Source organism: Protopterus annectens, chromosome 2.part1 (genome assembly GCF_019279795.1).
Source record: "Protopterus annectens isolate FY-2018-M chromosome 2.part1, PAN1.0, whole genome shotgun sequence".
Classification (NCBI taxonomy): domain Eukaryota; kingdom Metazoa; phylum Chordata; order Ceratodontiformes; family Protopteridae; genus Protopterus; species Protopterus annectens.
Window position 1 is genome coordinate 1266192261 of NC_056729.1, and position 72089 is coordinate 1266264349.

Genomic DNA, 72089 nt, shown 5'->3' on the forward strand with positions numbered 1-72089 from the left:
TATTTGTATATGTACAAATATAGTTAAATTAGTAAAATTAATAATGTACATATAGATGGATATGAATAAAAATAATTGCTGATGTTATATAAAAAATAATTGCTGATGTTATATAAAAAATAAATCCAATGGTACCCTAATAGAAAATATTTAAAAAACAAAAGGTACTTAAAATATATCCAGTGTTGATAAAAACATATTAATCAAGGGATATAACATATATAACTCATAATTTCCTCTCTGCTGTACTAGTCTATTTAAATCAAAAAATGAATAAATATTGGTAACAATATGGATATGGGTGGGAAATATAATATAAATAAATAATTAAATAACCTGTAATAACAATCAAGAATAAGGAACTATATTAGTTATCAAGGATAAGAAAGGGCTTTATACTTATGTGGTCGTTAAGGCCAGGTTTAGTTGTTGCGTCACAAATCATTTGCCACTTACTTTCTAAGAGGGATAAATGACCTTTCCAATTTCCCCATACTGATGTTGTGTCAATGTGGTCAATGATGCTAAACAAAAAGGTATGCTCGCTGCCCCTATCTATAATATGCCTGCTGAGTGCATTGTTGGGGTCCTTCTTTCTTATCCTATATGTATGTTCATAGATGCGAGTCTTAAATCTCCTTTCTGTTTTTCCTATGTAAAATGCATCACATCTCTCACAGGTGGCGACATATACTAGTCTGGATGTATTACAGTTGCCACCTTTGCAGTGCAGGCTGGTGTGCATAATGTTGTTTAATTTCACAACCTTGATGTTATTAATTAATCTGCACTGCTATTGAATCTTTCCTATTGGATAATAGGATTACCAACGACACTTATGAGTTCATGAGAAATGAATTTCCCAAGATGGCCACCATTATAGGGATTCCGAAGATACACAAGAATGTAAACAGACCTCCCTTTAGATCCATCATATCTGGTTCGAAATCAAAAACCTATAATATTGGAGTGACCATTGATGTCTGGACTAAACAAGTATACCAGAATGCTGAACATCTAATCAAAGACTCCTGGTGTTTTCTGAGTAGGCTTACTCCCTTGATATGGCGTCCAGGTCAAATCTTTATAACCATAGACGTCGTTGACCTTTTCTCCTGTATCCCCAAGGAGAAAGGCCTAGATCTCTTTTTTGATGGTTTGAAGAGATATTCTGGGTTGAGTTTTGAGAAAATCAATCTGTTGGTCGATATGATGAGGTTAGTCCTTGAATATAACTACCTGAAATTTCAAGGGGAATTATACAGACAAAGTAGAGGAGTTGCCATGGGGGCCTCGTGTGCCCCGATTTTTGCAAATGTAATAATGCTGGAATGGGAATCTCTATTTGTTTTCCCTAGCATATACTACAAGCATGTCTCTTTTTACAGCAGATATCTGGACGACCTTTTTGTCTTATGGACAGGACCAGCCAGTTTAATACCTGAATTTATCGACTATCTCAACAACACAACCCAATTTTTAAAGTTTACCTATAATGTGGAATCTCGGGGTATATCCTATCTAGATACATATATATCAACCACCGAGAGTGGATTTCAATCCCAAATCTTTAGGAAAAAAACATTCTCGAATGACTATTTGTATTACAATAGTTGTCATCCCCCACATATATTTAAAAATATTTACAGAGGCCAGTGCATTAGAGCTGCACGGATGAGCTCGACTAGGGAGGTTATGGAGAGTGAACTAAATATGATATCAGAAATGTTCCACAATAGGGGGTACCCGAAAACTTTAACAAAACCTATACGAACATTTATTATGAAGGAATGGGGGAACAAATATCCACCCTTACTAGGCAAACCCTTTATTTCACAGGAAAAGAACAGAATTCACGAAGGATGCATATGTGTCCTCACCTATAGTCCATATGTTAACACCATCAAAGAGATTCTTTTAAAACATTGGAACCTATTTAAAATATCAGAAGATTCAATCAGTATTGTGGGGAATGCCCCTAGAATTGTTTACAAAACTTCTAGTAATATCAAAAGGTTGTTGGAAAAGACTCAGGTGACACATAGGAAGGACAAAATGTATGGACCCACCACGAAATGTGGATCCTGTAAGCAGTGCAGATTAATTAATAACATCAAGGTTGTGAAATTAAACAACATTATGCACACCAGCCTGCACTGCAAAGGTGGCAACTGTAATACATCCAGACTAGTATATGTCGCCACCTGTGAGAGATGTGATGCATTTTACATAGGAAAAACAGAAAGGAGATTTAAGACTCGCATCTATGAACATACATATAGGATAAGAAAGAAGGACCCCAACAATGCACTCAGCAGGCATATTATAGATAGGGGCAGTGAGCATACCTTTTTGTTTAGCATCATTGACCACATTGACACAACATCAGTATGGGGAAATTGGAAAGGTCATTTATCCCTCTTAGAAAGTAAGTGGCAAATGATTTGTGACGCAACAACTAAACCTGGCCTTAACGACCACATAAGTATAAAGCCCTTTCTTATCCTTGATAACTAATATAGTTCCTTATTCTTGATTGTTATTACAGGTTATTTAATTATTTATTTATATTATATTTCCCACCCATATCCATATTGTTACCAATATTTATTCATTTTTTGATTTAAATAGACTAGTACAGCAGAGAGGAAATTATGAGTTATATATGTTATATCCCTTGATTAATATGTTTTATCAACACTGGATATATTTTAAGTACCTTTTGTTTTTAAATATTTTCTATTAGGGTACCATTGGATTTATTTTTATATAACATCAGCAATTATTTTTATATAACATCAGCAATTATTTTTATTCATATCCATCTATATGTACATTATTAATTTTACTAATTTAACTATATTTGTACATATACAAATATTTTTATGTTATATGGGTTAGATATACTTGACAATTGACGATAATTTTGTCAAGTATTTTTATCATTAAGTTACAATTTTTTAGTATTGTTATTATTAGTATATGTTTATCAAACAATGTTTACAAAACAAGTAATAGTTAAATGTTCATCACTACATTACATTATATTTAATGGTTATACATTGTGAGTATAATATATGTATGGTTTGAGGCACAAAGCCCTACAAGGATGTATTACTTGAGTGAATTCATGTGAATTCAATTAACTCATTTGTTATTTTGGCGCCTAAACGGACTTTTAAGAACTATGATTATTAGCTTCCGGGTTCTGATGAAATCTGCCTTGCAGATGAAAGCGCTTAACCTTGTGGACCTAGTGTGTTTCAATTTTTGTGGATTCATATAGCATAACAGTGCATGTGTTCGTTTGGTGAATTTGAATAAAACTGTTGGATTTTGCATTTGTTGCTGTGCTGTTCCTTGGGCATCCAGCTTATCTAGTGGAGTTACTTGTGGATTTGCTATCATTTATTGTTCTTAATTTCCTTTAAAAGCTCCCCTTCTTCCTGACTTAATTTGGAATATCTGTTTTTTATGTTGATGTGTTTGAAATATTTCTTGCTTACAAATATTTTCAAAGTTGGCTACTGTGGGGTGTAATGTGGGGGTTTGAATGTACTGCTCTTTTTAAATTTGTTACCTAAGCCTTCTAAATTAGGTTTATTTTTAAACATAACTCTAACATTAATCTTCCTTGTAAAAAGCTTGAGTCCTGTTAACATTTTGGCTATATCACTTTTTCGCCCTAGTACAAATTTCAGACCCTTTTTAAAAAGGGAAAAATGGGTCTCTGTCATTCTCTATTCTGTATAGTTAAAAATATTAAACCCATCTAAACTCAACAATTTCCCATTAAAGGCCTCACTAATTCTATTAGTCTCTAATAATTCCCCCTGTTGTTTTGCTACCATTGATTCACCTTCCTCTGCTGTCCTTTCAGAGTGTGCGGATGTGCTAAAAAATTCTGCTGTATTCTTTTAGTATTAATTAAACAGTGTAAGAAACTTCTCTGTGTGGAAGAATTTCAGTCCATATATTTCTAGTTAATCAGTGTATATTAATCAGATCAGACAATAGTAGTAGAAGTAGTGAACTTAAACTCATCTTAAGTCAAAACAAACCAAATCAAAAAATAATAGAAAATATATAATTGTGCAGCATTACTAAGTATTCAAACATAATCCAAACAAGTCAGGCACAATGTTTTTTAGGGTTCTTGTATACAGACCTGAGGAAGTCTAGAAGGACAAAAGCGATCTTTGTTAACAATAGGTTATGGAAATAGAAATTGATTTTTACATGCAAAATGTATTTGTATATACTTATATATATTTTTGATTGCCAAATGAACTAAGGTTGATATATTTCCAGCCATGTAGTATAATGTATTGGATAAAATCACAGACTTAATAATCTACTTAATAATCTGGTTAAATAAGAGGTACCACATCATTATAAATTTTATTTAAAGTAGATAAGAGTTATATATTATTATGACAGCTACTAAGCAGGGCAGGACCAGCTCGAATGTCACACTGATGGGGGAAGGGATGTGAATTTAACATGTGTACCAATAACACTTTGTTTTACAACACAATAAACCACTCCCATGCCTGATAAAAAGTATATATATATTTAGAAAGCTTGTGAGGAAATTATTACTCTATTTTTGTTTTACTTGGATTGCTTATCTGTGTACTTAATAAAAGATTTTCGACTGGAAACAGACTGCCTGACTTGCTTGGATTATGTTTGAATACTTAGTAATGCTGCACAATTATATATTTTCTATTATTTTTTGATTTGGTTTGTTTTGACTTAAGACGAGTTTAAGTTCACTACTTCTACTACTATTGTCTGATCTGATTAATATACACTGATTAACTAGAAATATATGGACTGAAAATCTTCCACACAGAGAAGTTTCTTACACTGTTTTTTTTTGGACCCACTACACTTTAGTGGGTTGTTTTGAGACTTTGGGGATACCATGGAGATTACTTTTTTGTTGGTACTTTGGTTTCTGAGACCAAGGTTTTTGTTCCGTCAAAAGATCCCTGAATTGTTGTGGAATTCCAGCATTTTAAGACATGGATAATGACAGGCTAAAAAATTTACTAACTGTACCTATCTGGAATGATACAGAAGCAGATCAGATACAAATGGATACAGAAAATGGACAGGGAAGAATGGGCCCAGAAAATATGAATTCAGAGACTTTTACTAAACTAGAAAAACAACTGAAACACATGCAGGGTCTCTACTGGGAACACATTTATTTACAACAAAACATAGATAAGAAGAGTGTACCCCGGGGACTTAGATTGAACAAAAGACCAAGTATGGATGATTCACTTTCTAAGGAATGGGAAGATATTTTAGAGGATGCCAGCTACAAATGTATTCATCTGCTAGTAAGGAACAACCTTAGTGTGCAGGAAGCTACAAAGGCTGACATCACATCTTTAAAAACAACATTGGAAAATGAGAACCACAATGACCTAGATGCTAAATTTGAGCTGCTTAAAGAAAGAGTGAAAGGATATGAGCAGTCCATTAAAGAAAGAAAGATTAATAAAACGAAACAAGATCAACTGGAGACTTACTAGGAGGTACAATAATAATAAAAACAACAGGAGAACCAACAACAGACACGGTTTTAGTTATTGCAGGGGTATAAGGGAAAGTATAATAGTGCCAGCAGACCTCAACGGGATTTTCCCAGGGGGGAGATCCTCGCACAAAACCAGACAGGGGCACAATACAGGACCACCAGGAGACTGCCCCCCCAACATCTCATCCCCCACAATCTCAATCCCCTCTGGCTATCAAAACTTTGCAGAAGCCATTGACATCACAGAAGGATCAGGACAGGAACATAAGCCACAGCAGCAACCAGAACTGACAGAGAGTTCTACAGGATGAAATACAGGACTACCAGGACAACCAGGACAACAAACAATCAAGCTACCAGGAGCTGCAGCACCTTCACAGAGACCAGTTTCTTCAGGAAGACCAATATCAACAGCACAGACATCAACCACCACACCAATACCAAAGCCAACACCAGTAGCAGAACAAGAACGATGACCACCACCAGAGCCCCAGAGCTGGTCCCTCTTACCAGATTCCCCCATACCACAGTCACAGCAAGGAATACTACTACAATCCACCAAGATTCCAGAAAGCAGAGGAGGAATTCCAGAGGTTTCATGCTCTATCCACAAACTCCCAAGGAGACAGGAGAACCAAACAGTGGACAGGGGTGAGGGAAATACAATATCTGGGCAATGCCGACTGGAACCCCGACTACAACCCAGATCCCAGGCTCAGGCAGAGGAACCAGCCACAATAACAGGTGCAATAACAACAATAACAAGTGCCACAATAACAGGTGTTCCACTTATCTGGAACCACTCTGTTAAAGCACTGACGGAAGAGGAAAAAAGTGTGTTGTCCAAAGGACTTTTACCAAGCTGCAGGAGTGAGGTTGCTCAGGTACTGATAGACCTTAAAATGTTTGTGAGGAAGCTCAACTTAAGGCTACAGTTTCATGGCAAAAATAATGACATTGAAAATAAACCTATTGATGAAAGTATAACAAGGCCTAGCAGCTATTGTCCACCACTACATCAAACACTAGCTGCTTTTGAAGTGAAATGTGAGATGGATATCAGGAAACTGCTAAAAAAATCTCCTAAGAAAAAACTTTATAACTTAACACAGGGAGAAAGAGAAGCATTGTTAAGCTAGGCAATGATAAATCCAGGCGTGTAATGAAGGCAGACAAGGGAGGAGGTATACTTGTGACTGAAACTACTAGCTACAACCAAAAGATAGAAAACATGCTGGAGGATAACAGATTTTATGAGTTATTTGCCATGAATGACATAAAAAGAGCATATGATTTATGGAACACTAATCTCACCACATTATGGGATGAAAAACTTATCACTGAAAATCTTTATAATTATTTATGGAGCCCATGCCCACATTTACCTTACTTTTTTGGAATACCAAAGCCACACAAGAACAGAGAAGACCCACCTTATAGACCGGTGTTAGCAAGTGGAGGTTCCATTTACCTTGATTACCTGCTGAAACTTCTAGCAGAAAAGAATAAGTCATACATACGAGATTCAATGGATTTTCTGAGGAAAATAAAAAAAAAAATTAATGTGAAAGCTGACAGTATTTTATTAACTATTGATGCAGAATCCTTGTACACAGTGCTCCCTCACAATTATTGTACAACAGCAACTATAGAGTATTTTAAGAAACATAATCAGGGTACACAGGCACAACTGCAAAAGTTCAGCAAACTCATTAATCTTGTACTGGACTTCAATTTCTTTACTTTCAATGGCAAACACTACAAACAAAAAACTGGTATAGCAATGGGGGCTGCCATGGCTCCCAGCTTAGCTAACATAGCCCTGGGCAAATGGGAGGAGGACTTTGTGTTAAACAACACAGACTACATGCAGCATACCACATGCTATTTATGTTTTATTGATGACATCTTTATTGTGTGGGAAGGTGACACCTTGCACCTTGGACATTTTATCACTTAGCTCAATCTAACAGCCCCCTTCCTGAAGTTTACCTCTTCCCATAGCTATACTTCAACCACTTTCTTAGATATGCAGATTTCCAAGGACACCAACAATAACAGAATCACCACTGATCTATTCAGAAAACCAACGAGAGTAAACTTATTACTCCACAGTAAAAGTCTACATCCTACAAAAACCAAGTATAATGTAGTGAAGTCCCAAGGCTATAGACTAGCTAGAATTACCACAGAGATGGAACCATTTTTGAGAAGCCTGAACAACTTAGAGAATGATTTTCTAGTGAGAGGCTATGAAAGTCAGATGTTAAAAAACATCCTGGAACCCATTGTAAAACTGAAAAGGATTGAAGCATCTTCACTCAACCTCCTCAGTAGAAAAATGTTAAGTAATTCCACAGAGAATAACAAATGCAAAAATAGCTGCATCTTGACATACACTTTGGATTATCACAGTATCAAAAATATTATTGCAGAAAACTGGGACATGGTCACAGGAAACCCTTTCCTGATTAACATCTTAGGTGAAGCACCATCATTTCTATATGGGAAGGCCAGGAACATTAGAAGTTTTGTTGAATTTAAACTTAGACCATGTGAGAAAAGCACTAAAAGATGTGAAACTAATTCATAGGTTCATAGGTTAATACTAGGCTATCTGCCCTAGGGCATTTATAAGCCTAGCCAGAGTATGTTTGGCTTTTGCCACCCATTTTAAATTAATTTTGCTATGCCCTTTTTCGAGGTTAGTATACTGTGCCTCTGTCTAACAGTGACACAGAAGTGATACCCGGGGTAAACCTACGATCTCCCATCCACTCATCAAGATTCCTCTTGAAGAGAGTCAATGAGGGACTCTGCCTAACCTAGACTGGGATTTTATTCCAGAGTGAAGGGAGCCTCTGGGTTATGAATCTGTCCCTCCAGCATGTCCTATTTATTTCAGTGCTGAGGTTCAAGTCTCTCGAGCGTGTAGCTCGATGGGATTTGGATTTTTTGAGGTGCAGCATGTCCCTTAATTCTGGGTTGGACATGGCTTTATACGTCAGGCACAGGTCGCCTCTGAGCAGGCGGTATGCCACTGAGTAGAGCTGGAGTTCCTTTAACCGGGCAGCATATGGCATCTGTTTGATCCTTTGATCCTCTTGGTGAGGTACTTTTGGGGTCTTTCCAGTTGCTGCAGGTGTTTGGTAAGGTACATCCCAAAAGGGGCATTGTACTCTATTATGGGCCTGATGAGGGATGAGTAAAGAGGCACGATGACCTCCCCTAATCTAGATGTGAATCCCTTCATGATTAGGTGGGCTATATAAAATGTTTTTCTAACCACTTTGGCCACGTGGTTGTCAAATGAGAGATTGCTATCAACTTGGGTCCCCAGGTTTCTAATTACTTCTTCTGTACTTAATAGATTACCACCTATGTGGTAATTTGTGGGCACTCTGTCTTTGCCAAAGGGGATGACTATACACTTTTTGGCGTTTAGCTTGAGGCCATGGCTCTGGCACCAGTTGTCTGTTTCTATGAGGCCCTTTTGGAGGATGCTTGTGTCGGCTGGAGAGTCGATTATGGCACCCAGTTTGCAGTCATCTGCGAACTTGGTCAGCCACAGTCCTTCTGTGTTGGCCTGTACCGCCGAGAAATAAATACCGAACAAGAGAGGTCCCAGGACTGAGCCTTGTGGGATGCCACTTGTAACTGGTTTGGAGTTTGACATGGCTCCAGCAATTCTAACCATGTGGGTTCTGTCCTTGAGCCAGTTTGCAACCCATCTAGTGACATAGGGGTTTATATTTAAGCTGGTGAGCTTATCTATAATGCCCGAGTGGGGTATTGTATCGAAGGCTTTTGTGAGGTCCAGGTAGGCTGTGTGGACCACCTTCCCTTCGTCAATGGCCTTGGCGACTGTTTCAAAGACGTCGACCAGGTTTAAGAGGCAGGATCTGCCCTTAACAAAGCTGAACTGGGTAGGATCCAGTGTCTGTAGGTCCCCAATATCTTTATTTATGAGGTCCATGATGATCCTTTTCATAGCTTTGCAGACCAAGCTAGTCAGGCTTATGGGGCGATAGTTTACAGGGTCCGTTGAGGCACCACCTTTGTGGAGAGGGACCACTGTTGCTGTACGCCACTCTTTGGGTACATATCCTGTAGTAAGGCTGAGATCGAACAGTAGTTTTATGTTTGGGTTTAGCTCTTCTTGGAGTTCATGTAGGACGCAGCCCGGGACACCGTCTGGTCCCAATGATGCTGTGTATTTTGCTTTGGAGAGGGCGGCTCTTACCTGAGCATCTGAGATGTCAGGGGGCAGCACTCTGCTGGGATAGATATTTGCCCTTTGGTGGGGAGGGTTTGCTGAACCTGTCTGCTAGGATGTTGGCAATGTCTGTGGGTTCGGTGAATTTTTTGTCATTTTGGACTAATTCTGAGCATATCTGGGAATTCCCACCCAGGTTCCTAACATAACTAAAGAAAGCCTTGTGATTATCCTTAGTGTCCTGTGCAATTTTTCTCTCGAAGCTGGCCTTAGACGATTTTATGAGTGCCCTTAATTTTTTGCTAATACTGATCAGAGATGCCTTCCCTTTTTGGGATTTTGCTCTATCATGTAGTAGCTTCCTCCTTTTATTGTATAGTTTGTTTATGGCTGGGGTCCACCAGACAAGATGTCTGCCTTTGGAGGATTGGGTCTTGGTTTTATTTGGGATTGCATGATCCATGCATTCCTGAAGGTGTTCTTAGAATGCACTTATAAAGGATTCTGCAGTCTGGGCCATATTTTCCACAGGCCCGGGGGCTTTGAATTGTACATTTTGTATATTTATACAGCAATGCGATAGTTTTTATTGCCCTTATTTAAAGAAAATCATTAAAACCAGTGCAGTGGGTGACTGTAACACAGTGCACAGTGCAATGCATGTGATGCATTCTATGTGGGCAAGACTGTAAATAAACTCAAGTGTATTCATTTCATGTCATCTGTCAGATATCCACTCTGGATGTAAAAATAATGCACTAGCCAAACACTTTTCTCTTCATATAAGACACACAGGTTTTAAGTTCCAGATCCTGGATTGCATAGACATGGGTGAGCTTGAAGGAGACATCCCGAATATTCTGGAGAAACATGAACTCATCTGGCAATTAAAGCTGAACTCTTTTAAGAAGCCTGGATTAAACTGCTACTGTTCAATTAAAAGTGCACTGGAACTTAGAAAATTGCCACATTGTTTACATGACTAATTGTATTTTATTTTATTTTATTCTACCAGTTGGTTTTAAATACCATTTTAAATCAATTGTAATTTTAGTGTATATTTTGTTTCCATCATCATACATACATTTTTTTCTTATTTTTATTTTTTTCTGGTTCTTTTTTCTACTTTATTCAAAATGATGTGTAATAACAATACTAACTAATTATACAATTATATATATATATATATATATATATATATATATATATATATGTTTATACATTGTTTTTTAGGGTTCTTGTACACAGACCTGAAGAAGTCTAGGATGAAAGCGATCTTTGTTAACACTAGGTTATGAAAATAGAAATTGATTTTTACATGCAAAATGTATTTGTATATGTTTATATATATATTTTGATTGCCAAATGAACTAAGGTTGATATATTTCCAGCCATGTAGTATAATGTCTTGGATAAAATCACAGACTTAATAATCTACTCAATAATCTGGTTAAATAAGAGGTACCACATCATTATAAATTTTATTTAAAGTACATAAGGGTTATATATTATTATGACAGCTACTAAGCGGGGCAGGACCAGCTTGAATGTCAAACTGATGGGAGAAGGGATGTGAATTTAACATGTGTACCAATAACACTTTGTTTTACAGCACAATAAACCACTCCCATGCCTGATAAAAAGTATATATATATTTAGAAAGCTTGTGAGGAAATTATTACTCTATTTTTGTTTTACTTGGATCGCTTGTCTGTGTACTTAATAAATGATTTTTTACTGGAAACAGACTGCCTGCCTTGCTTGGATTACGTTTGAATACTTAGTAATGATGTACAATTATATATTTTCTATTATTTTTTGAGTTGGTTTGTTTTGACTTAAGACGAGTTTAAGTTCGCTACTTCTACTACTATTGTCTGATCTGATTAATATACCCTAATTAACTAGAAATATATGGACTGAAAATCTTCCACACAGAGAAGTTTCTTACACTGTTTTGTTTTTGGACCCACTAAACTTTAATGGGTTGTTTTGAGACTCCGGGGATACCACAGAGATTACTTTTTTTTTCTTTTATTATTAATTCTTTCTGATCTTCTTAGGGAGCGGTACTCTTCTTCTTGTATAACACTATCATTTTGATAGTAGTGTCTATTTTGTTGATAGGGACTCCATTTGTCCCTCCATTTCTCAGTTTGTAAAGGTACCCCTCTGCTGCCCCGACTTCTTCATTTGTATTCTCAAAATCTATTCTATCCCCTCTTTGATATGCTTTAGGTAATGGATAAGCTATTTTTAGTATTATATTCATGTTCATCTCTATATAACTTTTTTTGTTTCCTTGCCATGTTATAATTAACTTGTTCTTCTATTTTATCTAACACTATCATATTCGCATTCACAATTGTTACATGATAAATCAGCAGTAAGTTTATTATTAATGTCATTAATTTTGTCTAACAAGCATTTAATTCTTTTTTCATTAATTCGAATAATAAACTGTACTAACTCTAAACCATGTCTGTCAAACATTTCTAATAATTCAGTAACAAGGTCACTCTTCTGGGTAAACTGGATTCCTTAAAAGCAAGCACAGAGTTCAAAAATCCAAAAATATATGCAAAGGAATCTCAGAGACAAGGCATATAAAAGTAAAAAGGCTTTAAACTTCCACAAACAGCAGATGTAAGTGCTTTTGAACCAAGTTCTTTATCAGACATATTTCTTAAATCTTATACACTCACTTTAAAAGAAAAACTAATTAACATTATTACTTATGCAAATCCTTAGATTTTAAAAGCGGTCTTAAAGAGACCTTGTCGTTTAGACCGGGTCTCCTATTTGCACATAACTTAAAAATCCAATGTAACTCTCGCCTCTGTATAATTTATTAAATCATCTCCTTGAGGTCCCATATAAACCATTTCTATGACCTTAAACAAAAAACTGTGCTTTAAACCTGTTTCTTGAACATGCTTTGCTAGGGCATTAGTATAATCATATTTTTTTAACTGCATACATATGTTCACATATTCTCTCATAAAGCTTTCTATTTGTTTTTCCTATGTAAAAATTTTCACATTCAGTGCAGGTAGCTAAATAAACAATGTTAGTGCTTCTGCAGTTTGCATACACTTTAAATGTGTATCTGCTTTTAGATATCAGATGCTCAAAGAGATTTGAAGTATCTATAAGGGGGCAATATTTACAGCCACCATAAGGATAAGTCCCTAATTCTTCCTCCCTTAAAGGTAGTCCTATCTTGGAATCTGTGTAACAAAGATGTCTTTTAAGTGACTTCATATTTTTGTACCTTAGTAATGGTGTATTTCCTACTATATCTTTAATCTGATCATTCGTTGTCAAAATACCCCAATTAGATTTAATAACGTTGCACACTATCTTAAAGTCATTAGAGTAGGGTAGAGTGATCAGATGCCCCTTGACTCACACGCCAACTTTCTAAGAACCTTGGAATCTATCAAGGTCCAACCCAATACTCTCATACTGAATGACTTCAACTACCCTTCCATCAACTGGGAAAACTATTCAAGTACCAATGTACCAGCCCAACACTTTCTGGAATTTATCAATTCCAATGCCCTGGACCAGCTCATTCTAACCCCCAGTAGAGGAAGCAACATCCTCGACCTGGTTATCACCAACATGGGAGACTATTTCTCCACACCTATAGTCAGTTCCTCCCTGGTTAAATCTGACCACAAACTGATCACAATGGAAATCTCCACCAATAAAAAATAGCTGCATGACTGCCAAATCATACACCAATGCACTGTATGAGCATGTACACAAATGCATGGATCTTGCCATACCAAATAGAACTAAGATGCTCTCCTCCAAAAAAAGGAAGCCGATCTGTTGGAGCCCAGCCATCAATAAATTCTGCAACAGAAGGAAGAAACTGTTGGAAAAAAAATAAAGTCACAAGACTGGAAAACCTCCCTTATCAGTCTCAACAAAAAGCTGAGATCCGTTATCAAGTCCTCATAAGCCAGATATGAAGGCAGAATTGCAGCTGACAAAGCCTTCTGTAGCTATATCAAAAACCTCAAAAGCAATACCCAGATTTGATCTGAGTTATTGCACAATGGCACCTCTTATACTGAGCCAACAGATATAGCCAGCATACTGACTGACAGATTCAATGCCAGCTTTACCCCTCCCCCCCTAGGGCCCTATCACAATACCAGATGAAAGCCTGGTACCCACCATTTCTGCAGCACAGGTAAAAGCTGCATTGTCCAAAGCCAAGAATACAGCATCCATGGGACCTGATAATATCCCTGGCTGCATCCTACATAAGCTGTAAAACAAACTGGCACCACATCTGTGTGCCCTGTTCAAGTCACAGCCTTAGCTCAGGCTATGTCCCTAAGGAATGGCACACTGCTACAGTCATCCCACTCCATAAAGGGGTAGCAACTACAGACCCTGGAAACTATCGTCTCATTAGCCTAACAAGCCTGGTATACAAAGCTATGGAGTGCATCATCATGGACCTGCTTAACAAAGATATAGGCAATCTCCAAACTCTTGACCCCACACAGTTTGGCTTTGTCAAGGGGAGATCCTGCTGCTGAACCTGGTTAATGTCTTTGAGGCAGTCACCAAGGCTGTGGATCAGGGTAAGGCTACCCTGACCTGGCCAAGACCTTTGATACCATTCCCCACTCAGGTATCATTGATAAAGTCATTAAACTAGGCATCAATCCTTACATCAATAGGTGGGTTGCATATTGGCTCACAGAAAGGACCCACAGAGTGAAAGTTGCGGATTCCAAGTCAGACTTTTGATCAGTCACGAGTGGAGTCCCACAGGCCTTATCCCTGGGCCCTCTCCTGTTTGGTATCTACTTCTCAGAAGTTCAGGCCAACACAGAAGGACTCTGGCTGGCCAAGTTTGCTGATGACTGCAAGCCAAGTGTCATTATCAAGTCCCCAAGTGATGCAGACATCCTACAAAAGGGCCTCTCTGAGATCAATGACTGGTGTTGGAACCATGGCCTGAAGCTTAACACCAAAAAATGCGTTATCATTCCCTTTGGAAAAAAACTTAGTTCCCACAAATTACCACATTTAAGGGAGCCCACTGAACACTTAAGGGGCAATAAGAGATCTGGGCACCCAGGTTGACAGCCACCTCACCTTTGACCACCACATTGTCAGGGTGGTCAGACGGTCCTTCGACGTGGCACATCTTATAAACAAAGGTTTCTCATCCAGGAAGAAAGAGGTCATCATCCCTCTCTACTCATCCCTCATTAGGCCAATCATCAAATATAACGACCCATTTGGCATGTACCTGACCAGACACCTACAACAGCTGGAGGGGCCACAAAAGTACCTCACAGAAAGAATCCTAGGTCTTAAATACATGTCCTACATGGACAGACTCAAGAAACGTCAGCTGTTCTCAGTCTCTTATCATCTCCTTAGAGGTGATCTCTGCTTGACTTACAAAGCCATGTCCAACCCAGCCCTTCTTAAAATGCTACACCTAAAGGAATCCCAGTCCCCCTGTGCTACACGCTCCAGAGATTACAACTGTTACCACAATTAACAGAACAAGCTGGAGGGACAGGTTCATCTCTCAAAGACTGCACATACTCTGGAATAGGCTTCCCATTCATGTCAAGCAGAGCACCTCACTGGCCGTCTTCAAGAGAACTCTTGACAAGTGGATGGGTAACAGAAAGTTCACTCCAGGGATCATTCCAGTTGTACTACTGAATATAGGCACTGTGAACTAACATTGGGTGGCAACAGTGCCAAGGCAATTTTTTTTTTTGGACTAGGCTTGTAAAGGATCCAGGGCCATTAGCCTAGTACACACCTATGAACCTATGAACTAGAAGTATTTTTTCAAGTGCTGGGAGTAATGATAACCATCTCGTTGGTACATGACAAAGAATGTCTTGATACTCAAGTCTGACAAACTTGAAAAATGACTGGAACTGTGCAGTTCATTTGACATATCAGGAAAGTTCAGCATAAACTTTAAGAATGAGAATTTCAACATCCATTGACAAAGTTTTGCATGCCTGTTTAACACAGTTATGTAGAATATGACATTTGCCATTAGGCGCAATGAGTTCATAATTTCGTTTTTTTTTTTCAGTTTCTCATACAAAGAAATCTTCTTGCTAAAATTCACTGCAGCATTATCCCCAGAAAAAGCAGACACTCAGCTTATGTGCAATCCATTTTTCTCTATCACTTTAACTAATTTACCCATTATCACCTCACTGCTTTCATCTGAATCTTCATAAAAGTCTAGCAAACCATGTTTTATTCCTTCTAGTTTTGAAAATTACTTTGATTCTTGTAAGTCAGAGATCAATTGTTCTTGTGAAACAGGAGCGAGAATATTTTCAATTATATTAGTTGCTTTTGTTCTGCCGCAAGCAATCTTTTTCACAGTATTAGATTATGGGAAAACAGTTCCCATTATGTTGGTGCCACAATCTTGACTTGATTAGCTGTGATGATGCTTTACACTGTGGTAAGTTAGAGTCACTTCAGCAGCTGTTATAAGATTGTCCTCTTTGGTATTTGGTTTTCTGAAGAAGCTCATCATGACTGTATTTTGTTTAATCTGCTTCACATTTTTATTATGTTTCACCAATGTTGCATGCACTACTACCAATCTGCATCCCTCATACTTTACTGTAAATGTATCTATCATGGCAAATTTTGCATTCTGCTTCAGACTGTTTTCTTACCCAATCAATCCTTAAAAGCATCTTCTTTTAACCATTCATCATTGAATAAACAGTGATACTTTTTTTTTTGCATTTATACAGCTTTTAGATTCAGAATCCGAATGCTTTGATTCAGCCATTGTGACTGGTGAAATTTTTTAATTTGTGTGCAGTGCAGCCAAGGCAACAAATTAAGTATAGTAGACTCTCAGTTATCCAGCACTCATGGGGATTGTACATGCTGGATAAGTGTCTTTTCTGGTTGCTTGAGATTTACCTTTAAGAACAAAAAATTTGGACAAAGCAGTAAATAATGGGCAATATTTAAAAACTGTTTCTATTTTTGGGACTTTGTCCCACTTTTATTATGGCTTTGTGCAGATTTCTTGTGCTAAGACGTTGAGTGGTATGGAGCGAGAGATTTTGTGTGTGTGTGTGTGTGTGTGTGTGTGTGTGTGTGTGTGTGTGTGTGTGTGTGTGTGTGTGTGTGTGAGAGATTGGGAGACAGTGAGTATAATGTGTGAATGAATGTGTAAAGTGGGTGTGTGGCAGTGTGCATGTGAGAGAGAGAGAGAGAGACAGCAATGTATGAATGAATGCGTAAGTGGGTGTGTGTATGGGGTCTATATTAAAATCGTGAAAGCCGTCAATGTCAAATCTGACATTGTTGACACGAGAATAGCGAAACTGCAGAACATCGAACAAGTAAATGGAAATCTCCGTAAGGGGAGATTTCCATTTACTTCAATGTAGTGCGGTCTCGGAGTTGGTATATTTAAGTAGCGGGGGGTGTCGGGGGTGTATGGGGGCTTGCTCCCCTGCCTACACCATTTAATTTTTTTTGGTGCTTTTATTTTTTTTATCTGAAAATTCGATGTTTTAACAGTTTGATCACTAAAGGTAGACTTAGTGATTCGAACTGTTAAATATTCGATGTTCTAAAATACACCTGTGTGCATGTGAGAGAGAGACAGTGATGCATGAATGAATACATAAGTGTGTGTGTGCATGTGACAGACAGTGAGAGTGATGTGTGAGTGAATGCAGGTATGAATGATGAAGTGACTGTGTACGTGTGTGAGATCGGGAGATTGAGTGTGATGTGTGAATGAATGCAGGTATGAATGAGGCAGTGACTTTGCGTGTATGTGTGTGTGCATGTGTGCATGTGTGTGTGTGTGTGTGTGTGTGTGTGTGTGTGTGTGTGTGTGTGTGTGTGTGTGTGTGAGAATGGGAGACTGAGTGCGATGTGTGAATGACTGCAGGTATGAATGAGGAAGTGACTGTGTGTGTGTGTGTGTGTGTGTGTGTGTGTGTGTGTGTGTGTGTGTGTGTGTGTGTGTGTGTGTGTGTGTGTGTGTGTGAGTGTGTGTGTGTGTGTGTGTGTGTGTGTGTGTGTGTGTCTGTGTGTGTGTGTGTGTGTGTGTGTGTGTGTGTGTGTGTGTGTGTGTGTGTGTGTGTGTGTATGTGTGTGTGTGTGAGATCTGGAGACTGAGTGTGATTAAAATGAATGCAGGTATGAATGAGGAAGTGACAGTGTGTGTGTGTGTGTGTGTGTGTGTGTGTGTGTGTGTGTGTGTGTGTGTGTGTGTGTGTGTGTGTGTGTGTGTGAAATCATGAAACAATGAGAGCAATGTGTGAGTGAATGTAGGTATGAATGAGGAAATGAATGTGTGTGTGTGTGTGTGTGTGTGTGTGTGTGTGTGTGTGTGTGTGTGTGTGTGTGTGTATGTGTGTCGGGAGAGAGTGAGCGTGATCATGTGTGAGTGAATGCCGATTGCTTGAGTTCAAGTTACCTGAGAGTATAATGTCATTATTCCTGGACATTTCAGAGATTTTTGAATTACTTCCAGGAGACGAGAGATGCTATAAAAATCTGGGAGACTCCCAGGCAATCCGGGAGAGGTGGCAATAGGTATTTGGCATGTTGCTTTTTCATGCACATACACATATATATATATATATATATATATATATATATATATAGCTATATAGATATATATATATATATATATATATATATATATATATATATATATATATATATATATATATATATATATATATATATATATATATATATATAGATATATATATATATATATATATATATATATATATAAGGTTTTGTTTTGGCTTTCTGTAAAATTGCTATGGATTACAGTCACTAAATTTTGACAGGCAATTGAGTTTCAGACTTTTTATTCTTCAGAAAATGCTTATAAATGCAAAGCTTCTTAGTCTAGCAATTTTCTAAATATGTAAACAAAATATTTCTAATCTGTTTGTGACTTTTGGTCTTTGTCTCTGATTTTTGAGCAAGGAATTTGAAAGGGCAGAAGGGCCTTGCAATGGATTGCACTGTATGGTGTTGAGAACAGGGAGCTGAGACATATTTATATGTTAATAGTTATATATTTATTCATTCTCTTAAGCCGGACCTCTCAACTCTGCCCATTTTGGAAGAACTTTCCTATTTTAAGGCCTGATTTACCCCTGCATGTAATGTATTGATTTTTGAAGTTATGCCCCTATTTCCAGCTTGATTTACTCCTTCAGATAATTTTCTGAATCCCCCTGATCACACATAATTTTTGGAGCTGTCTATATACAAAAATCCCACTACATGACCAACATACTAGTGGCACCAATAACTTAAACAGAGAGCACATAAATCTTACATCTTTCTTTTTCAGTTGCAAAAATAAATGACCTTGTGTGGTAGAATTTTACAATGCAATCCATAGGTTTTTACATTGTCTCTTTGATGACGTGCTTATATTTTTCAGTCGTTTCTATCACTCACTTTTTTTAAAACACGTTTCTGAATAGTACCCCACATTCCTACTGAAAGTGGACATTCATACTGGAAGTGGGAAGAGTTATATTCTACTTACATGTCCAGATGTTTGGATAGATGCACTTATTTTTCAAGGGCTTTTGTTCCTGTTTTAAAATTCTGCAGGATGTTAAGTATGACTTGAGCTCAACAGATTGCTGAGGTATACAGTCATACAAGATAGTAATATGTTTGTATGTGTGTGCGTCTGTGCATCTGTTTGTGTGCACATTTGCGTGTGTTTCTGTGCACGTGTATGCATGTGTGTTTAGGTCTATGTGTGTGTGTCTGTGTGTGTATTAATATCTAGTTCCTGAATCCCAAAGTAGTAAAGGTATAAAGGAAGGTTGTGAGATGTTAATGAGCTGCTGCCTATAGTGCAGAGTTTGATTTCCAGGCCATAGAATGTCTAGTGTGTGACTCTGGCTAAGTCATGTCACTAAATAGTGCTCCTGGTTTGCATCTGAAAAGAGACACTAACATCCAGCAGGCTATCCCATGCTGTTATCAAATGTATTACATATTGTTTTTGAATCTGCACATTTTTACAAAGTTGCTAATTACTGTTCCATTATATTTTATTTGACTATGAATCCTACCACATCTCTTGAAGTCAATGGCTTGCTAGATAAACTTTTAATAAATGTCTGCTTTTAATGTGAAAGTTTTTTTGTTTTGTTTTGTTTTGTTTTGTTTAGCAAATGACTGTCAGTGTTTTGCTGTAAAAAAAAAAAACTTGAAATATAAGTTTTAAATTAAACCAAAATCTCTGCGATAATTTTAAAAATGAAGAAGAATATAATATGCACTTTGTCAGGTTTTGTCAGTGTTTCATAGTGAAGAACAGAGCGTGTGTATGTACCTTTAAGAAACATTTCCAGATGTAGACACGTGCATATAAATAGTGAGCATGTGCAGGTAGAAGTGCCATTTTGAGAGAACAGCCAGAGTGTTAAGATGTGTGAGTCAGTCTGTTTATAAGTTTAAGTTTAAGTTACAAAGCTTCATTCCTGATATGTTTGTGTGTAATAAAGCTGTTTGAACTGAACCCACAACTATTTGTCTGTTTTATCCTGACCAGAAGATTGACATGGTGTCATAAATGGGATTAAGAGAACAACTTCTTCAAGCCATGCGGTGCAGAGTTGAAGGTGACACAAGGGCCAGAAATGAACTTAAGGTAACCAGAACTTGCACAAATAATTTATTTTGCAAAGAAAATGAAACTTAGCATTTGTAAGGCACAGAACGCGTTATTAATTAAACTAGTAGCACAAATGCATTGTTAATCAAACCAAAGGCACAAAATGCATTATTAATTAAATGAAATGTTCAAAACCATGATGTTTAATAAAACTAGCAGAACTATTCATACGGGGCTCAGAATTACCTCCTGTTTGCATAACAAGCATATTTAAAGTATAATGAGCACAAGAAAAGTATAATGAGCATGATAAGAGGTTAAATGGGCATAACAAGTGCAATAAAAGGGCAAAATAAGCTTAAAGAGCAAGGCAACTGCATGATTTTTAGTAAAAGACCGTGTTTGGGAACAAACTACTATTTCACATTGACCAAAGCCATTCAAAGCATAACTAGAGTTGTTCAAAGTATCTCAAAGTGTGCAAAAGTGCTTGCAGAGTGTGTGTTTTATTTCGGGGCAATTATTTCAAAGAGTTTGCTGTGTGGAAAGTACGCTTATATTGCAAAGTACAGTCAAAGTACAGCCATTTCAAAAAGTTTCTTGTGCTGTGTACATTTATTCACAGAGTGCCACCATTTCGAAGTGTTTCTTACTCTGAGCTTCTTCTGCTATGTACACTTTGTTCATAAAGTACAGACATTTCAAAGTATTTCTTAGACTGATAAGGAGTCATACCTCTCAACTGTACAGATTTTCGCAGAATGTCCAGATTTTTGCCTCATATTGTTGGTCCATTTTTCATAAAATTGTGGTTTTCTGGCAAATTAGTGGCAAATCATTAAAGATTGAGGTTAGAAAATAATGACAAACATTTGAGTTTCAGACTGTATATCCTTCAGAAAATTCATGCTCATTTAAAACCTGTTGTCCTATCAACTTTCTAAGTTTGTAAGAGCAATATTTAAAAAGTGTCCCTATTTTTGGGCCTCTGTACCACTTTTATTCATGGCTTTGTCTAGATTTCTTGCTCTAAGAGGTTGAGAGGTATGTAAGGAGTGGTTTCACAAAGTACAGTGATTTTAAAGTATTCTTGTGCTACAGAAATTTACTTGGCAAAGTGCAGTTATTTCAAAGAGACTGTTGTGCTATTGGGCATAATTATAAATTCTGGCATAAAGTTCTGGCATAGTTATGTGTATATGTTTGTACATGATTCCAAGCACTTTCACTACTCTGTATTGATATGGCAGAGGCATTTTGCAGACCCAGTCCACTTGTGTTTGATCATAATATAGCAGAGAACTGGAGAGTATTTGAGCAGAAGTACGATACATACAAGCAGCTTTTTCTGACAAAGATGCATATACAAGGGCATTCATTTTTCTTAACTTAGCTGGGTCAGAAGCCACTGAAAGAGAGCATTCATTATGTATGCACCAAAAATATATTGAGGAGAGGGGGAAACTGCCAGATTATTGTACCGGCTGAATTGAGGGAATATGCAGAGTGCTTGAAACATAAATTTAGAGAAATGTGCAACCCCAGACAAAAGTTACATTAGAGAGGCACTTATTTTATACAAGAGACCAAAAGCCAGATGAAACTTTTGCAGCTTATATCACTGACTTGATAAATAAAGCTAAAACGTGCAGATTAGGTGATTTGAAAGATGAGTTGTTAAAGGACAGGCTTTTGTATGGTGTCAATAATGCTGCAGTGAGAAAGATTTTGCTTTGTGACAGTGGTTTAACATTGAACAAAGCCATAGAGATTTGTGAAATTCATGAGTTTACAGAAAAGCACAGAAGTATGCTTACAAGTGATAAGAGCTTAGTTTCAGCAGCCTCTACAGCAAATGTAGGCAGCATGCAGCATGGGGCAAGCAGAAGCAGGCCTAAGCACTTGGTATCTGCAACCCCTGCGGAATTCCCTGGGAGATTCTGTAACCTACTAGCAAGTTCCAGGACTAGCTCAGCAAAATGGACATGCTCAGTGCAGTATAAGGGTAAGTCAGCAAAACCCAAGTCAAGTATTGTTAACTGTTGTAATTGTGGAGCTAACTATGAGTTTAAAAGAGAGAAGTGCTTAGCATTTGGTCAGCAATGCCACAAGTGTAAAGAAATGGAACCATTTTCAAAAGTTTTGTAAATCAAGCAAGCCTGATTCTATTATTAAGAAAGGTCACTCAAAAAAGCAAGTTGAGCATGTAGAAGGCTGCAACCCTAATTTTTATGTAAATGGTGTATCAGTGGTCAGTGAAAAGGTTAATGCAGTAGATTTGCTGGCAAAGAACAAAGTATATTGTACTGTCCTGATCAATGGTAAACCCACAGAGCTCAAAGTGGACACTGGTTCAAAGGGTAATGTAATGTCATCAGAATCATTTGCTAAAGTGAGAGCTAGTGAGCAACGTAATTTGGCCAATTGTGCAAAGCTTGTTACTTATGGAGGTGAAGAGATTCAAACCGAAGGCTCAGTAGTGCTTTCATGCTATTCTGCTGGGAACAGTTACAGCTTGCAATTTTATGTAGTCTGAAAACCTGTGCAGTCATTATTAGGTCTCAGAGACAGTTTAAGAATTAAATTGCTTTCTTTTACCTAAGACGTACATCATGTAAGCACATGTCCCAGTTCCAGCTTTACTGAAGATATTTTTTCAGAGTATGCTGATGTTTTTGATGAAAAGCTAGGCAAATTTCCAGTTGTGTGCTCCATGAAAGTAGACCCAGAGGTCAGCCCAGTGGTCAGACCAGCAAGGACAGTTTTAGTAGCTATGTAGGACAAAGTCAAGATCCAGTTAGACAAAATGGTGCAGCAAGGTGTGATTTGTCCAGTCACAGAACCGACTGAGTGGGTGTGTTCCATGGTAGCTGCTCATAAGATAAATTCAGATGAAATCAGAATATGCATTGACCCAAGAGCCTTGAACAAGGCATTAAAGAGACCTCATCATCCTATGCGTACAGTCGAGGAGATTGCCACCCTCATGCAAAATGCCACTGATTTTTCTGTCTTAGATGCAAAGAGTTCATTTTGGCAAGTAATGCATGATCACAAATCTTCACTACTGACTACATTCAGTACCCCGTTTGGCAGATACAGATTCCTCAGGGTGCCTTTTGGATTAAATTTTGCCAGTGAAGTCTCTCGGCATCCAATGGAGCAAATTTTTTCGGGCTATCTGTGTGCAATAATAGTTAATGATTTACTAGCTGGAGGCAACGGTGATGCAGAGCAAGACAGAAACCTCAGGAAAGTTCTGGACAAAGCATGTGAAGTAAACTTAAAGCCTAGTCCTCTGAAGTGTAAATTCAGACTACCAGAAGTTACTTATGTAGGTCATTTATTTATTAGTACAGGCATACAACCAGACCCTTCTAAAGAAAACAGTCATTCTTGGAATGCCAGCTCCAGACAATGTCCAAGATTTACAGCATTTTCTTGGTATAGTTAACTATTTGGACAAATTTATCCATGAGTTTAGTGAATTATCCGCACCTTTAATAGAGGTGACATATAAAAATGTTGCATGGTCATGATTAGAACAACACCCGAAAGCATCTGATAACCTTCTTCTTCTTCTTCTTTCGGCTTTTCACGGTTAGGGATCGCCACCACAGATCACCTGTCCGCTCATGATTGGCAGTGGAGTTTTGTGGTGTTGAGTTGCCAGTCCAGTGCCCAACCTTCCACAGAAGGCACATGAAGGCACACATATGCACACACTCACACCTAGGACCAATTTAGAGTGTCCAATCCACCTACAGCATGTCTTTGGGATGTGGGAGGAAACCGGAGCATCCGGAGGAAACCCACGTGACCACAGGGAGGACATGCAGACTCCACAAAGAAGGCGCTCCAGCTGAGGATCAAACTGAAGAACCTCTTGCTGTGAGGTGGCAACACTAACTGCTGCACCACCATGGCCACCCAGAGCATCTGATAACCTCAAACAGCAAATTGTCAACCCTCCTACATTAAGGTACTATGATGTCCATAAACCAGTAGCTCTTTCCTGTGATGCTTCAAAGTTTGGTCTTGGTGCAGTTATTCTTCAACAGGGCAGACCCATTACCTATGCATCTAGAACTCTTACCCAAACTGAGATGCAGTATGCTCAACCTGAGAAGGAACCTTTGGCAATTGTGTTTGTATGTTCAAAGTTCCATGATTATATTATGGCTGAACTATTCAAATTGAAACTGATCATCAACCTCTAGTCATTATTTTAAAGAACATTCCTTGAAGACAGTCCTTGTTGCTAGATCCAATTCTGACTTTTATGTTACACAATCAGGTTGTATTTCTAGACCTATTGTAAAATACACATCAACCTGGACATGATTGTTTTATATGTGTTTTGTATGATTGCATGTCAAAGAATTAGTTCTGTATAATTGCATATCAAAAGATCATTTCTGCATGTGCAGGAAGCAGTGCCATCTTGAGAGAACAGCCAGAGTGTTAACATGTATGAGTATGGTATCTGTTTATAAGTTTAAGTTTAAGTAACAAAGCCTCATTCTTGATGTGTTTGTGTGTAATAAAGCTGCTTGAACTGAACCCAGAAGTGTTTGTCTGTTTTATCCTGACCAGACGAGCGACACACAGTAATTGAAGAAAGATGGCCTAGTAATGGGATATCGGTATGGATGAAGGGAGGGGGTTTCATTCCATTACCCTGTCTAGGGCCCCATTTGACCATTATCTGTCTCTGTATGCATTGTGAGCCTCTGACAAAATCACGTTATATATTCACAGATCATCAAATGTGCTTTACTCTAGATGCATAAGTACTCCTGAAGAAGTATAGATGGAAACTGCTAATTACAAACAAATCTTTAAAGTGTTGGTATTCCTAAGATTCTAAATCATAACATGGATTTTTCTGTCATGATAAACCCAATGAATATTATTTTTGTAATGTTATGTAACTTACACACCATGTCAGTAACTACTTAAGCTACACAAATGCATTTAGCAGTATTTTGTTTATCCAGATGTCAGCTTTCTTATGAGGCAAAGCAATTCTGGCTATAACACTTTTTTATTAAATGTTTTAGAGAAGCATGAACATCATATTCTTAAATAAAGCATGTATGAACAGTGTTTACTTCAGTATATTTAGTTAATAGAGACGGAGGTCAAGTATCAGTGAAGTTGTTTGGCCCATTGTGGAAGCTTTAAGGCAAAATCTTTCAGTAGAGTATGTGGTAGCACGTTATTAATGCAGATATAAACAATCAATATGAGATAGTCTGAGGCATCAGTATGCTGATCCTAGAGAAACACCTGGAGCTGCCGTTAGTAAGAATAAGGAACATCTGATGTCATAAGAAGATCAGAAAGGTACATGGGATGCATTGCGTTCACTAATTCATTCATGTTGTAAGGTACATGGGATGCATTGCATTCACTAATTCATTCATGTTGTAAGGTACATGGGATGCATTGCATTCACTAATTCATTCATGTTGTAAGCTACATGGGATGCATTGCATTCACTAATTCATTCATGTTGTAAGGTACATGGGATGCATTGCATTCACTAATTCATTCATGTTGTAAGGTACATGGGATGCATTGCATTCACTAATTCATTCATGTTGTAAGGTACATGGGATGCATTGCATTCACTAATTCATTCATGTTGTAAGGTACATGGGATGCATTGCGTTCACTAATTCATTCATGTTGTAAGGTACATGGGATGCATTGCATTCACTAATTCATTCATGTTGTAAGGTACATGGGATGCATTGCATTCACTAGTTCATTCATGTTGTTCATAAATATACTATTGTACTGGAACCAATACATTTTATTGCAGATGGCATTGGATGACGCAAGCAGGAAGATTTATATTCTGCTGTTGCATATCAGGATCACACTATTTACGTATCTTTTTCTACTCACAGCCAAAGTATAATCTGCTATTTTAAGTATGATGTCATGTCTTTAACGGTCATATAACTATGATGTCATATTCTTAAAGATCATAATTTATGGTTCCCAAACTACCTGTTTTCACAAAGAAAAATGATTTGATCCACAGATAATGACATCTTAGAAATATAGCTGAATTAGTGATAATATGGGCAGACTTGCATCAAAGTATGCAAGAAGCCTGCATATCTTATACACCGGTCAAACATATAGTACAACTGATTTAGTTGTCAAAAACTGTGCATTTTTAAAATACAAAATATATGTCAAGTAGCAAATGACAACCTTTTTTAAGATTTTCACACAGCTGCTACTGTCACAGAGAAAGAAATCATAAAGTATGCTGATTGTATTCTTAACATGCTTGTGCTGTCTATTAATAATTGTAACAAGTGACAGTGACTCAGAATCTGAGACACTGGATGCCTGGCTCAGTTTGACATTGTTGTAGATGACATATCAATCAACCTTTATTCAAGGAAAAAGAGAAAGTCAACTGACAGTAAATCAGGAAATGCAATCAAAATAATTTTTCAAATGTATTCAATAAAAAGAGTTATTCCATAAATAAAGAACATTTAAATTGTTTCACAATGAAAATCCAGTAAAAGAAAAACTTATGCCTCTTTTTCGATACTGCAGTTTCAGTCTCTGATAACATTTTGTATAAATCATGTTAGTACAGGATCAGTAAACAAAAATGTAGTTTTCAATCCCACATGATGACCACCTGACAAAACTGCTTTACCAGTTGTTATAATCACTGCAAATGTTAATGATCCTAGCTAATGTACAGCATCCTTTTCCCCTTCCCAGAACAGTATTTTGTCCAGATAAAGTGAAGATTGGATTTAGTTGATAATAACAGTTTCTGACTTTCTGGTTTCAGAAAATGCATATTAATGTTTGCTTGTTAACAGCCATGTTAAGTCCGGGTCTGTCTTGTCATTTGTTCTCAGAATGGACTGCCAGTTTTCTATCAATATGGCTGTTGAGTACATCAGAGCTCACTTTAGTATATAAATTCTGATTGCTGAAATCGACTACTTTTATTCTCTCTGTATCTGTATGTGCTTTTACGGGTGTTTTCAATGGGAGAAAGGTTGCTGGAGACAATTTATCTACTGCTAGCACCAGAAAAGGTATTTTTTCCTTAATTCTCTACTTATTCACCTTTCGTGATAGCATCTGATGTTCAATATACTCAATAGAATATCCCAATTTTGCTTTATATTTTTGTTCTGTTCATCATGAAATGTGTGATTTTCTGGAAGTTGCAGTTATCAAACAATGACAGACATTTGAGATTCAGACGTAATATCTTTCAGGAAATGCATTTTAATAAAAATCTGTTATTCTAGCATTTTACTACACACACACACACACACAAACATACACACACACACACACACACACACACACATATATATATATATATATATATATATATATATATGTACATAAATATCTATCTATATATAGATATATAATAGACTATATAATAAGCTTTCCATACATGTCACGCAGAGCACCTCACTGCCTTTCTTCAAGAGAAATCTTGATGAGTGGATGGGAAATAGAAAATTCCCCTCAGGGATCACTTCAGTGGCTTTACTCGACTGAGGCACTGGGAACTAAGGTCGGGTGGCACTATGCCAGGATAATCCGATGGGCTAGGCTTGTAAAGGTTCCAGGGCCATTAGCCTAGTACACACCTATGAACATATATATATATATATATATATATATATATATATATATATATATATATCTAAGCAATATTTAAAATCTATCCCTGGTTTTGGGTCTTAGTCTTTACGTCATTTTTGGTTTTGTCGTTCATACTTGTACTAACAGGCTAAGATCTTCATTTCTTCAGTAAAATATACAAAGATATTAAGAATGCAATTTGAGGCACCTTTTTATGTGACTGTGTAAGAGGCCTGTGTCACTATTTTGATTTTAAGGAAAGAAAAAAAAAGATTTTGCACTGATTCAGAAAGGCTTTCAGTAGCTAGATAGCCTCCATTCCAAGTGATAACTCACTCCACTACTTAGTTTTCCCACTAGTGGCAGTCTCAACATGAAGAGTGGTCTCAGTGGCAGAGCTGCATGCTAATGAGAGAATCTGCAGCAGCAGCTAAAGCTAATTTATCATGTGGTCTCCTCCAGAAATGCCAGTGTATTCTGATTTATGCTGCTGCTCTGCAATTCAGAGAATCACTGAGCTGCACAAATTAACATGTTTGGATGAAATGAGTAATGCATCAAAAGATGGCAGTCACTTACTCAGTTCTATGGAAGCAGTCACAGTGCTTGTATGTTGAGAGCAGACAAAGGTATGACGGTATTAGTATGTTTATATGTGTAGATGTATGAATGTGTGTCTGCGTCTTTGTGTATGAGTGTGTTTGTGTCTACCTGAGTGGAAATGGAAAAAGCTGAAGGAGTGTACTCCACAATAGGATATAAGGTAGAGAATCAAGAGTCTTGATGTGTGTGTGTGTGTGTGTGTGTGTGTGTGTGTGTGTGTGTGTGTGTGTGTGTGTGTGTACCCTCATGCACGCTTTTGTGTATTCATGGGTGTCAATGCAATACGCAGGCTGTCAGGAAAAACTATCATATGTCAGATCTCAAGATGCTATTGTTAAACAAAACTGATTCAGAGATAAACTAAATGTGATGAGATCCTCCATATTAGGGCCATAGCTGTCTCTGAGTTGCACTTTTTCACTACATAAATAACATAAATTGATCAACCTGCAGTAGGCAATTTCTTAATGCAGTGAGGATCTTTATGAATCTCAGTTTGCATGTGCATGTGAGTGTGTGTGTGTGTGTGTGTGTGTGTGTGTGTGTGTGTGTGTGTGTGTGTGTGTGTGTGTGTGTGTGTGTGCGTGTGTGCATGTGTGCGCGCATGTGTGTATTGAGTAAAAGTCATTACCAAAAAGTTACTTGCTTTATTTGGTGGGGAATTGAATCTATGCATACTTCATTGACTGTTGTGAATGTGATTAGTGTTGATTAGTGTACTGTACATATGCTTATTATTTTTATTTTATCTTATCCTGCACTTCTCTGTGCAAGTGTGTGTGTGAGAAATATCAAAATGTAACCTGCTTTATTTCGTGGTGGTCGCGGGGTTTAAGTATGCATAATTCATTGACTAGTGTGTACGCATTGATAAGTGAATTGTGCATATGCTTATCTATTCATAGGTGAATACCAAGCTAACTGCCCTGAAGGGCCATTTTAAGCCTAGCCAATAACCCAATATTTTAATCAAATTTTTCATATTATTCGATAAAGGACATTTTGTAGTTTCCCGGCATTTGTCTGTGTTTGTGCATGTGTTATTTTCAAAGATAATTTACTAAGCACAGTAATTACCACTTTATTGAGTCATTCTGACATGGCATACATTTCTGGTGTTTTAGTTTCAATTTCTGTTATAGTTGTTATGTATGTCCGATTGATATCTTTGAAGGGGATTGTTTAACAGTGAAAATTATGGCACAGATTTAGGTTCATAGGTTCATAAGTTTATAAGTGTGTACTAGACTAATGGCCCTGGAGCCTTTAGAAGCCTAGCCCATAGAAGTGCCCTGGCATTGCACTGCCTGACGTTAGCTCCCAGTGCCTCTATCAAGTAGAGCCACTGGAGTGATCCCCAGGATGGACTTTCTATTACTCATCCACTCATCAAGATTTCTCTTTAAGAGGGACAGAAAAGTTCTCTGCTTGACATGTATGGGAAGTCTATTCCAGAGCATGGGCAGTCTCTGTGTGAGGAACCTGTCCCTCCAGCATGTTCTGTTGATTGTGGTTATGAGGTTGAGGTCTCTGAAACATGTTGTGTGGTAGGATTGGGATTTCTTTAGATGTAACATTTCTAACAGAGCTGGGTCTGACATGGCTTTGTGAGTCAGGCAAAGATCGCCCCTAAGTAGGCGATATGAGACAGAGAATAGCTGGAGTCTTTTGAGTCTGTCCATGTAGGACATGTGTTTAATGCCTAGGATCCTCTTTGTGAGATACTTCTGTAGCCTCTCCAGCTGTTGCAGGTGTCTAGTGAGGTGCATGCCAAATGGGGCATTTTACTCAATGACTGGTCTAATGTTGGAAGAGTAAACAGAGATGATGACCTCTTTCTTCGTGGATGCAAAACCCTTGGTAATGAGATGTGCCGCATAGAAGGACTTTCTGACCACAGTGGCAATGTGGTGGTTAAAGGAGAGGTTGCTGCCAACCTGCATCCCCAGATCTCTTATAATGCCTTCAGTGTTCAGTGGGCTCCCATCAATGTGGTATTTAATGGGAACTGAGTTTTTACCAAAGGGGTTGATGACATTTTTTTTGCATTAAGTTTAAAGTCATGGTTTCAACACCAGTCATTGGTCTCAGTGAAGCCTTTCTGTAGGATGTCTGCATCACTTGGGGAGTTAATAATGGCTCCCAGCTTGCAGTCATCTGTGAACTTGGTCAGCCAGAGTCCCTTTGTGTTGGCCTGGACTTCTGAGAAGTAGATGCTGAACAGAATAGGACCCAGGACCGATCCCTGTGGGATTCCACTCATGACTGGTTGGCAGTCTGCCTTGGAGTCTACTACTTTCACACTGTGTGTTCTATCTGTGAGCAAGTTTGCAACCCACCTAGTGATATAGGGGTTGATGCCTAGTTTGATGAGTTTATCAATAATTCCTGACTGAGGAATGGTATCAAAGGCCTTGGAAAAATCTAGGTAGGCTGTATGCACTGCCTTACTTCCATCCACAGCCCTGGTGACTGACTCAAAGAAGTCAACCAGGTTGAGCAGTCATGATCTCCCTATCAGAAAGCCAAAATGCTTGGGGTCTAGAGTTTGGACACTTCCTATATCTTTGTTAATCAGGTCCATGATGATGCGATCTATAGCTTTACATATTAGACTTGTCAAGCTAATAGGGTGATAATTCCCCGAGTCTGTAGTCTCTCCCCCTTTATGGAGATGGATAACTATAGCAGTGCACCATTTGGTAGGGACAAAGCTTGAGGTGAGGCTGTGACTGAGCAGGGCACACAGATGTGATGCCAATTCACTTTGTAGTTCATGTAGAACACAGCCAGGGTTATTATCGGGTCCCATGGAAGCTGTATTCTTGGCCCTGGACAATGCAGCTTTAACCTGTGTTACAATAATGCTGGGTGCCTGGCATTCTTCTGGTATTGTGATTGGTCCTTTAGGGGGGAGAGGGGGGTAAAGTTGGCAATGAATCTGTCAGCCAGTATGTTGGCAATATATGTTGGCTCAGTATGGGAGGTACCTTTGTGCAGTAACTCAGAGAAATCTGGGTATTGCCGTGGAGGTTCTTGATATAACTATAAATGGCTTTGTGATTGTTTTTAGTGTCTACCACAATTCTGCCTTCATAACTGGCTTTAGAGTATTTGATGAGGGATCTCAACTTTTTGTTGAGGCTAATAAGGTAGTTTTTCCATTATTGGGACTTCATCCTTTTTTGCAACAGTTTCATCCTTCTGTTGCAGAGTTCTTTAATGGCAGGGGACCACCAGATTGACTTCTGTTTTTTTTTGGAGGAGAGTGTCTTGGTTCTGTTGGGTATGGCTAGTTCCATGCATTTATGTACATGTTCATTCATTGCATTGGTGTATGATTCGGTAGTCATGCAGCTATTTTCCATTGGCATGGGTGTCGTGAAGTTAGCCACCTCTGTTTTTAGGAGCCCAAAGTCAGCTTTGGAGTAGTTTTTCATGGCGGTTACCTTTGCGGGGGTGTGTGGGTGAGAAGTGGATTTCCATGGTGATTAGTTTATTGTCAGATCTGACCACGGAGGGATTGACTACTGGTGTAGAGCAATGGTCACCCATGTTAGCAATAACCAGGTCAAGGATGTTGCTTCCTCTAGTGAGGGTCACAATGAGCTGGTCCAGGGCATTGGAACTGATGAATTCCAGGAAGCGTTGGGCCAGTGTATTGGTGCTTGAGTAGTTTTCCTAGTTGATGGAGGGGTAGCTGAAGTCTTCTAGTATGAGAGTGTTGGGTTGGACCATGATAGATTTCAGGGTGCTTAGGAATGTGGAGTGAGAGTCTAGGGACATAGTTGGGGACCTATAGCGGGCTTTGACCTGGATTGCCATCTTAACCAGTGTTAGTTGTACCTGACGTATCTCAGATGCGTTATGCTGGGCCACTTGTCTGGAGATGTGCATATCCTTTATGAATATGAAGACACCACTGCCTTTGGAGCTATGGCCCATGTTTCAGGGCTGAAAGGTGTGGAATGAGTTATAGCCTGGTAGTGCAGGGGTGCTTTCTGCTGCTTTACACCAGGTCTCTGTTCCAACACAAATGTCGATGTTTTCCATTTTGAGGAGTGCTTCGGGTGAGTACATCTTGGGCTTTAGACTTCTAGCACTGAGCAGCATGACCTTCAGATTGCATTTATTTATAGCTGTTATGGTGGTAATTTGGTCTTTGGAACACCACCTAAAAAAGGCACTATAGGGTTGGCAAGAGCCTTAGCCAGTACCTGGGAAATCCAGGGGTGACAGATGCAGGCCATCTCTAGCAAAGCATCAAGGTCTGTCAATCATGTCATCCCAAGCAGACAGATACTGGATCCCCTTAGAATGACACCAGAAACTTAGCCAATTGTTGAAGTCAATAATTTTTTGTTTGCACTGCGGTATCATTCTGGGTGATGGTAGGATACTGCTCAGGGCTAGGGTCATACCTGCCTTGGCCACATAATCCGAGAGCTCCACCATATCTCTTTTCATGTAGTCCAGGGAGTTGCATCTCAGGTCATTCATACCCACATGGACAATGACAGAGTTATACTTGTACTTGTTGTGGTGTGACCTGAGTGTGTGTTATGTCAGATTCTGGCAACTGATAGACAGCTGACTGTTACCTTCTCCTTATTCAACCTGGTGAGTGGGACATCTGTGATCCTCACTATTGAGTCACCAATGATTAGTGTATTGGGCAAGGTGTTTAGACTTAGGGGTTAGGTTGAGGGGCACATTGTGGAGGTGAGCTATGTGTTCTGTGGTTTGTGCTGTATTGTGGTGGATGAGTGCCTTTCTGTCTTGGAGGTCTCTGCTGTTCAGGTAAATTTCTATTGAGTGTCTCCGTGAAGGTGAGTGTGTGGTTTGTGTTTTTATGTGAGAGATGTGATGGTGGGTGTTCTGGAGGATTATGTGTTCTATGTGGTGTGGTGCAGGTGTTGACCTTCTCCTCTTGACCGGCTAATCCGGTCTTGGCTGGAGAGTGCGTAGCTTCCATTTTGGTGATATAAGTGCATCTCTCACAAATCTGAGTGTTGGGAGGTAAGAGAAGAGGGATGTCTGTGTACGAGGCAGTTGCTACACTGCCTTAGAATGCTCAAGTGCACCAGTTTAATAGGAAAAAGCACAGGGAACTGCCCTTTAGTCATGCCAGGAGGGGTGGTCATGACTACTAAGTACTGGAGCTATTTCGGGGAAGAAAAACTAGTGTTGATGTCACTTAGGTGAACTTTGCTGTATCATGCAAAGTGAATTTTCATGACAGGTGTCCACATGCAAGCTTGGTGTGATTCAGAAAACTCAGCAACATCATAGTAATAGGTCAAATAATGTTGTAGCTGTGTTATATGCTAGTGACTCTATAATGAAGTGCCATGCATGATAATGAGGAAAACAAGATGGCAGAGTGATTCAGAAATCTCTAAATGCCATGCAGTGACTCTGCACTCACTTTAGATTTGAATTTGGTCATATGTTTGGGTTCAGTAGATAATGCAAATATGCGTGATCTATGAAACCCAAATGTAGGACCAAGTAGATCATATAAATATGCTTGGGTTTGCTCAGCCACTGCAAATGTGTATTCATAGCAGGCTCTCATTCCAGCTGCTTTTGCTTGATAGTATGAGTCATCCTATACATACACCCCCCACACCAAAAAATATGCCCTTTTTTCAAGTTTGGGTGATCGTAGAGTTAGTATAGCTGTCTTCTGTTTTGTTTTACTTTTCATAATTTCAGATGTATCTATTGGTTTACATATGCAATTACTTTTTTTGCATTGGTTTTAGTGATGATTAATAGTAATCAACAGTGAGTTTGTTCAATGTGTTGTTTTGATCAAACTCACATGCAATTATTCATTACAAACTCATATATATAATGTGTGTGTGTGTGTGTGTGTGTGTGTATATGTGTTTTCAAAAGTAGCATATATATATATATATATATATATATATATATATATATATATATATATATATATATATATATATATATATATATATATATATATGTATATATATATATATATATATATATATATATATATATATATATATATATATGTGTGTGGGTCCCCTTCAGTCAATTGAATGTATACAAGTTCGAACCACATATGGCCGAGATAATATGTTCAAACTTGTAAAATTTCGATCGGACTGAATAGAGATCTCCATACAGAATGGAAAGGGAAGATTTCCCATTTCCACAATGTAGTGCGATCTCAGAGCTGGTATATTTAAGTAAGGGGGTGTGGGGGGTGCAGGGGGCTTGTAAAAGTTTGTTCTACTGAAGTAGATCCATATATATATATCTATATGTATATATATATATATATATATATATATATATATATGTATATATATATATATATATATATATATATATATATATATATTTTTTTTTTTTTTTACCGCAAGTGTGTGGAAAACTATCACCAGGCTGTGCATACCCATAGACAAACCAACTAGTAAAGGACAAAGGGCAGGGCAGAATTATCATTATTTGCACAGGTAAGGAAAGGAACTGGGTCTACCAAGGTGTGCACTTAATGAACCACAGCCCTGTCTAGAAATCAGGGTTTAATGCTTCTTCTTTAACACTATGATGATCTCTGTCTGTTGTTGTGTAGATTCACCTCTCTGTGTGCGATGACTATAAATAAGGCTCATCTCATGATTGTGTCTGAGTCACTCAGTAAGTGCTGTGAATATTCCTGATAAACATCATGGTGATTTTTCCATAATGATGTATGGGACTTAGGGACACACATAGACAGTAATCTAGCTTTTGACCATCACTTGTCTACAGTAGTGAGGAAATCAGCAACTTATAAACAAAGGTATGTCATCTAGGTCCAAGGACGTCATTATCTACTGTATTCAGAATTCATCAGAACTGCCATTGAGTACAATGCCCTCATTGGTGTGTACCTAACTGGGCATATCCAGCAACAGGAACATCCACAGAAGTTCCTCACTAAATGAATACAGGGTGTAAGTGACATGTCCTATGCAGACTGTCTCAAGGCCCTATCCCTGTATTCCATCTCCTACATGCTGCTGAGGAGAAATCTATTCCTGGCATACAAGGATTTGTCAAGCCCCACTCTGATGGACCTTCTGCATGTCCATAAAACAAACAGCACCAGAATTACCCATGCTCAAGACTTAAACTTTACCTGTGATATAAATAGGACCTGTTGGAGGGACAAGTATGTATCACAGAGACTATCTCTTCTCTGTAACAGGCTCCCCATCCATGTGAAGCAGAGTTTCTCCTTAACCCAATTCAAGTGTAACTTGGACAGTTGGATGGGGATCAGGAAATTCATCCTTAGGTTGGCACCTATGTCTGCAATGGACACAGGCAGCCTGCAAATGGTTCTTCTCCCAGGCCTCTGCTTGTAAATGTTTCATTTCCCAAGCCCTGCTTACACTTATTAAAGGTACCAGAACTTGTATGAGATTTGAGATGTAAAGATAGGCGTAAAAACACCCTTGTGGTCATTAGCCAAGTAAACATCTATGAACCTATGCTGTGCACATGCCTGAGCACCAGTAGGCACCCATGTATTTTAGTGATGGAACTGTCATTCTATATTTAACCATCTTCTGATTGAGTTACTGTGGATCACGCATTCCAATGGCATGCACATTGATGGGGGGATAGAGGACTGCATTTTTTCACTCCCTACAGAGCCACTGGAACCATAAGAACACAATGTTTGTAATTTAACATTTTGCTATCCATTGCACAAATGAAGTGCCCATTGATGCCCATCGTTGTACAGAAGGTAGGATATGTGAGACCTGTTACAGATGCCGGTTCTCTACCATTTGTTTTTCTGAGAACTTACAGGCATGAGACAATAGGACTAGAAAAGAAGGTAACGATCCTTTTAGAGAAGAGAGGTGGTTTGAAGAGGAGTCTTAAGATCTTCCATAAGATGTACAGTTACAGAATCCTGCCGGGAGGATATACCAGGTGACAGTATCAGACTAATGCCTGAAATAGTATGGCCAAAGCTGTCACCTGTACTACTGGCATCCCATGTAAAGAGGAACAGGTAGACAAGAGGCTCATCATGTTAAGTGTTTTTGTACTTAAACTGACAGAATTATCATTTGGTTCAATTCCTACCCCACCATCTCACTAGTGTAATTATGAAAAAACATTTCATGTTTTTTTTTTCTGTTCATTAGAATAACTACAGCAGTACAAAGTCCTTAGAAGTATGATAATTATTCTCAGTTTGTTGTACATTTCACAATGTACCATACGATTGGCTGTCCTTTGCCTATTACCTGTGATTGGTATATATCTCTCTGTCTGAGCAGCAGGCTTTTTTTGCATATGTACAGTATTTTCAGACATTAGAATGCATCTCTTGTTGTCGATACATGTCTGTCTGTCTAAGCAGACCCAGTTGTTAATCTAACATTTGTAATGCTTCATGTCAAGATGCATATTGTTTTAGGGTACCCCATGTATCTGCGCGTGTGTGTGTGTGTGTGTGTGTGTGTGTGTGTGTGTGTGTGTGTGTGTGTGTGTGTGTGTGTTCATGTATTTATATATTATATATATATATATATATATATATATATATATATATGTGTGTGTGTGTGTGTGTGTGTGTGTGTGTATGTCTACCTGATGTTGTCAAAATTCCATATTATTGAATCTCACTTTGTTGACACTCAAAATATCAAACTTCCACTTTATCAATGAATTAAGATCTTCCCAGGGTAAGTAACCTGCTGTGCGAGATGGCGAACTTTGCCCTTTTCCCATCTGTAGTGTGATCCCAGAGTTGGCATATTCAGCTAGAGGGGTGTGGGGGTGCAGCCCCCCACATTGGGGGGTGTAGTGGGCATAGCCCCCCACCTGGGTGGGTAAGGGATGGTGCAGTTTGGGTTTTGTTTCTTTCTAGGTCAATGTTTACTTACCCTGGGAAGGTCTTCTTTGTTCCACTGCTTCGATGAAGTGGGGGGTTGACATTTTTAGTCTCGACAAAGTGAAATTTGATAATATGGCATTTTGATGAACTGAGATAAATTCATATAGTTTTATATATATATATATATATATATATATATATATATATATATATATATATATATATATTAATGTCAAACTATCAAAAAAATCAACATCTTGAACAGCAATCAATCAAATAGACAAGACAGACAAAAACTGCAAAAAAAAACTGCAAAAAAAACATTATCACTTATTTATACCAAGTACAACAGGGAAATGAAAAATTCCCAGATCCCCATTGTACTGTGATCTCACACCGAAAAAAAGCCATTATGGGGGATTCAAGATGGTGGATGTTCGGTGAACTCTCTATCCTGATAGCTCATTCTCCTTCAAGGCAAACTTACAAAAATACCCATACTAAAATTAGATATAAACGTCTACTCAAGCAAGGCTAAGCTTGCTGAGAACAAAACAGTTTTCAGTGAATGTGAAATAAATCAGAGTGTAGATGAAAATGCATAAATGTTAAGTTAGTAAAGTTTAAGGTCCACATGCATAGGGCCTATAAAACCCTAGTTAAGATAACAGAGGAAAATAAACTGAGATTGGCAAAATGTGGAAGGAAATTGAAAATATGGATCTGCAAGCAACCAAAACCAAACTATCCCAAATAACTTCTCATGAAAAAGAAATAAAAGTTAAAAGCAGCAAGAAAGCCATAAACAGACTGCAAAATCAGAAATGGAACAAAACTATGACATGGATGACCTGAATGAAAACAGCACTGCTGCCATTGCAAATGGCTTGTCAGAACTTTTCACAGCAGTTAACAAACTTTGGTAATAAGATAGAACAAACTGATTTGCACTGGGATGAAACAGAAACCAGAACAATTAACAATGAACTAAAACCAAGTAATGTCAGGATGCCCTAGAAGAAAAGGCAAAAGCCATAAAGGATGTACAAGAAAAAATCATAGACCTAGAAGCTAGAAGCTGTAGAAATAATTTGCTGATCAGAGGCATGCCCAAAAAAATATGAACATGCTCAGCTAATAATTATGGTACAGCAAATTTTAAGTATACTACTAGATAATGAAGCATCAGCAGCATCCATGGTAATAGAAAGAGTGCATCAAGCTTTGCATAAATCACAAGTTATAGACAAACCCAAGCAAGTTTATGCAAAATTCTTAAACTTCCAAGGCATTTACAAAATATTAGTGCAAGCAAAACAAAAAAGAAATATTCTGTGGAATGGCGATAAGATTTCATTTATATAAGACCTGCCTCTACAAATTAAATTAAACATACAACAACTTTCCCCTTTTTATACATATAGTCAGTCCTTGGGTTAAGGATGAAATCCTTTTTATAGTCTGTCCTTAAGTCAGATTTATATGCAAGTTGAAACACATACATATGGTTTCTATTAAATGTCACTTAGTCAAATGTTTGTCTCAGTCTAGTATTTATTTTACTTTTCTTTGCATATAAAACACTTTAGAAACACTTCCATATAAAAAATCTTAAACATAATACTGTATACTGTAGTAATAATAATAATTATGAAAGTACAGTGTAATAACAGTACAGTAACTATGTTCATACACTACAGTACAGTACAGTAGAACATTCCATACAAAAAGAATATTAAACTTACCTTTTTTTAAGCTTCACTTCACATTTCTGTACTACAACCATCATCCATGAATGTTTTCCACTCTTTCCTGAACTTTCAGACCTCTGCCATACCTCCTAGTATCACCTAGACCCTAGTGAGCCACAATGTCATTTGCCCATTCTACTGTACAGTACAGTAACTGCTTTAATACTGTAGTGTGCAAAATAGCGGTCATGACCAATCAAGATCACCAACATAGCGATCTCTTAACCAATTGGATCTCTTGTTCTACGTGAAGGTGGAAGTAACTGCTCTAATAAAACATGTGAGCAGCTTCATAAACAGGGAAAATGGTGAAAAGGAAAGTACAACATTATTCTTTATTTTAAGGTAAGATTTGGGCAACTTTAAGGATTTTTTTTTATTTTCACATTATTTCCGAGATTGCGGCAGCCTGTTTTTATCTATGGGTTGTCTTTATGTCAGATGTCTGTAACCCGGGGACTGCCTGAACTTAACTGAGAAAAAAATCAGATTTCAAATGAAATACCCAAACATACTTACTTTCCAACATAAAGACCATAAATACTAAGTGCCCTCAGTTACAGAAGCAAAAACAGCCTTTTATCAAGCTTTCAATGAAATCCCAGAAGTTGGACATTGAAATTATTAAAATGCACCCAGAAAACTTTGTGTCAAATAAATATGCCTTTAAATATGAAGAAAAACAATTAAAAATATCTTTCTCTCCATTTCAATGTGCTTTTGACAGGAAGCATTTCTGAAACATTAAGAAACAGATAAGAGCATCCAGTCTATAGCCAATCAAAACTCTAGTTTTTGTTCAGACCTTCTAAATTGATCACTGAGTGAATGGCTGGAAGAGGTGAAAAATCCAAAGCTCACAACAGTTTGTTACACTACGAGGATGTAAATAGAAAGAATCCTTAAGCTGCAACAATGAATTAAATAAGTGCTTAAAAGAAGAAAAAAATGGAAACATACTTTTGTTCATTTAATATCCCTCTGAGCCACCAAATGCACTGACTTGCGAACTTCCTTACAAAGATCTTCCATGCTGCGTTATGAATAAAACCAGTTGATTGTCATATACCCATTGACTTAATTATTTGCATAGTTCTTGTTCAACTTGTGTAACAATGAAAATAAATGCCTTATCAAATGACTTTAAATATTAATGCCAATGCAAAAAATATCCAATACTCTGCAGAACATTCTTACAAGGGTTAAAATAGCAAAGTTGTAGAAACTATTCAAGTATCCAGATCTGATTTAAAGCTTAAATGTCACAAATGTTTATGTACACAAGGTCCATATACTGGATATAAGTTTTAAGAATGGGAAAAAAAGGAGTGGGGTTAAAGATCATAATAAATGAAAGAACCAATAAGAAAGTAAGATTTATGTAGAAACATTATTTCATGCTCAAACTACAAGAATAATTACCGGAATAATGATATATTGCAGACGTAACATCTTACCTTGGATTTAAGAGAGGAAAAATTAAATGAAAAAATAAAAAATAAACTTTTATGGACAAGACAGTAGTTGTAAACAATATGGATATTCTGTACTGGGAATATTGCCTCTAACAACTTTGTTTCCCTGAATTCTAATTTCCAGTTAGGCATGTTATGGTGGACTGGTATATGAAAAATCTTTAACAGTTACTGGTTAAATGTTTTCTGTTCAATTGAAATGTGAAGTATTTCATGCATAGGAATGCTACGGTGTTATGTTTCTAATGTTAAGAATAAGTGCAGTTTCAAATATAAAGTTTAACAGAATGAAGGAGGGAATGTTTTCTCACCTGCAAATATTGGATGAATCTAACTTTATACTAGTAAGTGGAAAATATAAAATACAAATTTATAAAATACTACATCTGAAATTTGCAACAACAAAAATAACTATGTTAAATAAACTATGTTTATATTAAGGTATCATATAAATAACATTCCTGAAGCAAGGAAGAGCACATTCACATACTGATGCAGGAAGTCTAAAATGGTGAAAACACACAAAAGGTACTCCTTATTATGCCCTCACTGGTAAATATTGTGCTATAAAACACAAGAAATGCCATTATAAAAATTTAACCATGGATAAAACAAACAAATGGCTATACAAATGCACTTATAAATACTTGGCGTTAACTAAGTTTTAGGAGCATGAAGTATTCATAGAGTGATAGATAAGATTCATGAGTCTTAGAGTTTGCTAAAGTTGGATTTTACATTGTTTTGTATAAAAATTCATATTACTATCAATTTATTCAGGGAAAGAATGTACTGTAAAAATAGACATATAAAGTTAAAACCAGCTTTCTCTGGATTAAAATGTTACCCTCTTTTAGTGAAGTCAGTACAATGGTTAGGTATGGCATTAGTACTGAAAGAGTGGTGCCATAAATACAAGAAATAAGGCATAGCTGTGGCAAAAAAATCTTTGTAAATATGAGAAACAGTCACTTAGATAAAATCGTTAATACTATACACTTAGGTATTTTGAAATTATGTGGTCTATAGACTCATGGAACATGAATGGGCTCCAGGAGAAACAAAAAAGGAATCTTTTTTATACTTTTAAAATTCAAATCTAAGCCTAAGTTAACATTTGTTCAAGAAACACATATGTTTCCAAAAGACTGGGGAAAAGAGAGATACAACAAATGGATAAAAACAATAATAGCATCCAGCAGAGAAACAAACAGTAAAGGCGTTGCAATTATAACTAAAGAATCATTTAAAGAAGAGATAATTAATAGTGAAGTTAAAACTAAAGGTAGATGGTGCTATTTCACAATTCCAAAATCTGGTTTGTCCAAACTAATATTATTTTTAAATCTCTACAGTCCATGTATAAATCAGCAGGACTTTATATTAGAAATTTACAATATTCTGCTAAAGTTTTCAGATCATTTATTTATACTAGGAGGGGATGTGAAACTAGTTCTTGGCCCAAAAACAGATAGGACAGGAAAAACTAAAATAGGTTCATAGATTCATAGGTTCATACTAGGCTATCTGCCCTAGGGCATTTATAAGCCTAGCCAGAGTTGTGTGGCTTTTACCACCCCTTAGGTTGAAGAATACTATACCCATTAGTTTGCCGTGCCTCTGTCCAGCAGTGATACAGAGATGATCCCCGGGGTAAACCTATGATCTCCCATCCACTGGTCAAGATTCCTCTTGAACAGAGCCAGCGAGGTGCTCTGTCTCACATGGACCGAGATTCTGTTCCACAGCATAGGGAGTCTCTGGGTGATGAATCTGTCCCTCCAGCACGTCCTATTTATATCCGTGTTGAGGTTTAAGTCTCTTGCTCTTGTGGCTCTGGTGGATTTGGATTTTTTGAGGTGGAGCATGTCCATTAATTCTGGGTTGGACATGGCCTTGTATGTCAGGCACAGGTCACCTCTGAGCAGATGGTATGCGACTGAATAGAGCTGGAGTTTCTTCAGTCGGGCAGCATATGGCATATTTTTGAGCCCCTTTATCCTTTTGGTGAGGAACATTTGGGGTCTTTCCAATTGCCGCAGGTGTCGGGTAAGATACATTCCGAATGGGGCATTGTACTCAATCATTGGTCTGATAAGTGAAGAGTACAGGGGAACAATGACCTCCCTTGATTTGGATGTGAATCCCTTCATAATCAGGTGGGCAATGTAGAAGGTCCTCCTAACCACTTTGGCAATGTGAGTGTCAAAAGAAAGGTTACTGTCAACTTGGGTCCCCAGGTCCCTGATAACCTCTTCTGTGCTTAATGGATTGCCACCTATGTGGTAACTTGGGGTTACCTTGTTTTTACCAAAGGGTATGACTATACATTTTTTGGCGTTTAGCTTAAGGCCATGGCTCTGGCACCAGTTATCCATTTCTATGAGACCTCTCTGAAGGATATCTGTGTCTAATGGATTTTCAACTATGGCGCCCAGTTTGCAGTCATCTGCAAACTTTGTCAGCCACAATCCTCCTATGTTTGCCTGCACTTCTGAAAAGTAGATGCTGAACAAGAGGGGGCCCAGGACTGAGCCCTGTGGGACGCCGCTTGTGACCGGCTTGGAGTCTGACATGGCACCAGCAACTCTAACCCTGTGGGTTCTGTCCTTGAGCCAGTTTGCAACCCATCTTGTGACATATGGGTTTACATTTAAGCTGGTGAGCTTTTCTATGATACCCGAGTGGGGTATTGTGTCGAAAGCTTTTGCAAGGTCAAGGTAGGCTGTGTGAACTGCCTTACCCTCATCAATGGCCTTGGTGACTGTTTCAAAAAAGTCGACCAATTTCAAGAGGCATGATCTGCCCTTGACAAAGCCGAATTGGGTAGGATCCAATGTCTGTAGGTCCCCTATGTCTTTATTTATGAGTTCCATTATGATCCTCTCCATAGCTTTGCAGACCAGGCTTGTTAAGCTTATGGGGCGGTGATTACCAGGATCCGTAGAAGCACAGCCTTTGTGGAGCGGGACCACAGTTGCCGTACGCCACTCTTTGGGTACGTATCCTGTGGTAAGGGTAAGATTAGACAGCAGCCTTATGTGTGGGTTTAGTTCCTCATTGAGTTCGTGTAGCACACAGCCGGCGACACCATCCGGTCCCATTGATGCTGTGTTTTTAGCTTTAGAGAGAGAAGCTCTCACCTGGGCATTTGAGATGATTGGGAGGCTACACTCTGCTGGGATAGATATTTCTCCGTTTGGGGGGGGGAGGGGAGAAATTTTCACTGAACCTGTCTGCCAGTATGTTTGCAATGTCTGTGGGTTCAGTGATTTTTGTATCATTTTGGACTAATTCTGAGCATATCTGGGAGTTTCCACCCAGATTTCTAACATAGCTAAAGAAGGCCTTATGATTGCCTTTTGAGTCCTTGGTGATTTTTCTCTCAAAGTTGGCCTTGGATGATTTTATGAGTGATCGTAGTTTTTTACTAGTATTGATCAGAGATGTCTTCCCTTTTAGGGATTTTGCTCTATCTTGTAGTAGCTTTCTCCTCTTGTTGTAAAGTTTGTTTATGGCTGGGGTCCACCAGATCGGGTGCTTGCCTTTGGTGGAAAGGGTCTTGATTTTATTTGGGATTGCTTGATCCATGCAATCCTGGAGGTGCTCGTAGAAAGCATTTGTAAGGGATTCAGCAGCGTGGGTTGTGGTTTCCAATGGCTCAGGGGCCTTGAAGGATACCACACCAGTCTTAAGAAGTGTGAAGTTGGCTTTCGAGACATTCTTCACTGTGGTCTTTTTTGTTGGGGGTGGGGGCGGGATGTGGATCTCCAGTGAGATTAGTTTATGGTCTGATCTCACCAATGAGGGATATACTTCCAGTGTGGAGCATTTTGTCCCCATGTTTGTGATGATCAGGTCTAGTATATTTTCACCTCTTGTGGGAATGGTGACAAGTTGTTCCATAGCATTTGAGTTTATGAACTCCAGGAACTTTTGGGCTAGGGTATTGGGGCTTGAGGAATGTTCCCAGTCTATGTTTGGGTAGTTGAAGTCACCCAATATGATGGTGTTTGGAGAGACATTTATACTCTCCAGTGTCTTCAGGAAGGCTGTGTGGGGTTCCTGAGTTTGAGAGGGTGGCCTGTAACATGCTACAAAATGTAGAGCAGTTTTGCCTATGGTTAATTGCACCTGAATGGTCTCTGATGCTTCATGAGTTACCACCAGCCTGGAGGTGTGGGTATCCTTGATGAATATGGATACACCCCCTCCTTTTGTGGTACGGTCCGGGTTTTGGGGCTGGATCGCATGATATGAGGTAAAACCTGATAGTGCCGGGGTGCTCTCAGGAGCCTTGAACCAGGTTTCAGTCACAGCACAGACATCGATGTTCTCCATACTGAGGAGGGCTTCGAGGGCGTGCATCTTGAGATTTAGACTTCTGACATTGAGCAGCATTACCCTTAGTTTTTTTCCATTATTGTTTTCTAGGGCGGTGGGTTTAGAATTTGAGCCTTGTCTAAAAAGGCACTATGGGGTGGCAAGAGCCTTTGCCAATATCCAGAAACCCAGGGTGACAGGTGCAAGCCGTCCCTTGAAGCAGCGTGGCTTGTCAAGCATGTCATTCCAGGCAGACAGACATTGGATCCCCTTAGAATGACACCAGAAATTAAGCCAATTATTAAAACTGATCATTTTGTCTCTGTATTGTGGCATCATTCTTGGTGAAGGTAGGATACTGCTCAGGGTCAGGGTCATACCAGCCTAGGCTACATAATCTGAGAGCTCCTTTATGTCTCTTTTCATGTAGTCCAGGGAGGTACGTCTCAGGTCATTCACACCGGCATGGACAATGACTGAGTCATACTTGTACTTGCTGTGGAGTGACCTGAGTGCTTGTGTTATGTGGCAGATTCTAGCACCCGACAGGCAGCTTACTGTGACCCTCTCCTTGTTCAGTCTGGTGAGTGGGACGTCAGTGTGTCTGACTATGGAGTCACCTATGACAAGTGTGTCTGGCATTGTGTTTGGCCTTAAGGGCTGTGACTGATTTACACGCTGACTTTGTGATCTATGTGTTGCTTGTGTTATGTCATGAGGTGGCAGTTGTTTGGGTGTCTGCTTTGGAGGCCTCTGCTGTTTTGGTAGATTTTTGATCAGTGCCTCCGAGTATGTCTTTGTGTGTTTATTTGTTTGATTTGTAATTGTGATAGTTCTATGTGAGACTGGGTTTATGGTGCGTCTGGTTACCTTCTCCTCCTGTCTGGTTTTGCCAGTCCTGAGTTGAGAGAGCTCAGCCTCCAGTTTGGCTATATAGTTGCATCTCTCGCATGTATTTGTGTTTTGTGGGAGGAGGAGAGAGTTGTCTGTGTACATGAGGCAATTGAAACATTGCCTCAATATTCCCAGATTCACCAGCTGAGCAGGAGAGGACGCTAGCAACTGACCCTTTGACATGCTAGAAGAAATGAAAAAGTTTGCTGTGTAACTGAGTCAGAAAGGACCTATAGGGAAGTGGGTACTCAAGGGGGTTTTAAGCTAGTGAAGTACTTTGTATAATATAGAAGTGCTTTACCTGACTAAAAAATGCTTTAGGAACAAGTGCTGAGCTTTACAGATAGAGAATAGACTGTTTAGATTACAAGTAGAGCAGTTCTGAGGGAAAAAATGAAGAGCAGACTTTACGGAGCCAGAAATAGTTTAACCTTTTTTAACTGGCGCTGCCCGATGGTGCTCTAGTAGCAACTCCGCGCTAAATGCAGAAAAGGCAATAAGTCAGTAGTACAGGCTAGCACACTTTAGTGGGCAGCCAAACAATTAAATTAAACAGCAAACAAACACTTTTCGACTTGGATTAGACTAATTTTGACTAAAATGTGCTTTTAAGTGCAGATAATAAAAAATGCAGTAAATAACTATGAAAACAGTTAAAGCCTGCTCTAGGTAAGCAGTAGAAGGTAAAACAAATATAAAAAACAGCAGGATACTAAATACATAATACCCAAGCTTCATTACCATTAAAAGACTTGATCTCAGATTTTAACTTATTTTATCCTTTTTGCTTTAGAGATGCTACTGGATCTACAAATAACTACACATATTACTCGCAATGTCTTAAATCTTGGTTGAGAATAGATTTTTTTTAGTATCAGAATCTTTTATGAATTTGGAGATTAAATATTCTATAGAACCAAGATTTTTTTCAGACCATTTGAGAGTTACTATTAAGATTAATTGGTCGAAGTTGATAAAATTAGACTCAGCAAAAACTAAATGGCCCTTAAACTGAAACCAGAAAGTCTGCTCTTCAAATTTTCCCTTAAAACTAGCTGGTTTCTCAGTAGTAGCACTAAAATCTGAACCCCTGTGACTAGCACTTGCTCTAGAACCTGCTGCAAAGCACTAGGAAGCCTAAAACTGATACAAGCACTCAGCTCTCCTTGTCATTAAGGAGAAATTAATCATAGGCACTAAACAGCCTACAATTGCAAAGTACCTTGCAAAGGTAAGGGAAAACAGCTCTTAAACTTTACAAAAAAGCACCTAAACAGGCATGTCCAAGGATCAGCTTTCGGTGATTTCTCCTGTCCACCTGGTGAATCTGGGAATACTGGAACAATGTGGCAACTGCCTCATGTACACAGACAATCCTCTCCTCCTACCACCCAACACTACAACCTGAGAGAGATGCACTTACATAGCCAAACTGGAAGCAAAGCTCTGTCCAGTCAAGATTGTGCTAGACAGTCAAGAGGAGAAGGCTAACACATGCATTACACCTCTAGCAACTCGTAGCCCTTCAAAACCCCACCATCAACACCCACACATAGCAACACTAAACCCACATATGCAGAGGCCTTTAACATTAACCTGCCCAAGCAAAAAGGACCTCCGAAGCCGAAACGCAAGCAAACACCAGTCACAACCAAAGTGACACATAGCTCACAACACCAGTGTGCCACTCAACAACAGTACCTAAGGCAAAACAATGTACCCAACACTTTAGTCATAGGTGACTCTATAGTCAGGCACACTGATGTCCTACTCACTAGTCTGAATAAGGAGAAAATTACAGTCAGCTGCCTGTCGGGTGCCAGGATCTGCCACATAACGCATGCACTCAAGTCACTCCACAACAAGTACAAATACGAATCTGTCATTGTCCATGCTGGAGTGAATGACTTGAGATGTACTTCCCTGGACTACATGAAAAGAGACATGGAAGAGCTCTTGGATCATGAGACCCAGGCAGGTATGACCCTAGCCCTGAGTAGCATCCTGCCTTTGCCCAGAATGATACCACAGTATAAGGACAAAATGATTGACTTCAACAATTGGCTAAGCTTCTGCTGTCATTCAAAGGGGACCCAGTATTTGTCTGCCTGGGAAGACATGATCGACAAACCATGATGCTTTGCCAGAGATGGTCTGCACCTGTTACCCCTGGGATTCAGGTTACTGGCTAAAGCTCTTGCCACCCCTATAGTGCCTTTTTTAGACAAGGTTCGAAGGATAAAACCACCACTGTAACAGATACAAGCATGCAAAATCTGAAGGTAATGCTACTCAATGCTAAAAGTCTAAACCTCAAAATGCACTCTTTCGAGGCACTCCTAAAAATGGACAACATCGATATCTGTGCAGTGACTGAGACCTGGTTCAAGGCTCCAGAGAGCCCCTCCCTGCAATACCAGGCTACAATTCTTACCACACTTTTCAGCCACAAAACCACGACCAAAACACTAAAGGTGGAGGAGTGTCCATATTCACCAAGGATATTCACACCTCCAAGCTAGTTGCCCAACACAATGCATCTGAAATTCTCCAGGTGCAACTAACACTAGGTAAGACTGCAATCCAAATTGTAGCTTGCTACATATCCCCCACCATACCCCAAGATTCTCACTGCACCTTACTAAACATACTGGAAAATATTAAGATACAACCAAACACCCTAATACTGGGTGATTTCAGCTACCCTGCCATTAATTGGGAAAACTACTTGGGTACCAAATCCTTTTCCCAACGGTTCTTGGAATTCATAAATTCCAATGCCTTGGATCAACTAATCCATTGTCCCACCAGGGGCTCCAATATCCTAGACCTGGTCATTACCAACATGGGAGATAGATGCTCCACACCACTGGTCACCCCCTCATTGGTCAGGTCTGACCATAAGCAAATCACCCTTGACATCCACATCCCACCCCCCAGTAAGGAAACCTCCTTAAAAAACTTCTCCAAAGCCAACTTCATGCTACTGAAGTCAGACGTGACAAACTTCACAACACCCATGCAGATGGGATTTTGAAGTTCGACTGCAGAGTCCTACACTAAGGCACTGTATGAGCACATCCACTTGTGCATGAATCGTGCCATCCTAAATAGAACCAAGATGCTCTTCTCCAAAAAAAGGAAGCTAATCTGGTGGTCCCCTGCTATAAACAAACTATACAACAGAAGGAAGAAACTGTTGCAGAAAAGAGGAAAATCCCAGGATGCAAAAAACTCCCTCACCAGCCTCAGTAAGAAGCTGAGATCCCTCATAAAATCCTCAAAAGCTAGTTATGAAAATAAAATTGACAAAGATTCCAAAGACAACCATAAGGCATTCTATAGTTATGTCAAGAATCTAAATGGCAATGCTCAGATCTGCTCTGAGCTACAACAGAATGGCATTAAATATACTGATCCCAAGGATATTGCCAATATCCTGGCAGATCGATTTAGTGCCAACTTCACCCCCCTCTCACCCCCTAAAGGGCCCATCTCAATACCAAAAGATTGCCAAATTCTGATAATCACAGCCACACAGGTAGAAACAGCACTCTCCAAAGCTAAGAATACAGCATACATGGGACCAGATGACATCCCAGGCTGTGTACTACATGAACTACAAAATGAACTGGCACCCCACCTAAGTGTCATGTTTAATCATAGCCTCACCTCAGGTTTCGTGCCCACTGAGTGGCGCACAGCTACAGTTTTCCTGCTCCACAAGGGAGGATGCGCCTTGGATCCCAGGAACTACCGTCCCATCAGTTTGACAAGCCTGATCTGCAAGGGCATGGAAAGCATTATCATGGAACTTACAAAAAAAGACATTGGCAACCTTCAAACACTGGACCCCACCTAGTTTGGGTTTGTGAAGGGCCGATCTTGGCTCCTGAATCTGATTGACTTCTTCGAATCAGTCTCCAGAGCTGTATACGAGGGTAAGGCGGTCCACACAGCCTATCTGGACCTCTCCAAGGCCTTTGACACCATCCCCCACTCTGGAATCATAGATAAACTTACTAAGCTGGGCATAAATCCCTACGTCACTCGATGGGTTGCCAACTGGCTTACTGACAGAACCCAGACTGTAAAAGTAGCCGACTCCAAATCCAGCTCCAGACAAGTGACAAGTGGAGTACCTCAGGGTTCAGTCCTGGAACCACTCTTGTTTGGCATCGACTTCTCTGAAGTACAGGCCAACACTAAGGGACTCTGGCTAACAAAGTTTGCAGATGACTGCAAACTGGGAGCCATTACTGAATCCCCAAATGATGTGGATATTCTACAAAAAGGCCTTACAGAAACAGATGCCTGGTGCCAGAGCCATGGGCTCAAGCTTAATGCCAAGAAATGTATAGCTATCCCCTTTGGAAAAAAACATGTACCCATGAACTACCACATAGGTGGCAGGACACTAAACATCAAAACTGTGATGAGAGTCTTAGGGACACAGGTGGACAGTGGTCTCACTTTCGATAACCACATCGCCACAACAGTCAGAAAATCCTTCTATATAGCACACCTCATCACTAAGGGCTTTTCATCCAGAAAAAAAGAGGTCATTGTCCCACTGTCCTCATCCCTCATTAGACCCATTATAGAGTATAATGCCCCATTTGGTATGTACCTCACAAGACATCTGCAACAGCTGGAAAGGCCACAGAAATACCTCACTAAAAGAATCACAGGCCTAAAGCAGATGCCATATGCTGACCGTCTAAAAAAACTCCAGCTATACTCTGTGGCATATCGTCTACTCAGAGGCGATCTCTGCTTAACATACAAGGCCATATCAAACCCTGAGCTGTTGGACATGCTCCACTTAAAGAAATCCCAATCCCTCAGAGCCACACGCTTCAGGGATTTAAACCTTATCATCACAATGAACAAAACATGCTGGATGGATAGGTTCCTGACCCAGAGACTCCCCATACTCTGGAATAGACTGCCCATACATGTCAAGCAGAGCACCTCATTGGCCCTCTTCAAAAGGAACCTTGATGATTGGATGGAAGATAGGAAATTCACCCCAGGGATCATGTCAGTTGCCCTGATAGACAGGGGCCCAGAGAAGTAAATATTGTGGGAAGAAATTTCCAGGGAATTGTTATAGCTAGGCTTGCATAGGCCTTAGGGCTGATAGCCTGGTACCAACCTATGAACCTATGAACTTACTTCAAAAAAAGGAGTTACAATAAGAAATAAAGACTATTTTGAAAGAACTAAAGGAAAACTTTCATAAAAGAAATATACCTTATGATACTCAATGGGCGGCCACTAAAACTAGAATCAGGGGAATTCTGATTTTTTATAAAAACAGCATCAAAAGAAAAATAAAACAGTTAACTGATAGAATTAACACAATAGAAAAGCAAATCCAAAATAAAAATAGCCTGGAACTTGAATCACTCATGAGTAGTCTACAAAAGGGACTTTACTAATTACACACACAGCAAAATTCATTGCCTGAAATGAGGGCAGTAGCTAGATACTCAGAGTGGGTACAAACACCATCTAAAATGTTATCAAGGGTAATAAATGTTACTGAAAAAGTCCCAACAATCCCAGAAATATTCTATTTACATAAATCATGTTATAAGATGGCAAGCATAATTGAAACATTTGAAAGTATTTACTTCCAAATATATGATCCGCATGAATTAATATATTCAGAATCAGAAAGTGAATAGATTGTAAATGACATTTTTCCTAAAATCAGTGACAAGCAACAGGAAATACTGGTGGCACCCTTTATAACCCAGGAAATTTTAAAGGTAAGAAACAAATTAAAGAATGGTAAGTCTCAAGGACCCGATGGCTTTATATCTGAATTTTAGAAAGTATTTCATCAGATATCAATACAAATCCTATTAAAGTATATAATTACGTAAGAGAGCAAGATATTACTTTTCTAGACTTAAACAACTCAAACAAAATCTTTATCTTAAAAAATAACTCGGATAAGAAAAAACAATTAAACTATAGACTAATAACCCTTATTAACCTCAATATTAAAATCTATGCAGCATTATTAGCAGAGAGACTGAAAAAGATTGTACCCTATATAATATCTCCAGAACAATCAGGGTTTATGATTAACAGAAAAAAACTTAGGATAATACTCTTACACTAGATGCAGCAATTCAACTCATCAAACAAGAGAAAAATCCTAGTTATGTGTTGGTACTTGGCGTGATTAAAGCTTTTGATAGGGTGAACTTAACATTGTTATTTAAGGTACTATCCTGTTATAACATACTGAAGAAATATGTAGAAATTATTCAGTTACTATATAAAAATTCCCATACGACTCTCTATATAAATAAAACAAATTCAGAACTAATAAAAATGTCAAATGGAGCCAGACAAGGAACCCCTTATCCCCATATCTGTTAACCTGTATATAGAACCCCTCTTCATATATTTAAGTAAAAAATATACCATCATATACCAATAATAAATACTAAACTAACTTTAACCGCATTCGCTCACAACTTGAACATATACTTGGAACTTCCTAATACAGACCTAAATAAATATATCTTAACTATAAACAAATTCTCTGGAATATCAAACTACAAAATAAAATAGACTAAATTTCTTATCTTTGCAATAAATGCACTCGGCCATAAGTGCTTTCCAGAAACAAATATAAAAATAAGCTATAGTTTAAAATATTAAGGTATAAACTTTAATAACAACTACAATTAATTACTACAAATGAATTTGTATAAAACATGAACAAATGTACAAAAAGATATTCAAAGATGGAGTAAAATTACTCTGCCATTTTTTTCAAAAGTGGCAGTCATAAAAATGAATATACTCCCCAAAGTATTATACCAGTTTAATGCAACAAATGTAATAGTCCTAAAAAAATTCCTCAAAAAATTGTAATGACACTATCAAAATATCTTTGGTACCATAAAAATACCAGAATTAGCTATCAAAAATTAATATGTCCTAAAGAAAATGGTTATATTATGACATTATCTGTTCTAGCAGGATTCTGCAAGTTGCTGGGAATGGTCCCCAATATGGATTAAAATATGGTATGATTATACCTTTAAACTTAAAATAAATCCTAAAGCCCTTCCCTTTATTAAACAAGAAAATCTCAAACAGATAAAAATACATACCTTGCTTGAAAATAAAATACTTGTATCCCAAAAGCTTTTGAGTTCAGTAAAACTAATTCCCTAATTTTGTTCCAGCCAATACACCTTAATCCAAATACTATGACGAACAAAAATGATTACCTTAGATAACTACTCAAAAATTAGACATTGGAATATGTGGGATCTAATAAAATATGCAGTGAAACCTATCATGGAGATTAGAACCCTTAATAATCTTAACAAAAAATACACAATAATATTACTGTAATTAAGAGAATTTGTGTGCTCTTTAAGGAAAAACTTGGACTTCAACAAAGATGAAATAAGCCTATTTGATATAGTACAGAAACTCATTATTAAAAGTAAAATGTTGTCAAATATATATAAATTGATAACTAACATTAAATATCAATCATCCCTGGTGTATACTAACACCAAAAAATATTCTGTGGAACAAAAATTTCAAGCTATCAAAAATACTCTCAAACTTACACCTTTTATATATGTGTACACAATTAATGATTAATAATAATGCCTACTTAACCCCAGATAAATTAAATCACTACAAACTTGAGAGCCCCCCTAAATGCTCATCCTGTTTAGTACCAAATGCTGACTTATTACATATTTCTGGAGTTGCAATTGTTCCTGCAAATTATGGTTTTCCCTTAGAGTGAGATTAGAAAAGATGGGCTATGAGAAAACAACAGTCTCTTCAGAATTGCAATACTTAACATTAACTCAAGTACATTGTCAATACAAAAATTGCATATTTTAATTACACTTTTTGCTTTAGTCAAAATATATATCACAGAAAATTGGTTAGACCGTAGACAAATGTTCTGGAATGGCTTTAAAAACATGGCAATTAAGTATATATCTTCTCATAAACTAATTACAAATAATCAAAATAAGAAATTATATTAGCTAACATACTGGAGTCTCCTTCTTGACCATATTTTAAGAGATTAAGGCTGAAAAATTTAAAGATGTAACACAAATACAAATAAAATAATATCATACCACACTTACACAACACAGATATGTATTTGAATGGCTTTGTTAGGTTGTCTTAAAAATTAATAGTTATTGGAAATTCATAACTGATAACTATGTTTTTTGTTGCACTATATGTACATAGTGCATATACTTATGTTATGTGTTTTTGTTTATCTTTCTCTTATTATACAACAGCTATTTTACATTTTATCGTACTTAGGAAATCTTTAGTGTCATGCTCTGAATTTTATATATTCAGAAGTCTGTGTACTTATGATACATATTTGTCAAAGGTTGAACTTACATGTTAATTTTGGACACGAGTTAAAAATAAATAAAAATAGAATATTTTACACACACATATTTATCTACCTATATAGATACTGTAGATATATATGTGTATATATATATATATATATATATATATATATATATATATATATATACTATTTTTATATGTATTTATATAGAGAGACAGAGAGAGAGAGAGATAACAAATACCTGTAAGAAAGGCGTCTGGAATCCATGATTATTTAATGCTTTGTAAAGTGTATTCTATTTAACAGTATCACTAGCAGCAATAGGTTGAATACAGTTTTCACTGTGTTTGTATCTCTTTCCTCACCCTCTTTGTCACTATCCTTTCTCTAGCATATACTTCTTTGGTTTATTATTTTTGTTCCTCTCCATTTGTTTTACTATTAAATGCAGGAGCACAACAACCTGAAATCAACCCATAGCCAAGGCCTGTCATACCCCAAAGGTGACAGCAAGAATGCCACCACCCCCACCACCCCTAGCTAAAGCATCTAAGAGATATCCACTCCTCCTGTCCTACTTCTAACACCTGCATCAGGTAGCCCTACACCAGAGTGTGGTACAGTGGTACCTACCTGTAGCAGTGTGAGTGGAGGTGACCCCTTTGTCATCCATTGAGAAATGGTAAACATTGTTGGGAATTACATTGACAGGAGGATGCAAACCCACATCAGCCACATGCAGACCATGCTCCAGTGTCTCATTTAGTCATGTCCCTGCCTAACACTGGCTACAACTTCTGAGCTAGGACCCAGTGGTGACAGTACCCATGTTGATGGATAATCTGCAACTGTGTCTCAGCTGACAGAAAACAACTGCATCTGTGAATACCCAATCCTATCCTCCAACCAGGCATTCCCCTCCCTTTTTGTGTCCATGCCCACATCTGTCGGTGCAACAATCCTCCTCTCACCATTGCCTTCTCTTTGTTTACCTGATGTCTCCTTCTGCTTTTTTGTCCTGTCTCCCTCATTGTATTACCCCACACACTTAGTCTTGCCTCTCCTTCACTGTTACCTAACCCACCCCTCTTACCCTCCTCTTACTTCCCTTACTTTTTCCTCAGTTTTTCCTTCTTTTAAAACATACGGACACCTGTACAACAAAAACATAGATCATCCCTTCTACCTCACCTCGGTCCTGCTCCTTCCTTATTTGCTTACCTTCGGGTCATTCCTCTGCTTGATTCTTATTTTTATATCCAGCTTTAAACTGGTCAAAAATACATAAACACTCAACAGATATGCTCAAAAAGGCTTACAAAACAATCATCCTTTTGTGGTCATAGGTTGCCCTTACTGTCCTTGTCTAACCAAGGAGAAATGGCACTTCTTATTGTATACTGAAAATGAAGTCTGATCTATGTCATATGTTACAGATATTGCCAATAGTCATGCAAATGAGGTGAGCATCATTGTACAAAGGTTGTCAGATATGAAAGGGAGTAAAGTAGACGCCTTTGTTCTGACTGCTGCCATGGCTCAGCACCTAAGTGACCTCTTTGGTAAACTATTAAAGTACAGAGTTCAGTGTTCCACTCCCATTGTGGTTATATTCTTTATTTTCCTTTTCTTCTTCCGATATATGTGTTTCTCTGACCCCCCTGCAGTAGGGTTCCTGAAATAGATCACTTAGCTAATACAGTTTTTAGAAAAGAATCTCAGAATAATTGCTAGGTCCAGTTCTCTTGTACCCGGCTTTTGCCCACTGTTTCCTTTCTCTTTTTGGGTAACATTCTCCACATGTGTTTCCCTAAACCCTTTGCAATGGTTCCTGCAAGAGCTCACTTAGTCAATGTTGTGTTTAGGAGGGAGTCACAGAGTAAGCCCTGGACTCAGTTCTCTTGGAGCCTATCTTATGATTGCTGCTTCAGTTTTGCTGTTGGGTAACATTCCCCATATGTGCATTTCCCTAACCCCTTCAGTACAACTCACACAAGAGCTCACCTAGCAGATACTGTCTGTACAACAATATCACTGAACACAGAAATGGGTTCAAATCCTGTCGGGGTGGTATTTTTGTTTCATTACACATTATTGCACATGTACACTGATAAAATGAAAATGTGACCATTTCAGGAATGGTATAGGTCCATACATCGTGTTGTTTCAATCTTCCCACTGGTCCATGCTGTGGTAACTGTGAGGATCTGCTTATCACACAAACTGGCCTGGCCAAATGTCTGTAATGAGCCTCAGAGTCTGTTTCCTATACTGAGTAAACAGTGTTGCTTTGGCAGGGATTGCAGACATAGTGTTTCTGAATCCCTGGATATGTTGCAGTTGTGATGAGTTATTGATGGTGTTTTGCCTGTGGTGATATTCATTTTTTTCTACTTGCGTGGCTAGTCACTTTTTATGCTTGCAATGTTATTCATTTTTTTTACCTATAACAATATTATTTTTTTCCTGCACTGTAACAGTAATGGAATTATCAAATGGTGGTATGTTCAGCTCTTCTTACTGTGATCTTATTGGGCTACAGCGAAATAGTAATTGAATTTTTTGACCTGCACTTTCTTTTCAGATTTTGTGACTGCACTGATCATGTGTTAATTTGAGTGGTTCAGTTTTTCAGCATACAAGAGATTTTCCCAGGTGAAATGACCACATGGAAGCTTGTATGAGAAAACCTAATGCAACAGTAGCAATGTGCTCAGCAGATGTGCATTTATTTTTGCAAGGGTACACTGATCATTCATATGGCTTATTTGGGTTAAGCAATGAGGCTGCATTGTGTTTATCAGCACACAATGTCTTGTCAGGTAGTTTAAAATGGTAGCTGTTGCTTTTCAATGGGGACCTTTTGATTGTGAGGTTAATTCTGGAATAATATGTATATCTTTTCAAAAAGAGTGTTACTTCAGAATGCTTTAGAAAATCCGTCTAAACATAGAGGGAAGCTGGTCAACTTACCTTATTTCTCTTTTGGTTCTTTTTCCCATAGATATGTATCTGAATGCTGTCATCATCCTCTAAGAGAAGAAAAAGTGACAGTGAAAGTCATTTTTTCAGAACATTCATGCTCTGTGGGCTATTTTTTCACTGAAGTCACCATCTCCCCCAGGGTCTATATCACGAAATCGAACTTCCAAAATGTCGAACACCATAAGTTTGAATTTGGAAGATCGAATTCGGATAACATCGACACTTCAAAACAGCAATTTTTTTCCCAGGGAAAAGATTTGCTGTTCCGAAAAACACACACATAACACAATCACACCAAACACCTTCAAAACCTATACTAAACCTAACATACACCACTATCTATGCACTATCCTTAACCGAGCCCTAACCCCAAAGTCCGTCACTACCGCACACTTACCTGACCTGCCCTAACCCTAAAGTCCATCACTACCACACACTTACCTGACCCGCGTCCTAACCCTAAAGTCCGTCACTACCACACACTTACCTGACCCGCACCCTAACCCTAAAGTCCATCACTACCGCACACTTACCTGACCCATGCCCTAACTCTAAAGTCCATCACTACCGCACACTTACCTGAGCCGTGCCCTAACCCTAAAGTCCATCACTATCTCACACTTACTTGATCCGCGCCCTAACCCTAAAGTCCGTCACTACCCATTCATACACTTAACTTGACCCGGTCCGAAAATGCTGAAGCCGCAGAAACGGCCAACTGAATTCTTTCTTTGGGAAAGAATTTGGGTTTCCGCAGCTTCGACATTCCCAACTTTCGAGCTACTAAGTTCGGCCTTCCAGTATTCGGCGTTCACAACATTCGATTTCATGATATAGACCCTCTCCCCCACCCCCCACCCCCAGCTTGGGTCAAACAAAAAAACTTCTCCAAAGCTGATTACAACCTCCTGAGGGAAGGTATAAACAGCTTCACAGCCCCCTCCCACTCCATAATAACTGGTACATATGTCCAAACATGCAACAAAGTACTATATGAGCATTTATATAGCTGCATGGAATCAGGAATACCAGACAGGATAAAATCCTCCTCCTCAAGGAAGAGTAAACCTGTCTGGTGGACATCTTCAATAAATAAACTCTATAATAAACTAAAACAATGAGTGAGAAAGTCACACAGAAAAAGCAATCAGTAAAAACTAAATGAAAACTCCAGCCAAGCTAGAACTTCCACTGAGTGACTTCTCAAACCTCTTGTATCAGAGGCACATGAGATATATACAAATGACCCTTATGAACATCAGCTGTTTCAGCTGTATAGTGATTCTGAATGCCCATGACCTTTGTCTTTTTAAGTTGTTTAATGGACAATTTCAGGCCAATAAAGCCAAACCCTATAATAAAAGGAAAAAAATGGCTGTCCAGGACTTTATAATAAAAGGAAAACATTGCTATCCAGGACCAAGAAGGAGCAGGTGCCTAATTGGATGCAATCTCTCCTTAGCCTGAACAACCAAATAAGAGCACTAGTGAAATCCTCCAAAGCAAACTTTGAGTCCAAACTGGTCACATCTACTAAAGACAATCATAAGGCCTTCTTCACATATGTCTGCAATCTCAGGGGAAGCACTCAGATCTGCTCAGAAATGGTGGTCAAGGACACCACATACACAAACACAGTAAATACAGCCAACCTGCTGGCAGACAGTTCAGTGAAAACTTCACTCCTCTGTCCCTCCCATCAGTAAAACAGGGCATCCCCAGTACCTGACCCCCTCCCTTATCTAAAGGGAGCAAATTATCACTGCCCTCTCTAAGGCACAAAATACAGCCTCCATGGGACCTAATAACATCCCAGACTGCATCCTACATGAATTCAGGCAGGAACTTGCAGCACCATTAGGCACCCTATTCAACCAAAGCCTGGATAACAGCTTCATCCCAGCCGAGTGGAGGATAGCTACTGTCATTCCCTTGCACAAAGGTGGAGCATCCACTAATCCAGGAAATTATGGACCCATCAGCTTAACTAGCTTGATCTGCAAGGCTATGGAGTGGATTATCTGGGCCTTATTAACAAGAAAAACAACACCACTCAAATAAAACCAAACAGTCCACGAAAACCACCAAAAAGGAGAGCAGGAACTAGATGCACACAGGTTTATTCTGGTACCTCGGCTTCCACAGCCTTCAAAGGACATTAACAAGGACATTTGCAACCTCCAGACACTTGATCCCATACAGTTTGGTTTTGTCAGGGGGAGATCACGCCTGTTAAATGTGGTAAACTTCTTTGAGACAGTCACCAAGGCCGTAGATGAGGGGAAGATAGTGCACACCACCTACCTTGACCTGGCCAAAGCCTTTGACTAAACTGGAAGCAAAGCTCTCTTCACCCAAGACTGGACTACACAGTCAAGAGGAGAAAGGTAAACACTTGCACCACACCACACTCATCACATAGTTCCTCAAAACCTACACCACCAAAACACACACATAGCAACACAAAACACACACTTACATTCATGGAGGCTCTCAATAAAAATCTTCTCAAACAACAGAGACCTCCAAAGCAGAAACGCAAGCAACCTCCACCCCTCAACACAACCCAAATGACACATGGCCCACAAACTCAGTGTGCCACTCAACCACAGCCCATAAGGCATAACAACGTACCCAACACTCTAGTCATAGGTGACTCTATAGTCAGGCACACATATGTTCAACTCACTAGGGTAAACAAGGAGAAAGTTACTGTCAGCTGCCTGTCATGTGACAGGATCCACCACATAATGCACACACTCAGGTCACACCACAACAAGTACAAATATGACTCTGCCATTGTCCATGTTGGTGTGAATGACCTGAGATGTACCTCCCTGGACTACATGAAAAGAGACATGGAGGAGCTCTCCAGTCTTGTAGCCCAGTCAGGTATGACCCTAGCCCTGAGTAGCATCCTGCAATCACCCAGAATGATACCACAGTACAAGGATAAAATTATTGACTTCAACAATTGGCTAAGCTTCTGGTGTCATTCTAATGGGATCCAGTATCTGTCTGCCTGGGATGACATGATCGACAGACCATGATGCTTTGTCAGAGATGGCTTTCACCTATTGCCTTTGGGATTCTGGATACTGGCTAAGGCAGTTGCCACCCCTATAGTGCCTTTTTTTGGCAAGGTTCAAATGACAAATTCACCACCATAACAGGTACAAGCAAGCAAAATCTTAAGGTAATGCTACTCTATCCTAGAAGTCTAAACCTCAGAATGCATTCACTCGAGGCACTCCTTAAAATGGAGAACATCGACATCTGTGCAGTGACAGAGACCTGGTTCAAGGCTCCAGAGAGCACCCCTACATTACCAGGCTATAATTTATACCACACCTTTCGGCCACCTAACCTGGACCGAAACACTAAAGGCAGAGGTGTGTCCATATTCATTAAGGATATCCACACCTGCAGGCTAGTTGCTCAGCATAATGCATCCAAGATTATCCAAGTGCAACTAACTCTGGGCAAGACCGCAATCCAAATTGTAACTTGCTACAGATCCCCCACCCCAGGATTCCTACTCCTCATTTCTTGATACACTGGAAAAAAATTAGGGTACAACCCAACACACTAATAATGAGTGATTTCAACTACCCCACCATTGACTGGGAAAACTACTCATTTGAAAAATGGTTCCCTGCACGGAGGTTGATGCATGGCTCAGTAAAACTTGAACCAAACAATAAAAAAGAGCCAGCAACTGTGAACTGTGTACAAGAGTTTAATAAACAAGAAAAACAAGAAATGACATGACAGACAGGTTTCGGCTAAGGGGTTAGCCCAGTCTTCATCCGTGTAAAAGATTCTAAATAACTTGTAGTCCTTATATATCATTATGAACAATTAATGAAGTTGTGCAACTGGTGAGCTCATAAATATTCATTCAGACCTGGGTGGAACAAACCACCTAATTTAACTATCCACTTTTTTCTTTTGCATTCAACTTTGAGTGCCAAACAGTTTTGTTGTTCCTGTCACTTATTATTCTATCAATAATGATAAAATTAAATGTTGCAGTGGTGTGTTTTAAAGTATGTTTGTGCTTCCTATCCTTGAGTTGTTGCTCAAAAGTTGATAAATCTGAGCTGAGTTTAGTTAAATGAGTGGAGTAAAAAGGTTGGCCAATGTATTGGTTGCTTTCCTCGCATAATTTACTAACATTAGTAATTTCACGGTCATATTCATTAAGGATATCCACACCTCCAGGCTAGTTGCTCAGCATAATGCATCCGAGGTTATCCAACTGCAACTAACTCTGGGCAAAACTGCAATCCAAATTGTAGCTTGCTACAGATCCTCCACCATGCCCCACGATTCCCAATCCTCTTTTCTTGATGTACTGGAAAATATTAGGGTTCAACCAAACACCCTAATAATGGGCGACTTCAACTACCCCACCATTAACTGGGAAAACTACTCGTGTACCAACTCCTTAGCTCAAATCTTTCTGGAATTCATAAACTCCAATGCCCTAGATCAACTTATCCACACCCCCACCAGGGCCAACAATATCCTAGACCTAGTCATTACCAACATGAGTGACTGGTTTTCCACACCTGAAGTCAACTCCTCGTTGGTCCAATCCGACCATAAGCTTATCACCCTTGATATCCACATCCCACCCCCACCCCTATTAAGGAAACCACAGTATAAAATTTCTCCAAAGCCAACTTCATGCTTCTTAAGACAGAAGTGGGGAACTTCATGACACCCTTGCAGATGGACAATACAGTTACAACTGCTGAATTCTACACAAATGCACTCTATAAGCACTTACATGAGTACATGGATCGTGCTATCCCAAACAGAACCAAGACGCTATCCTCCAAAAAATGGAAGCCAGTCTGGTGGTCCCCTGCCATAAACAAACTGTACAACAGAAGGAAGAAACTGTTGCAAAAGAGAGTACAATCCCATGAGTGGAGGAGCTCCCTGGTCAGCCACAGTAAGAAGCTGAGATCCCTTATAAGATCCTCCAAAGCTAGCTATGAAAATAACATTGCCACTAAATCCAAGGACAACCACAAAGCATTATATAGCTATGTCAAGAATCTAGATGGCAACACCCAGATCTGCTATGAGTTACAGCACAAAGGCACGAAAATTACAGAACCAACTGATATTGTCAACATCCTGGCAGATAGGTTCAGTGCTAACTTTACCCCCCTCTCACCCCCTAAAGGGCCCATATCTATACAGGAAGAATGCAGAGTCCCTGTAATCACAACTATGCAGGTAAAAGCTGCACTCTCTAAAGCCAAAAACACAGCATTCATGGGACTGGACAACATCCCGGGGTACGTTTTGCACAAACTTCAGAACAAACTGGCTCCCCACTTAAGTACCATGTTCAATAATAGCCTCGCATCAGGCTTTGTGCCCACTGAATGGCACACAGCAACAGTTATCCCACTCCACAAAGGGGGAGCCACCACTGATCCCGGGAGCTATCGACCTATTAGCCTGACGAGCATGGTCTGCAAGGCCATGAAACGTATCATCATGGAACTCATAAACAAAGACATTGGTAACCTCCAAACTCTGGATCCCACCCAGTTCAGGTTTGTGAAAGGCAGATCTTGCCTCCTGAACCTGATCAACTTCTTTGAGGCAGCCACTAAAGCCGTGGATGAGGGTAAGGTGGTTCACACAGCCTATCTTGACCTTGCCAAGGCTTTCAACACCATTCCCCATTCTGGAATTATAGCTAAACTCACTAAACTAGGTATAAATCCCAATGTCACAAGATGGGTTGCCAACTGGCTCACTGACAGAACCCACACTGCAAAAGTTGCAGACTCCAAATCTGACCTCAAAGCAGTGACAAGTGGAGTACCACAGGGTTCCATCCTGGGACCTCTCCTGTTTGGAATCTACTTCTCTGAAGTACATGCTAACACAGAATGCCTCTGGCTAACAAAGTTCGCAGATGACTGCAAACTAGGAGCCATAGTCAAGGCCCCAAATGATGTGGACATCCTACAGAAGGGCCTCACTAAGACAGATGCCTGATGTCAGAGCCATGGCCTCAAGCTCAATGACAAAAAGTGCAGTGTCATCCCCTTTAGTAAAAACTCGGTACCCATGAACTACCACATAGGCAGTAATCTACTTAACACCGAATGCATGATAAGAGACCTTGGGACCCAGGTAGACAGTAGTCTCTCCTTTGATAGTCACATCGTTACAGTAGTCAGGAAGTCCTTCTACGTGGCACACCTCATCATAAAAGGGTTGTCATACAGGAAAAAAAAGGCCATTGTTCCCCTCTACTCGTCACTCATTAGACCCATTATAGAGTACAACACCTCTTTTGGAATGAACCTCACAAGACACCTGCAGCAGTTGGAAAGGCCACAGAAGTACCTCAAAAATCTCCAGCTTTACTCCGTAGCATATCGCCTACTCCGAGGTGATCTCTGCCTAGCATATAAAGCTATGTCAAACCCAGAGCTGTTGGACATGCTACATCTAAAGAAATCCCAATCCCTCTGAGCTACATGCTCTAGGGACCTAAACCTTGTCATCACAATAACCAGGACACGCTGGAGGGATAGATTCCTGTCCCAGAGACTTCCTATACTCCTGAACAAGCTAGCCATCTATGTCAAGCAAAGTTCTTCATTAGCACTCTTCAAGAAAAATCTTTATGAGTGGATAGGAAATAGGAAATACACCCCAGGGATCACTTCTGTGTCTCTGCTGGACAGTGGCACAGGAAAATAACTTTCTTGGGTGGCGTAAGCTTAGGAACCTTGTTGGCTAGGCTTATGTAGGCCCTTGGGACGATAGCCTACTACCTACCTATGAACCTATGACACATTCATAGTATCTTGCTAACACTTCCACAAACCCCATAGAACATTGTTGTTGTATGATGAACCATTCATTTGTTAACTGGTCATCCATTTCACTGACTAGTGGCTGTATTTTAACTCTGAGACCTCTAGGAGTGATACCTTTGGCCATATAGGCTTTCAATAATTTTAAATGCCAGACATTGAATCTCAAAACCTTCATATTTTTTCAAGTAAGGAAGCTCAAGAAGTTCCACAGGGATCAAACAGACTATGATAAAGGACACCCATTTAATTACATCAGACATGTTAGATTTGATGGGGGGACTAACAAAAATAATATTACTCCAAAACGGAAATGTCCCAAATCTATTCTCAGGAAATGTAGCACCTACACAGATTCCTCTGAGGCTGATTCATCTTCTGGCAGAGATTTAGATACACAGTAGACCCCGGATTCTCCCACTCCTAAACACAGTAACAGTACCATCCCTATAAGCCCTATAAAAGGGCAGGCAGAAAACATTGCAAAAATAAAGAGCATGGAGGGATTGATGGAACTTTTGGCAAACAAGTAAACCAATGTTGGAAAACTAATGTATTAAACATTTCTGATGTAACATTGTCTGACTCACAAATTGCATTGTATAATCAATCTGGGGATACATTTAAATACCACAAATCCACCTTTGTTCCACCGATGCACCATAGTGTGAGCCTTTTTCAAAATAGTGTACTCAAAGATCTACACTTTCATTCTGCTATGACTCATACTAGGTCCAACAATCTCTCAAAGACCGATATGAAAACTTTGCAGGAACTCAGCAATAATAAGAACTTGGTGATCATTTCTGCAGGCAAAGGTTGTGCAGTGGTAGTTATGAACTGGGTCCAATATGACGATGAGGCTCAGAGACAACTTCAGGATGGCAGATATTATACCAAAATGTCTCTGGATCTGTCTTTCATGTTCAAACAACAACTTGATACATTTTTGGAATCAGCAGTTCAGGAAGGTATTATTATAGAAAAAGCTAAATACCACCTGACAGTTCCATATCCAACCAGTCAATACATATATTTTCTACCAAAGATTCATAAGGACCCTCAACATCCCCTGGGCAGACCAGTTGTGGCCAGCAATGGTTCTTTGACAGAACCTTTGTCAGAATTCTTAACACAATATCTTAAACCATTATTAAAATGGGTGAGATCCAGAATTCAAGAAACCATGGAATTCTTGGATATAATAAATGAAATGCAAATTGAGGATCACTGGTTACTATGCACATTAGATGTTTGTGCTTTGTATACCAACATACCACACTGGGCTGGCTTGGATGCCATTGAATACTGGTTACACAAATCAGGCTTATATAAACCTGGATTCAACACTCTTCTCATCTGTTTAATGGAAAGCGTTCTCACCAAGAATTTTTTTTTCTATGGTAAGCAATGTTATTTACTGGTGTGTAGCACGGCAATGGGGGCATCGGTTGCCCCTATATATGTGGATTTGTACATGGCATACATAGAGGAACATATTATTTATGATGTCATGCACAACATCTATTTGGAATCAATTGACACATGGCGTAGATATCTGGATGATTGCTGGATGGTGTGGAGGTCTGATGTAGAATACCTCATGGAATTTGTAGGTTATTTTAATGATAACATGTGGGACTTACAATTTACGATTAACTACCATCATGACAGGATCACCTATTTGGATGCATTTGTAAGCAGAAATTATAACAACACTCTACATACTGAAGTATTTCGTAAACACCCACAATATAACGCCTTACTCCATGCATCCAGCTTTCATTCTGCTCATATTTCCAAAAATATTCCTAAATCTCAATTCATTAGGATGAGACGTATATGTTCAGATGATAACTCTTTTGAGTTTTTTCGTAAATACCTGATTCATAGGTTCCAAGATAGAGGCTACAGTATGGGTCATTTATATACAGCTAGCAATTATGCTGCCAACTTGGATAGAAATGACCTTCTCAAATACAAAAAGGTGTCACAACACAAAACAATTGCTCTCCGTTTTACCACTACATATGGCAGGAATACCAATAGACTCATTGATGTCATTAGAAGACATTGGAACATTCTATTAGCTGATAATCTTTTATCACAACATTTAGTTGACCTTTTCCATTTTTCATTTAGAAAAGGGAGGAATTTGGGGTCTTACTTTAACCACTACAAACATCACCATCAGTTAACATATAAGGATACTATACAAACTACTATCTCTGGTGACAAGTTATGTGGTTGTATGCCCTGTGGCCATTGTAGCCATTGTAATAAGGTGCTCAAGTCCAAACAATTTTCTAGCAGCAATTGTGGGATGGTATTTGAAATTGTTTTTTTGCTAACTGCAGTACAGATTGGCTGATATATCTTGCCACCTGCAGTTGTCATGCATTCTACATTGGACAAACTTCTAGACCCCTTAGGCTACGCATTTCTGAACACCTTAGTGACGTCAAACATAAAAGGATGAGTAGTGCTCTGTTCAAACATACCTTAAAACACACCACTGCAACATTTAATTTTATCATTATTGATAGAATAATAGTTGACAGAAACAACAAAACTGGTTGGCACTCAAAGCTGAATGCAAAAGAAAAAAAGGGGATAGTTAAATTAGGTGGTCTGAATGAATATTTATGAGCTCACCAATTGCACGACTTCATTAATTGCTCATAATGATATATAAGGATAACAAGTTATTTCGAATCTTTTACACAGATGAAGGCTGGGCTAACCCCTTAGCCAAAAATGGTCTGTCATGTCATTTCTTGTTTTTCTTGTTTATTAAACTCTTACACAGAGTTCACAGTTGCTGGCTCTTTTTATTGTTTGGTTCAAAAACTACTCATTTACCAACTCTTTTGCTCCACATTTTCTGGAATTCATAAATTCTAATGCCTTGGCTCAACTTATTCACACTCCCACCAGGGGCAGCAATATCCTAGACCTGGTCATTACCAACATGGGCGACTGGTATTCCACATCAGAGGTCAGTTCCTCGTTGGTCAGATCAGACAACAAGCTAATCAACCTAGACATCCACATCCCACCCCCACATCCCATTAGGGAAACCACGTAAAAAATTTCTCCAAACCCAACTTCACGCTTCTTAAGACAGAAGTGGTAAACTTCACGACACCCATGCAGACAGACAATAGAGGTACGACTGCTGAATCCTACACAAATGTACTTTATAAGCACTTACACGAGTGCATGGATCATGCTATCCCAAACAGAACCAAGATGCTATCCTCCAAAAAAAAGAAAGCCAATCTGGTGGTCCCCCTGCCATAAACAAACTCTACAACAGAAGAAAGAAACTGTTGCAAAAAAGAGTAAAATCCCATGATTGGAGGAACTCCCTGGTCAGCCTCAGTAAAAAACTGAGATCCCTCATAAAATCCTCCAAAGCTAGTTACGAAAACAAAATTGCCACGGATTCTAAAGACAACCACAAAGCATTCTATAGCTATGTCAAGAATCTCAATGGCAACACTCATATCTGCTCTGAGTTACATCACAATGGCACTAAATATACAGAACCAATTGATATTGCCAACACCCTAGCAGACAGGTTCAGTGCTAAATTTACCCCCCTCTTACCCCTTAAAGGGCTCATCTCTATACCGGAAGAATGCAAAGTTCCTGTAATCACAGATGCACAGGTAAAACCCACACTCTCCAAAGCCAAAAACACAGCATCCATGGGACCTGACAACATCCCAGGCTGCATTATACATGAACTACAGAATGAACTGGCACCCCACCTAAGCACTATGTTCAATCATAGCCTCACCTCAGGCTTTGTGCCCACTGAATGGTGCACACCGACGGTTATCCCACTCCACAAAGGGGGAGCCACCACGGACCCCGGGAACTATCACCTCATTAGACTAACGAGCTTGGTCTGCAAGGCCATGGAACATATCATCATGGAACTTATAAACAAAGACATTGGTAATCTCCAAACTCTGGATCCCACCCAGTTCGGGTTTGTAAAAGCAGATCATGTCTCCTAAACCTGATAGACTTCTTTGAAGCAGTTAAAAAAGCTGTAGATGAGGGTAAGGTGGTTCACACAGCCTATATAGATCTCCCCCAGGCTTTTGACACCATCCCCCACTCTGGAATTATAGATAAACTCACTAAACTAGGTATAAATCCCTATGTTACAAGGTGAGTTGCCAACTGGCTCACTGACAGAACCCATACTGTGAAAGTAGCAGACTCCAAATTCGACTTCAGACCAGTGACAGCTGTAGTACCACAGGGTTCCATCCTGGATCCTCTCCTGTTTGGTATCTACTTTTCTGAAGTACAGGCTAACACAGAAGGTCTTTGGTTAATGAAGTTCACAGATGGCTGCAAACTGGGAGCCATAATTGAAACTTCTAACAATGTGGACATCCTACAAAAGAGCCTCACTGAGATGGATGCCTGGTGTCAAAGCCATGGCCTCAAGCTGAATGCCAAAAAGTGCCTTATCACCCCTTTGGTAAAAACTCTGCACCCATGAGCTGCCACATAAGTGTTAGTCTACTTAACACCGAAAGTGTGGTAAGAAACCTTGGGACACAAGTGGACAGTAGTCTCTCCTTTGATAATCACATTGCCACAGTAGTCAGGAAATCCTTCTACGTGGCACACCTCATCACAAAAGCTTTCTCATCCAGGAAAAGAAGAGGTCATTTTTCCCGTCTACTTGTCACTCATTAGACCCATTATAGAGTACAACCCCCTTTTGTTATGTACCACACAAGACATCTGCAACAACTGGAAAGGCCGCAGAAATACCTCACAAAGAGGATTACTGGTCTCAAACAGATGCCCTACGCAGACTGTCTCAAAAAACTCCAGCTTTACTCTGTTGCATATCACCTACTCAAAGGTGATTTCTGCCTAACATACAAAGCTATGTCAAACCCAGAGCTGTTGGACATGCTCCACTTAAAGAAATCCCAATCCATCTGAGATACATGCTCTAGGGACCTAAACCTTGTCATCACAATAAACAGAGCATGCTGGAGGGATAGATTCCTGTCCCGGAGACTTCCCATACTCTGGAACAAACTACCTATTTATATCAAACAAAGCTTCTCATTAGCACTCTTCAAGAAAAATTTTTGATGATTGGATGGGAAATAGGAAATTCACCCCGCAGATCACCTCTGTGGCTCTGCTCGACAGGGGCACAGGAAAATAATTTTCTTGGATGGCGAAAGCCAGGGTACCTTTTTGGCTAGGCTTATATAGGCCCTAGGGCCAATAGCCCAGTACCTACCTTTGAACCTGTACCATTCCCCACTCAGGTATAACAGATAAACTCTCTCACTTAGGCATCAATCCATATGTTACCAGATGAGTAGCAAACTGGTTCACTGATAGAACCCACCTAGTCAAAATAGGGGAAGCCACCTCAAGTAGTAGACCTGTAACAAGCAGTGTACACCAGGGATCAGTCTTGGGGCCTCAGCTGTTTGGGATATACTTCTGAGAGGTGCAGGCCAAATCTAGTGGGCTATGGCTGACAAGTTTGCAGATGACTGCAAGCTGTGTGTTGTCATCAATTCCCTTAGTGATGTGGACATCCTCCAAAAGGGTCTTACCCAAACAAATGATTGGTGCCAGAAACATGGCCTCAAACAGAATGCCAAAAAATGCATCATCATCCCTTTCATGGAGAGTGACATTCCTACAACTTATCACATTGATAATAAGGTCCTAAGCACAAAATCAGTCATGACAGACTTGGGCGCCCAGGTTGATAGCAAACTGACTTTTGACCACCATATTGCCACCATTGTACAAGAAGCTTTCTACATGGCCCACCTCATAAGAGTATCTCATCCAGGGACAAGGTGGTCATAACATCCCTGTATTCTTCCCTTATAAGACCCATTATTGAGTATAATGCCACATTCGGCATGTACCTCGCAAAGCACATGCAACAGCTGGAGAGCCCATAGAGGTTCCTCACCCAGAGAATCCAAGGCCTCAAACATCTACCCTACAAAGATAGGCTAAAAACCCTGTCCCTCTACTCAGTCTCCTACAGACTCCTCGGAGGTGACCTCTGTCTGGCATACAAAGCAATCTCAGACTCCACCCTGATGGGACTGCTGGATATCCACAAGTCAAGCGCCACTCAATTAACCAGCAAGTGCGACCTCAACCTGGTCTGTGACATCAATAGGAACTTGTTGGTGGGACAGATTTGTGTCCCAGAGGCTCCCCCTTTTGTGGAATAGACTCCCTCTCCACGTAAAGCAGAGTACCTCATTAACTCTTTTTAAGCACAACCTGGATAACTGGATGGGAAACAGAAAATACACCCCTGGGATTCCATCTGTGTCCTTGCTGGACAGTGACATAGGGTGCTGACTTGTTGGAATCTGGGCTAAATTCTTGGCTAGGCTTGTAAGGGCCTCAGGCCCAGTAGCCTAGTTACTTCCTATGAGCCTATGATCCTATGAAGAACTATTGGAATAGTTATTTTTCATTTTATATATCTTCATGACATTTTTGGTTTGCTCTTAACTAAAGCTGTGTATGCCTGCAAATGATTATTTTTTTCACTAATCATCTGCTAACCATTCAGATATTTGCTATGCATCAAAGTCGTGTATGTATTTAACAAAGCAATACAAGCAGTTTATGTCTTTTTGCATTGTACTTGAAAGGAAAAAATAATTTGCTTGTGTCTTGATCTCTGCTAATTACTGATTATCTTGTTAATTAAATTTTAATGAAAAACATTCATCCTTCCATTCTGTTCTGTGACCATTTTTTAACTAATGTGTGTTACCTAAACTCACACAAGAGTGCTAAATTGATAATCCTCTTTGATGTTCTTCCATGACCCATCCTGCTCAGCAAATAATTATGCCCTTATACAGTTATAGCAAATTGTACGATTAGCCCATTTGACACATGCTTTTAGACTATGTTGGTACCCTAGTCACACCCCCATCTATCGCTAAAAATTTGCTTATAGCCTGCATTTTACACACTCCATTGCTGCTTTATTATGTCCTCCTACTAAAACACTTCTTTTTAAACCTATTTGTTGACCAGGTAAGCCCATTAATCAAATTACCCCTTTTCAGAGACAATCCAAGAGCAGTGCCTAACAAGTGACTTGATCAAAGTAGGCAAACAAAGGTGTAAGGAACAAAACCCTATACCCTCTGGGCATAAAGCTGAGAGCTTTAGTCCTCTGCATAAACTGACAAAACAATGACCCAGTCACTGATTGCATACAAAGAGGCATCTTCACAATTGCCACATACAACCTAATACCACAACCATTTCAACAATCAACATTTAATAGCGTCTTCACTTTTGTATATTTACTCTTACTACTTTTAATATCTATCACACTTTCAAATGACTATTGAACATTACAATTGTTTACCCACATATAATAAAACTAAACTCCCCTGTAACATCAAAATCAAATACCCAGTACAGAATCTTACCACTTAACATAAGACAACAGTTTTCCTCTTCTAGTTACTTCTTCCAAATTTTGTAGAGTAACTAAATATAGAATAAATTATTATATGGCAGAAAACCACTAATCCCCCATTTCCATCACTCCTCTAAGTATCTGTACGTGCAACCACTATATCTCATTGTTAAAACTAATGATATTCACCACACCTGATGTACAGCACTGGGAAAACATTCTTTGTCACCCCAACAGATTCATTCTGGACATATCTGCAGTCCTGCACAAACAAACTCATTTAACATCTGCAACAAATCACATCTGCTACTTGACAGGTTCTCCTTGTGTGATGCACTAGCCTTCTCTGAATCTTTGTTGATATTACATAT